General features: G+C 37.4%; 2 protein-coding genes and 1 long non-coding RNA gene across 3 annotated transcripts; 1 reads left to right on the top strand and 2 right to left on the bottom strand.

The window, feature by feature from the left end:
• Window positions 1-26,888: 26,888 nt before the first annotated feature.
• On the top strand, window positions 26,889-28,375 carry LOC113277729. Its single transcript, XR_003325103.1, has 4 exons — window positions 26,889-27,062; window positions 27,475-27,543; window positions 27,677-27,829; window positions 27,984-28,375. It is a non-coding gene; the product is annotated as an uncharacterized LOC113277729 (long non-coding RNA).
• Window positions 28,376-29,782: 1,407 nt separating this feature from the next.
• LOC113277728 (probable histone H2B.3) lies at window positions 29,783-30,414 on the bottom strand. Its single transcript, XM_026526743.1, has one exon. The coding sequence runs from the start codon at window positions 30,370-30,372 to the stop codon at window positions 29,938-29,940; it is 435 nt and encodes a 144-aa protein (XP_026382528.1). The 5' UTR covers window positions 30,373-30,414; the 3' UTR covers window positions 29,783-29,937.
• A 477-nt stretch (window positions 30,415-30,891) lies between these two features.
• On the bottom strand, window positions 30,892-35,361 carry LOC113282479 (serine/threonine protein phosphatase 2A 55 kDa regulatory subunit B beta isoform-like). The gene is made up of 14 exons (XM_026531493.1): window positions 35,081-35,361; window positions 34,771-34,874; window positions 34,579-34,677; window positions 34,309-34,428; window positions 34,025-34,219; window positions 33,839-33,921; window positions 33,468-33,586; window positions 33,099-33,222; window positions 32,822-32,945; window positions 32,613-32,681; window positions 32,074-32,165; window positions 31,905-31,985; window positions 31,426-31,499; window positions 30,892-31,313 (listed from the first exon to the last, which is right to left on the bottom strand). Exons 1-14 carry the CDS (start codon window positions 35,166-35,168, stop codon window positions 31,174-31,176), a joined length of 1,512 nt encoding a protein of 503 aa, XP_026387278.1. The 5' UTR covers window positions 35,169-35,361; the 3' UTR covers window positions 30,892-31,173.
• Window positions 35,362-72,089: the final 36,728 nt, after the last annotated feature.

Below are 72,089 nucleotides of genomic sequence, written 5' to 3'. Positions count from 1 at the left end.
TGCGAATGGGTTTACTTGTGAAAAGGTCCGGAGCTGTTGTTCGCGTACTCTGTTTGCGAACGACACGACAAGGCCAGAGTCCAGAACTATGGGTCGCGTACTCTGTTTGCGAACACAGTCGTGAGGTTCTAAAATCGGTAAGTATGTTTTTTCATACCCATGAACTCAGGTTCGTTTGCGAACTAAAGTCCCTGGAACTTTTATGAAATAAGGTACGTGGACTTGTTTTACAAACCGTGACATTATGTTTATGAATTGATCCTTTATAAGTACTTTGTACAATTACAAACCAAACCGAATATGTTTCAATTTTTCATGTATATTTCTATGAGATAGTGAACAATTTAACAACTCTCTTGAAACACATTTAGATTCATTTGATTATCTATCATGATTGATTGATCATCATATTTGATCTAGAGGTGTTAGATGAATATGGCTAAGTTATAAGTGTTAATATGACTAACTTCGGTTAACTATTATTGAGCCAACGGTTATACACGTTTAGGTACAGTTTACCCATATCTAAATATAAGTATATTTTATTTGTGTGTATCAAGCTAATACCATCCAACGATGGAGATTGATTGCTTAGTTTCTAAGTGGACCTAGCTTGAATATGAAATCAGAAGTTCATCTAACGGTGAATATCAATTGCTTTGTTACTAAACTATCTGAGCTTTGATTGAAAGCAACCCTGATTTGAAAGACTATATAAGGGAGAACTTGAGCATCTGGCAAATCTAATACCGACACTTCCGTGTGTCCTAGTTACAAACTGGAGTCGATTCTCCTTTAACCTAGTTTTTCAAACCATTATTAAGTTAATTAATTGAAGACTTCATTTGGGATTCGTTAATCCAGATCCAACTCTTTTCTTTGTAGTTGCATATTCTGATCTTACTTTTTCTATCGTATTAAGTTTTATCTTCTCTAAGATTTACTCAAGATTCATCTCTGGTAGGTAAGATATAAAAAGTAATCACAACAGTTCTTCGTCTCAGACTCTTGTGATTCCGCAATAACTTTTTTTTGTTAAGCATTTAGGTTATTATGAGGTGACTAATATTTCTAGGTTGCTCTTCGGGATTATAAGACTGGATTATTATTTGAGTTTCTTGTTCACCTTGATTTATCTAAATACGGAAACAAAACCAGAATAAACTTATCTGTGGGAGACAGATTTGTTTGTAAGTCTTCGACTTTGGGCCGTAACAACTCTTAGTTGTGGGTGAGATCAACTAAGGGAATCACGTGCGCAGAGTCATGCTGGGTTTTAAGAGGCGTAAGGAACGCGGCCGTACCTTAATCAGTGTGAGACTTGGTTAGGGCTCAACTACATTCCAGTACGAAGTTAACTTGTAGTAGGTTAGAGTCTGTAGCGACTTAATACAGTGTGGTGTTCAAATCTGGACTAGGTCCCGGGGTTTTTCTGCATTTGTAGTTTCCTCGTTAACAAAATTTCTGGTGTTTGTGTTATTTATTTTCCGCATTATATTTATTTATATAATTGAATATCACATGTTGTGCGTAGTTCAATCACAGTTGATAAATCAGACCTTGTTTCTTGGATAGAACTTGATTGACACTTGGGCATTGGCCTTTGGTACCGTCCAAGTTATTCTCACATCAATCAGGCTCACGAATTTCTATTTGTTCGATTTGTGTGTAACAAGCTAAAGACCATCTAACGGTGGAAAGATATTAGCTTGAATCTTAAATCAGGTTTCATCTAACGGTGAATATTGATTGTTTTGTTCCAAATTTATTAAACCCTGATTTGAAGACTATATAAGGGAGAACTCTAGCAACTGGGAAACCTAATACCACACGTCTTGTGTGATACTAGTTCTGACTAGAGACGATTATCCTAACCTAGGTTTTTCCTAAAACCATTATAGGTTAACGACTTAAAGATTTCATTGGGATTCTGAAGCCAGACCCAACTATTTTCTCTGTAGTTGCATATTGTGATCTTACTTTGTTCTATCATATTGAGTACTATCTTCTCTAAGATTTACTCGATATTTATCTCCGATGTGTAAGATATAAAAAGTAATCACAAAGCTCTTCGTCTCATTCTTTGTGATTCCACAATAACTTGTTTGACTACCATATATTTAAGTTATTGTGAGGTGATTGATATTTATAGGCTGTTCTTCGGAAATATAAGACCGGATTATCAATTGGTTCATATTCACCTTGATTTATCAAAAGACGGAGCAAAAAATTCGTAGGTATTTCTATGGGAGACAAATTTATCTATTCAAATAGACTTTTCTGTGTGAGACAGATTTGTTTATCAAGTCTTCGACTTCGGGTCTTAGCAACTCTTAGTTGTGGGTGAGATCAGCTAAGGGAATAAGTGCGTAGAGTCCTGCTAGGATTCATAGGCGTAAGGAACGCGATTGTACCTTAATCAGTGTGAGATTAGTTAGGTATCAACTACATTCCAGTCTGAAGTTAACTTGTAGTAGGCTAGAGTCTGTAGCGGCTTAATACAGTGTGGTGTTCAAATCTGTACTAGGTCCCGTGGTTTTTCTGCATTTGCGGTTTCCTCGTTAACAAAACTTCTGGTGTCTGTGTTATTTATTTTACCCATTATATTTTCTATATAATTGGAATATCACAGGTTGTGCGTAGTTCAATCAATTGGTAAATCAAACCTTTGGTTGTTGATTGAAATTGATTGACGCTTGGATATTGGTTATTGGTACCATCCAAGTTATTTCTCATATTGATCCGTCTCACAGATTCCTATATATTCGACTGCAGATTGATTTGAGAAATTGAGATATAATTCTTGGATATATTTTCCTTGATTGAGTCTGACTGTCTAGTTGATTCTATTGGAATTATATTGGATTTAGTCCATACAGATTGCCTAAACGAAATATTGGGTGTGGTTGTTAGACCCCCGCTTTTTCAATTGGTATCATAGCCGACAAACACGTTGAAGACCTCATAAGTCCGTGTCTGTAGCAATCTGACTCTATGGATAGTAAAGTCTCCGAGTGTGTTCTAGAAACCATCGATGAGGTTGATTACTTTGATCTAGAAAAAATCATCAAAAATCTTTGTCGAGAAAAACAACGATTGATAAGGAAAATTTATGGTCTTCATTGTGAAATTTATATAAAAAATTCTGATCTTCGAGAACATTCTGAAGAGCTAGTTATTCTCCAGAAGAAGTTGGTTGAACAAATCCGGATCAATCCTGATCTTGTTGCAGATAATGCAAATTATAAGGATTTGAAGTCTGTCAAAATTTCTTCAATGGATATGAAAAACTCCTTTAATTCTTCCATAAAGAATTGTCTAAAGTCAGGATATAAGCGAGGTTTAGGCTTTGTGAAACCTGATGCGACTCAGAACCTCTCAGATGAGTTTAAAGATGTTGACATATGTATGTTTTGTGGTTCTCATAATCATTTTCAACATACATGTACATCTTTCAAGAAAAGTTTAAAGGTTCCTACTGATCTTCACAAGAAAGCTGAACAATTGTTTTCTCCTCTCAAAAGATGTACAAATATAACAAGAAAAACAATCGAGTTAGTAGTGTTAGTATGGGAGCTCTAAAATCAACATCACCCTTTCAATGGTTCCTTAATAGTGGATGTAGCTGACATATGACTGGAGATCTTTCGTGGTTTTTGAATTCAAGCGATTTTGAAGGAGGTCCGGTAACATTCGAAGATGGGAGTTGTTACTACATAAGCAAGAAGGGGACGATCAAACTACCTGGCGTTCTTGAAATCCATGATGTAGTATACATTAAAGGTATGACTTCTAATCTTCTTTATGTTAGTCAAATTTGTGACAAAGGCCATAAAGTTGTCTTCAATGCGAATAAATGTGACATTGTAGACAAAACTGCAAAAGTAATTTTTCAGGGAACTCGTGGTAAAAATAACTGTTATCTATTAGATACTTAGTTTAACAATTGTTGCAATTTGACTAAGGTGGAATCTACTCATCTTTGGCATGAACGTTTTGGTCACATCAATTATCGCCTTCTAACTAAGATCATCAACAAAGAACTTGTTAGAGGTGTTCCCAAAATCAATGCTAAGATTGAGGATGTCTGTGGTGCCTGTCAAAAGGGTAAACAAACGAAAGTTCCACATAAATACTCTCAAGATATTCTCACTAAAGCTCCACTTGATTTAATTCATATGGATCTCTTCGGCCCTATTCAATACCCTACTGTTGCTGGAAAGAAGTATGCTTTAGTTATGGTAGATGATTACACCAGATTCACTGGGGTGGCTTTTTTAGCTCATAAGAATGAAACCCTTGGTAAATTCAAGATTATTGTTAATAGAATCTAGAACGAACAAGGTCGCAAGCTAAAGAAATTAGAAGTGACCATGGAACTGAATTCAAAGACACTAAGGTGTTTGAATTTTGTGACAAACTGGGATTATTCAACAATACTCACCACCCATTACTCCACAACCTAATGGAGTTGCAGAAACGAAGAATAGGAATATTCAGGAAATGACAAGGGTAATGCTCTATAACAAAAACTTACCGTTAAAGTTTTGAGGAGAAGTTGTTTTTACAGCATGCTATTTGATCAACCATGTCTACCTACGGTCAAAAACCCTAAATACTCCTTATGAGTTGTTGTACGGTAAGAAGCCCCACCTACACTATCTCAGAGTGTTTGAAAGTAAGTGCTACATTATGAAAGATCGAGAACATAAGGGGAAATTTGATTCTAAAAGCGATGAAGGTGTATTTCTTGGCTATGCATCCGATAGTCGTGGTTTTCGAATATTGAATCTCAGAACCCAAGTTGCGATGGAATCTGAAAATTTCATCATCGATGATCTGAGCAATTTTCGTCATGATAGCTCTCCTGATGAATTGCCTCCAACTGATACAATTGAGAAAGTTAAGGAAATTCCAGAATCAATAGAAGTTGTTCCAACAGTTGCTGATCCTGACGTTTCTAGTGACGAGGAGAAAAGCCCTAACCGGGTTGTTCCTGTTGAACAAGAACGTGCTCCTCCTCGGCACCTCTGGATTCACAGGAATCATGATACTAACAATATTATTAGAGGAAAGGATTCTACATCTAAGACGAGAGGACAACTTTAAAATATTTGGAATTTTGGTTGTTATCTAACGCAAGTAGAACCGGAAAATATTGATGAAACTCTTAGTGATCCCTTTTGGGCGAATGCAATGTATGAAGAGTTAAATTAATTTAAAAGACAAGATATATGGGAGCTCGTACCTTGTCCCTCCAATATCATATTGTTGGTACCAAATGGATATTCAAGAACAAGTCTGATGAATTTGGCACCAATGTCAGAAACAAATCCAGACACTCAGAGATATTCACATATTGAAGATATCTATTTTGACAAAACCTTTGCTCCTGTGGAACGCCTTGAGTCCATTCGTCTGCTATTAGTTCATGCTTGTTTTCTTAAGGTTAAGCTATTTCAAATGGACATAAAATCCGCGTTCCTAAACGGAAATTTAAAGGAAGAGGTTTATGTTTCTCAACCTAAAGGATTTGAAAATCCCGATTTCCCAGATCATGTCCTTAAGCTCAAAAAGGAATTATATGGGTTAAAACAAGCACCCCGTGTCTGGTTCGAAAAACTAACTACTTCTCTCCTTATGAAAGCTTTTTCGAGAGGTGGAGCTGATAAAATATTGTTTACCAAATGGAGTGGGAAAGATGTAGTCATTGCTCAACTTTATGTAGATGATATCATCTATGGATCAACATCCGAGAAACTTGCTAAATATTTTCAAGTTTCCCTTGGTAAGGAATTTGAAATGAGCAATGTTGGTGAATTAATTTTTTTTTTTAGGATTACAGATTCAACAACACAAGGATGAAATTTATTTATCTCAAGAAATATATGCTAAGGATCTTGTTATAAGGTTCGGTCTCGATAAGTCAACTCCAAAACTGACTCCTATGCCCACCACTGGTAAACTACATCGAGATGAGGAAAGAGTGAATGTGGATCAAAAACTTTATCGATCTATCATTGGAAGCCTTTTATATCTCACAACCACTAGACCTGATATTTCTTTTAGTGTTGGTTGTTGTGCTAGATTTCAGGCTAATCCAAAGGAGTCTCATCTTGCAGCTGCAAAAAGGATCATGCGATACATTCAACACACTATCGGGTATGGTCTATCTTATACTTTTGATACTAACACTGATCTTACTGCCTATTCAGATGTTGATTGGGCAGGATGTGTGGAAGATAGAAAGAGTACATATGGGGGTTTCTACTATGTAGGATTGAATCTTGTATCTTGGCATAGCAAGAAACAAAATTCACAATCCCTCTCAACATGTGAAGCATAATACATTGCTGCAGGATCATGTTGTACTCAACTTATGTGGATAAAACAAATGCTTGATGATTATGGAATTGACACTGGAATAATGAAAATCTTTTTGTGATAACTCTAGTGCGATTCGCATCACTGAGAATTCGGTTGAGCACTCAAGAACTAAGCACATCAACATCAGGTATCATTTTATTAGAGATCTCTTTGAAAATGGTATCATTAATATGGAATTTGTGCCTTGCGAACAAGAGTTGGCTAATATTCTCACCAAACCTCTAGATACTGCTACATTTCAACACTTACGGCAGTCTACTGGTGTTTTTTTTTTTCCAGATGTTTTCTTGCCCCTGGATCTATCAATATCTTTTGGGAAATAAAAGCTTGAAGTTTCAGTGAAGCGTTGTTTCAATTCCTCATTTGTTTCTAGTAGTAGTAGATTGTTTCTGTTTAGTATCAAAATGTCCAAATAAATCCTTCTTTTCTTGTAAGAGAATGGTCGCTATTGTTGTTCTTTCGGGAATGACATTTTATGGGGGAGAGTTCTTAATTGAACTTGTGCTTAATTACCAAATCTTTGTGGGGAGTGCGGCTGTGGAATATTGTAGGAGTTATCTTGTATCTTTATAAACTCCTTGATGAATACACTAAGTTTCGACTATGTGAAATCATCGAAACAAAGTTGATATGTTCTTTTTTAGTCATGAAGTATCTCTTTGAGAATTTCATTATGATCCCGCTAGTTTTCATACCTTTGCCAATTTATATTGACAAAAGGGGGGAGAATTATTTGTAGTTCACACTACATATACATATGGTTTACAGATCATTATGTAAGGGGGAGTGGTTTTCATTGTGAGGTGAAGTATTGTCTTGGGGGGGGGGATACATATCACTGTAGTATTATTGTCAAAGTTGTGATACAATTGAACTTTGATGTTGTGTAATAATACTATGACACTGTATAACAATAACTGCGAACAATTGTTTTCTTATTGTTATGACTACGAATCTTCAACAACTATGATGCTGAGTTGAACACGTTCAGAATCACTGGAGTACTTGGAGTGACGAAGAATTCAAGGAATGTTGAAGAACCAAGGAAATCAAGCATTTGGATGAGAAGCTACAAAGTTTATTTATTTTGTAATCCATGTGTATTGATAGTTTTGTCACTGAAATTGACAAAGGGGGAGATTGTTAGAGCCCTGCTCGGTCGAACTCGCAAGTGTTGCTATCTCAAGCCTGTTTGTCAAGTTTACTTTTCAAAACTATAAGTCTTGATTTCTAGTCTACTTATAGCTATGTCTTGGATTATGATAGAATGTGTAGTTGAGCTTTAGACTTCACGGCGTTCATCGATTGAAGACGAAGAACTACTAAGGGGAGCTTGTGGAACTTCATCAACAAAAGATATGTGGAGACTTGAAATCATTTATCACTCAGAAGTATATTCTACTCTATCTTCTATTGAGACAAAAGTCGTATAGCTATATAGACTTTACATTATACACATTTATTATTTCGAGCTGAGTTTAACTCGTTATATCTTTCTCGAGATATGTGTTGGTAAGCTTTTTGATTTAACCACGTTCATCATTATTCTTGAAGAAAGTCAAAAGATGATCATGTGAAAATCACCTGGTAACATCTTACATGATTTGTGTGAGACAGTCATTTGATGTAGGCTCGGAATGTTTCATATTGATCATTCGATCTCTTGAAAATTGCTTATAAGCTAATAGTTTGTGTGAAACAGTTATTGTCGTATTCTAAGAATGTTTCAATGATTAAAATGAGAGATAAGAGCTAAAACCCATGTCTGGATACATTACGGTTTGTGTACTTAGTGTACCGACTGTTTTGACGGAATTCAGGACCGAAAGTTTGCATACCCGTTCGCAAACTTATTCAACTATTTAAGTAAGGGTAATTAAGTTTGCATACCCGTTCACAAACTGATTTAACTTTTGAAGTCCAGAAACCAAGTTTGCGTACCCGTTCGCAAACGTTTTCAACTGTGTTCAGTACGGTGCTAAAGTTTGCGTACCCGTTTCCAAAATGTCGGCTTGTGACCAATGTCCGGAACTTAAGTTCGCGTACCCGTTTGCAAACTTAAGTGGTTCAAGTTCTTAAATCGGTTATATTTTGATTTCATACTCATGAAGAAATACATTTATAAATTAAGGAATGCAATCTTTTCAAACCATGGCTAAATTGTTCATGAACTGATTCTTTTGAATCAATCCGTTTTGGTTCAATTGTGTCTTGTATACTTCTATTAGAATATAAACAATTGAACAACTCAATAAGTAACACAATTAGATTCATTTGATTATCAATTGATCTAGAAGTTTTAAGATGAACAAGGTTAAGTGAAAAGTGTTCATATGGCTAACTTCAGTTAACTGTTATTGAGCCAACTCAATATACACGCTTAGGTACGGTTACCCATATCTAAATGAAGGTATATTTCATTTTTGTGTAATAATCTAAAGACCATCTAATGGTGGAAATATATTAGCTTGAATCTTAAATCAGGTTTCATCTAACGGTGAATATTGATTTCTTTGTTCCAAAGTTATCAAATCTTGATTTGAAGACTATATAAGGGAGAACTCTAGCAACAGGGAAACCTAATCCCCACACCTCATGTGTGACACTGGTTGCGACTAGAGTCGATTCTCCTTTAACTTAGGTTTTTCCTAAAACCATTATAGGTTAACGACTTAAAGACTTCATTGGGATTCTGAAGCAAGACCAATGTAGTTAATATCGGATATCGGTTTATCTCGGCCAAGACCGATACACTGGTACGACTTTATATCGGGGATATTATCGTTCAAATATCGGTATAATATCGGTTCCAAATTTAGAGACTATAATTTTATAGCTACCATCAATTTTATCAAAAAAACACAAGAGTAACTTCAATAACTGTAAAGTTCACTACCTAAAATGATAAATAAACAAGTTCTAACTAGAAACAGGAGAGTAACTTCAACAACTTAAAAGTTTACTGCCTAAAATGGTAAGGAAACAAGGATATTATATTCTTATTCAAAATCATACGAGCCACTACAGATATCATCATCTTCAGTAACTCCATTATCTCCATCAAGTAATCCATAATATGTGTCTAACATCAATTGATCAGTATCATATCCATCATACTCAGAGTCGGTTGGGTAAGTAGACTTACTTCGAGAGATACATGCACCTCTACTACCAACTGGCCGACTTTCTTCACCAAGAATATCTTGAAAATCATCTAAAGTTACATTATCACCTTCTACCGCAAAGTATTCCAAGTTCTGTGGATCCAACTATTCATCATTTTCATCATGCTCATCAAGAAAAATAGGATCACGAAATATCCCCGATATATCGGCCGATACGGCTAATATCGGACGATATTATCGCCAAGATATCGTATTGCCGATATAATGCTTATCCTACCGCTCCAAGGCCGATATCCGAAATATCCCCGATATATCGGCCGATACGGCCGATATTGACTACACTGAGCAAGACCCAACTATTTTCTTTGTAGTTGCATGTTCTGATCTTACTTTGTTCTATCGTATTGAGTACTATCTTCTCTAAGATTTTCTCGAGATTTATCTCCGATAAGTAAGATATAAAAAGTAAAGCTCTTCGTCTCATTCTTTGTGATTCCACAATAACTTGTTATAATACCATATAGTTAAGTTATTGTGTGGTGATTAATATTTCTAGGATGTTCTTCGGGAATATAAGACCGGATTATCATTTCTTCCTGTTCACCTTGATTTATCAAAATACGGAACAAAAACTTCATAGGTATTTCTGTGGGAGACATATTTATCTATTCAAATAAACTTTTTTGTGTGAGATAGATTTGTTTATCAAGTCTTCGACTTGGGTCGTAGAAACTCTTAGTTGTGGGTGAGATCATCTAAGGGAATCAAGTGCGTAGAGTCCTACTAGGTTTCAGAGGCGTAAGGAACACGACTGTACCTTAATTAGTGTGAGATTGGTTAGGGGTCAATTACATTCTAGTTCGAAGTTAACTTGTAGTAGGTTAGAGTCTGTATCTTAATACAGTGTGGTCTTCAAATCTGGACTAGGTCCCGAGGTTTTTCTGCATTTGCGGTTTCCTCGTTAAAAAAATTCTGGTTTCTGTGTTATTTCTTTTCCGCATTATATTTTGTTATATAATTGAAATATCATAGGTTGCGCGTTGTTCAATCAATTGTTAAATCCAACCTTTGGTTGTTGATTGAATTGATTGACGCTTGGATATTGGTCTTTGGTACCATCCAAGTTATCTCTCTAGTATTTGATAAAGACTCGCAGATTCCTATTTGCTTGAGTAAAGATCAAATCGAGAGATTGAGATATAAACTCTTTGATATACTTTTTATCTAGATTGAGTCTGACTGTCTAGTTGATTCTCTAGAAAGTATATTGGAGTTTGTCCATACAGATTGCTAAATGAAATATTGGGTGTGGTTGTTGTACCCCCACTTTTTCAATTGGTATCAGAGCAGGCAAACACGTTCAAGACCTTACAAGTCTGTGTTTGTAGCGATCTGACTCTATGGACAGTAGTGCTATCTCAATAAATGCACCACCAGATCCAGGGATTTCAGAATTCTCTTCCATGACTGATTTAATAAAATCTGTAGAAGAAATTCTATCTAAACCTCCACCAGGTTTAAAATCCCTTGAAGTGTTTTTAGGGCTTGAAAAGAAGCTTGAGAGCTTATCTCTTGATGTTGAGTTATACCTCCAGAAAGAGCAAGAATCTCTTGACAGGATAAATCAAGTTATGATGAATAATATTCATGTTGAGGTTGATATTGATTTACTAATAAGTGAGAGAAAGGCTCCTCCTCTGCGTAATCCAATTAGTTGTGATAAACTAAACGAATTACAAGAGGAGTTTAAATCTCAGTCATCTGAGCGTATAACCTCAAAGCATGAATTGATTCGTTGCTCAATTCCTGATACTTCCTATCAAGATAGTAGTATCATCTTCTATGAAGAATCTAGGACATATCTTTTTATCAAAAGAGTTTCCCTTCGCAGTACTAAAAACTATCTGCAGAAACTGTTTTTTGTAAGTTGGAAAACAAGAAATCAGAAACACAAATCTTTTTGGGTTCTCTTGAAGTTCTTTGATAGACTTATAAAAACAGTTCCTTGGGTGTTTCTCAACACTAAAAGATTTAAGAGTTGTTGGAAAGAAACTCTTTATTGGTTCCATGGTGAGCAAGACATTGTTCACCTCAACACAACTTGTTTGTGTTGAAAGTGCATCCTCACCAAGAAATGCCCTGCTAGGTATATGGTGAGGAAAGCACAACAACTGGGGCGCACATATTATATTCGGTAAGGCTGTAGAATTCAGTTGGACTTTTATAAAAAGGTATGTCTATAAACTTGAGAAAGTTTTATGTTTTTATTACTTGTTTGAGTACTTATAATGATTCATGTACCTTGATTATCGTTCATTTCTACTTAACTTGATCTGTGTTTAAGGTTCTTAAATGTTTAGGTTTGAAAACATTAATTCGGGATGTTTGGACTTCATGGTACACATACCAAGTATGCATAACGTCATTTAAAACCAACATCCAGGGGTTTAAGTTCGCAAACCCCGTCTGCATACTGCTCCAGGATACGAAAATTCGTTTGCAAACCCGTATGCATACATAACGTCGATATTCGATAAACTTGTTTTGGTCGTAACGTTTTCTTCCGAACTCGGATTGACCTCATTCTTTTTGAACTCTCTTTCTCTTTGAGTTCTCTTCAAAATGGAGATGAGAAACCTTGAATTTGGATGAGTTAAGATTGGTATTTGTCCTGACTTTTATTTTTGAGTATTTTGCTCCGTTTCGTTGCACTTGTTCCACTTCTCTTGAACTTGGGAACTTGGATTCTTGGAGTACTACTCTTCTAAGCTAATTTGTAGCTTTTACAAGAATGTTGTTGGTGAATCACAAAGAAGAAAGTTCAAGAATGGAAAGTAGTACGCAGTGCTATGGAATTCTTGAATGTTCACAATCATCCTATGTGAACTATGGTGCATGGTCGTTATTGACTTTATATGTCCTTCTTTGTTGAGAAAATATTTTTATACGCCTTTGGTATCTATTCTTGGTATAAATACGGGCGAAAAAGATTGATTCTACCCTCTAAGGACAAATCATCTTGTATGTGCATTACGAGTTTGTCTTAATGACTAGGAAACTTCTTATGAGAATTTATTCTTATTTATGAGAAGGGTTACTAGAATTTGGAATAACCATTATTGTGATTACACATAGATATGTCCAACGTTTTCATCTTCTTGTTTTTAGATTTATTGGTTTAAATTCTAAATTTGTTTGGAATATGATTTTTGCAGTATTAATCTTTATGATTTTATATATTGCAATATTGTTATGGGATGTGTGTGTTTACGTCCGTGAACTTGACCGTCTCATATCTTGTCAAAAGTAAAGTCTTTCGAATGTCTATATTCACGTATTGATAAAAGAATGAATAGACTTTTGACAAATACAAAAGTTAAGCCTATATTGTCAATTGTTGATGCAAGATAGGTTAAAATCTTTTGTTCGCAAGGATTATGTCTGTTGAATTTCGTTATGCGAATAGTGATGGAAAATAGAATGAATCCTTGTGTATTCCGCAGTAATTGATCTTCCATGATCCATATTTTATGTATTACTGTGAGGCTCCATGAAGTGTCTTATGTTGAGCGTTGAACGACCAAGTTGATTATTTTCATGATTAGCTATGTTGTTGTTCCGTAAGGTACTTTATGTCGAGCATATTCAACTAAATTATCATCTTGTTTGGTTATTTAGTTGTTGCTCCGTAAGTTTTCTTATGTCGAGCACGACCAATTAAATTGATTACTTTTGTGATTAGTTTGATTGTGTATTTCGATTAGATTAATTATGGGTTCTCTTGTGATTAATCTAATTGTATTTTTTTTTGAGTCTCCATAAGTTCACTTATTGAAAAAGCGGGGGTCTAACAACACCACCCAATATTTCGCTTAGCAATCTGTATGGACAAACTCCAATATACTTTTTATGAGAATCAACTAGACATTTAGACTCAATCAATAAAAAGATATATCAAAGAGTTTATATCTCAATATCTCGATTTGATCTTTACTCAAGCAAATGGAAATCTGCGAGTCTTTATCAAAGAGAGATAACTTGGACGGTACCAAAGACCAATGTCCAAGGATCAATCAATATAAATCAACAACCAAAGGTTGGATTTCCAATTGATGATCTTTAACGCACAACCTGTATTATTTCAATTATATAAAATATAATGCGGAAAAGAAATAACACAGACACCAGAAGTTTTGTTAACGAGGAAACCGCAAATGCAGAAAAACCCCAGGACCTAGTCCAGATTGAATACACACTGTATTAAGCCGCTACAGACACTAGACTACTACAAGCTAACTTCGGACTGGACTATAGTTGAACCCCAATCAGTCTCCCACCGATCCAAGGTACAGTTGTACTCCTACGCCTCTGATCCCAGCAGGATACTGCGCACTTGATTCATTTAGATGATCTCACCCACAACTAGAGTTGCTGCAACCCAAAATCGCAGACTTGATAATAAACAAATCTGTCTCACACATAAAAGTCTATCAAAGGATAAATCTGTCTCCCACAAAAAAACCCTAAGTTTTGTTCCGTCTTAAGATATAAAATCAAGGTGAACAGGAACCAATTGATAATCCGGTCTTATATTCCCGAAGAACAGCCTAGATTAGTCAATCACCTCTCAACAATCCTTCTTGACTACACAAGCGGTTTGTCGAGGAATCACAAACAGTGAGACGAAGATGTTTGTGACTTCTTTATCTTGCCTATCGGAGAACTCTCACGATCTCAAGCCAATCAATAGATTGTACTCGCACGATAGAAGATGCAAGATCAGATCACACAACTACGATAAAAGTAGTATCAGTCTGGCTTCACAATCCCAATGAAGTCTTTAAGTCGTTAACCTGGTTTTAGAGAAGAAAACCAAAGGTTAAAGGAGAATCGACTCTAGCGAGCGCACTAGTATCACACAGACGTGTGGGGATTAGTTTTGCCCATTGTTAGATGTCTCCTTTATATAGCCTTCAAATCAGGGTTTGTGAAAACCATGCTCAAACGTGTACGTGTATATTGGTTCAACATAGTAACCCAAAAGGTTAACCATATGAGCAATTCATATTAACCTAGTTCTTCTTCACCATAACTAGTTCAATTGACTCAAATGAACTAGTTAGAGAGTTGCTCAATTGCTATTAGATTTTATGTAACTACACAAGACACAATTGAAACAAAGATGATTCGATTCGATGAATCGGCTCATGAACTTTATATCCACGGTTTGCATACGGCATTCCTTAGTAATTTAAGTTTCATGTTCAGAGCACATCTTTAGATCATAACCACTTAAGCTCACAAGCAAGTTCGCGGACTTAAGGCAACCGACAGAGTTTTCCAAACTCAGCAGAAAATCTCGGCAAAGAGACTTCCGCCAGTTCGCGGACTAAACACGCAAACGAGTTATTGGAAAATCCCAGCAGAAATTCTCGGCAAGAGAACTTCTGTAAGTTTGCCGACTGAGTTCGCGGACTGGGTTCACGGACTTGGCAAAGCCAATTCCTCCGTTTTCTCTCAATCAACAAAGTTCAAAAACTTCGGATTAAGGAATACATGGTTATGTAATCCAAACTCTCATTCCAATCATTGAGACATTCTCAGAGGACGTTATATAGCCATTATTCACAGACCGTTTCACGTCAGAGCAATTCTCAAAGTACTTGAAACTTTTCATGACTTACGTCACTAGGTGAAGATAAACTTGATCAAAGCGAAACGCTTTACCAACACACGATTTCGAGAAAAAGATAAGTAGTGAATACTCAGCTCGAAATGTCAAATGTGTATGATCCAGTCTATATAGCATATGACTTTTTGTCTCATAAGAAGTAGGAGATAGAATAGATAGACTTTTGAGTGATAGATAAGTTCAAGTCTCCACATGCCTTTTTGTTGATGAAGTTCCACGGTTCCTTGTATTGAGCTTCGTCGTTGTATGATGAATCGCCATGAAGTCCTTGAGCTCAACTACACTTTTCTATCCTAGTCCGAGACTTAGCTATAATAGACTAGAAATCAAGACTCATAGTTTTGATCACTAACATTGACAAACATGCTTTATATAGCAACGCATGCGAGGTCGACCGAGCTATGCTCTAACAATCTCCCCCTTTGTCAATTTTAGTGACAAAACTATTAATACATATGGAATACAATAAAGATAAACTTTAGTGGCTCCTATTCCATAGTCTAATCTTCAACGTTCCTTAAAATCTTCGTCCTTCCAAGTACTCCAATGATCCCAAAGGTTGTAAGTTTAGCACCACCGTTGTTGAAGATCGTCAGCTATAAAAAGAGAGAAATCGAGATTCTCGATCATTATTATACAGTGTCATAGTATCATTATGTAACATCAAAGTCCAATTGCATCACAACTTTAACAACAATAGTATGGTGATATGTATCACTCCCCCTTAGTCAATACTCCATCTCGATCATGGAAACCACTCCCCCTTACACAATGATCCGAAAACCATATGTATTTGTAGTGTGAACTATATTATTTGTCCCCCTTTTTGTCAATAAAATTGGCAAAGGTAAAAGAACGGGATCATAATGAAATTTCCACAAGAGACATTTCATAGACTAAAAGAAAAAAATACATACCAACTTAATTTAGATGCAATCATAAAGCCGAAGCTAAATGCATTCATCAAGGAGTTTTAAGATACAAGATAACCCCTATAAAAATTCCACAGCCGCACACCCCGCAAGATATTACCATTAAGCACAAGTTCAAAAGAACTCTCCCCCATTTGATGTCATTCCCGAAATAACAACAAGAGCGACCTTAATTTCGAAAGAAAAGAAGGATTTTTTAATTGGACACCAAAAACCATGGAAATGATTTTCTATATCCAAAACTCAACCAAATTAATCACAAGTAAACCCATGATTAATTTAATCGGAATACACAACTAAATCAAACCACAAAGTGATCAATTTAATTGATTGTGCTCAACATAAGAAAACTCACGGAGCTACGACTAAGAAGATGACTACCTTAATCGTTCAAATACTCAACATAAGGAAAAACTTACGGAATATACGACTACATCAACCAATAGAACATGATTAGTATAGCCGTTCATATACTCAACACAAGAACTTGTGGAATATATGAAAAACTCAACTAGATTAATTACAAGAGAACCTATAATTAATCTAATTGGAATACAAAACCAAACTAATCACCGAAGCAATCAATTTAATTGTCAAATGATTTTGCTCGACAAAAGAGGACTTTCGGAACAAATAACTAAATAACCAATCAAGATGATTAATTTAGTTCAAGAATGCTCAACATATGGCATCTCATGGAACAACCAACAAGGCCAATATTAATCGACATAGTTGTAAGGTGCTCAACATAAGATACACAATGGAGCCTTCACGGTAAAACATAACAAAATGGATCAATGAAGATCAATACCGTGGATAACATACAAGGATCTATTCTATTTTCCATCACTATTTGCATAACGATATAATAGACTTTATCCTTGTCAAACAAAATATTTCATCCTATTTTCCATCAAATAAATGACTGCATAGGCATAACTTTTGTAATTGTCAAAAATCCATTCGTCCTTTCATCAATACGAATATCAATTTATGAACGACTTTACTTTTGACATAATATGGGACCTTCAAGTTTACGGATGCAAACAATACATATCCCATAAAAATATTGCAATACGTCAAAACAGATTAATACTGCAATAATATCATCCTCCAAATATTTTTAGAATTTAAAAACCAATAAACCTAGAAAATAAACATAAGAAGATGAAAACAAAAATAGCTATGTGTAGTCACAATCTTCGCTATTCAAGCTCTAGTTATTCTTCCAACTAATCCAAAAACAAGACATACTAGGCAACAAAAAGACAAGCTAGAGAGAATTAGACTCCATCGTTTTCCTGACAGCGAATACAGATATGGGCAGTACAGGATCCTCACAAGACATGGAGTCTTCGGGATTGTGAACACCAGCCTTCTATGCTTCATCAGAGAGATGATTCTCTTTATGAAGATCATTGATTTGAGATTTTATGAGACCAAGGTCAGACGCAACCTTTTCCAACTCAGTTTTCACCTTATCAAGACCTTTTAAAGTATCAACAAGCTGTTGTTTTGCTTCCCCAAAGTACTTAAGAAAGTCATGAACGACTTCAGCAGAGATCATATCATCCTTCTCAACATCTTCATGAGAATAAGCAAAGAAGCATGAAGCAGTGGGATGATCTTCATCTACAAGTGTTCTCTTCCTCCTGAAATCAACCTCAACACTTTTGTCAAGAAATTCTTTTCCGAAACCACCATAGCAAGAAGAGGAGGAAGATATTCTTTGAAAATCCAAAAACCACCAGAGGTACACGTACGTGACTTGTAACCCTAAGAGGTTGGATAATTTATCCTTGGGGACAATAATTTAGGGTTTCAAATAAACTGCTGACTCGGGCCAGAACGGAATCCGTTCGAGTACAACAAATACCCAAGAAATAAAGTCCTTCAAACATTTGAAAACAGGTCCTAAAAACAAATTTTAAGACAGTATGCAACATTTTCTTTTGACTTAACCAATACTTGATCTCAGCGGATCTGTAAACACAAGTTTAGCTATGGACGATAAGAAAATAGCTTAACTTAACAGATGCAAGCAGCAAGTATACCTGTTTTTAACACAACTTACTCAACATGATTTTATATGAGTAAGTTCTCGAACCTTGTGATTAATTAGCACAAGTACGATCCTACAGGCTCATTACGAGGTTTATGTATTTGGTTAAGTTTGTTTTTCCTCTTAGTCTTAGAGAGGGATCCTGTTTGACATGAGAAATTATCAAAAAATTTACTGTCGTCAAAGTAAGAGACATAGTTAGAGTTCTTACCAGAAGTGCCTTGACATGAGGAAGAAGATAATCTGTTGACAAGCTCTTTGTATCTTACAATTATCTCTTTAATATCCTCTCTTATATTATCAATTTTCCTTTCTTCTGGAATGATCTTCTCAATAGGAACAATGTTGCATTTAGAGACAAAGCGTTGAACTTCCTTAGGACGATGTTTATTAAGACGTCTATTCTGCCCTTGAACATTGGAGGAACTCACTGTACTGAATTTCCTGGTTGCATACACAAGATAGGTACGAAAACCAATTGGTTCAATCATACGGATATCAGTCACACCTTTGAGAATCAAATCTAGGGTGTGTTGAAGTTGAACTAAGGAGTCTTTATTCAACTTGGAGTTTCTCTTCTGTCTAAACGAACACTTGGTCTCACAGACAAGACATACCTTTTGATCATAGGAATGATTGGAGGATGTAGTCTTAATATTACCGTCAGAAGAGTTGTCTCTTTTACAGAATGTCCCAAGCTCATGATTTGAAGAAACATTAGGAACATTTGTATTTACTTCTGAATGTAAAGCATCAGAAGTTCTTGGTACATTAGATTGCTTTGAACATCCTTGAATGAAGAGTTTACTCAAGCGGCGTTCAATATCCAAGGCATCCTTTTCGAGGCTGGCCTCAAAAGTCAATCATGAAGACTGATCTTCAGCGTTGCCATGGACTTTGCAATCTCTTACAATACCAAGAAGAGCATTGACATGGTGTTTTAACTGATTCATTCTAACAGCTTGAATTCTAACAAGATTTAGAATCAATTTAATCTCTTCAGCTGTATCCCATTCATTAGAAGAGAAGGTCTCTTTCGAAGGGTAATCATGAACACTCATGCCATTGTTTTTCTGTCTCGTCGAACCACAAGGTTTTTCTATATTCGAGATTGAACTTTTCTATTTAATAGATTTAGACGAGAGAGAATTTTTATTACTGACGCGTTTATCAGAGATAGTACTCTTGTCCATAGTACTCTTAGTGTGTTTGCCTGCTCTGATACCAATTGAAAAGCGGGGGTCTAGCAACACCACCCAATATTTCGCTTAGCAATCTGTATGAACAAACACCAATATACTTTTTATGAGAATCAACTAGACAGTTAGACCCAATCAATAAAAATATATATCAAAGAGTTTATATCTCAATCTCTCAATTTGATCTTTACTCAAGCAAATGGAAATCTGCGAGCCTTTATCAAAGAGAGATAACTTGGACGGTACTAAGGACCAATGTCAAGGATCAATCAATATCAATAAACAACCAAAGGTTGGATTTCCAATTGATGATCTTTAATGCACAACCTGTATTATTTCAATTATATAAAATATAATGCGGAAAAGAAATAACACAGACACCAGAAGTTTTGTTAACGAGGAAACCGCAAATGCAGAAAAACGCCGGGACCTAGTCCAGATTGAATACACACTGTATTAAGCCGCTACAGACACTAGCCTACTACAAGCTAACTTCGGACTGGACTATAGTTGAACCCCAATCAGTCTCCCACCGATCCAAGGTACAGTTGTACTCCTACGCCTCTGATCCCAGCAGGATACTGTGCACTTGATTCCTTTAGCTGATCTCACCCACAACTAAGAGTTGTTGCAACCCAAAATCACAGACTTGATAATAAACAAATCTGTCTCACACAGAAAAGTATATCAAAGGATAAATCTGTCTCCCACAGAAAAACCCTAGGTTTTGTTTCGTCTTAAGATATAAAATCAAGGTGAACAGGAACCAATTGATAATCCGGTCTTATATTCCCGAAGAACAGCCTAGATTAATCAATCACCTCTCAACAATCCTTCTTGACTACACAAGCGGTTTGTCGAGGAATCACAAACAGTGAGACGAAGATGTTTGTGACTTCTTTATCTTGCCTATCGTAGAACTCTCACGATCTCAAGCCAATCAATAGATTGTACTCGTACGATAGAAGATGCAAGATCAGATCACACAACTACGATAAAAGTAGTATCGGCGTGGCTTCACAATCCCAATGAAGTCTTTAAGTCGTTAACCTGGTTTTAGAGAAGAAAACCAAAGGTTAAAGGAGAATCGACTCTAGCGAGCGCACTAGTATCACACAAACGTGTGGGGATTAGTTTTGTCAAATGCTAGATGTCTCCTTTATATAGCCTTCATATCAGAGTTTTTCCTTAGTTACAAAGCAATCCATATTCACCGTTAGATGAAAACCTGATTTAGATTCAAGATAATATTTCTCAACCATTAGATCGAAAACTTAGCTTGTCACACACAATTGGGTAGACGTTTACTGGGTTTGTGAAAACCGTGCCCAAACGTGTACGTGTATATTGGTTCAACATAGTAACTTAAAAGGTTAACCATATGAGCAATTCATATTAACCTAGTTCTTCTTCACCATAACTAGTTCAATTGACTCAAATGAACTAGTCAGAGAGTTGTTCAATTGCTATGAGATTTTATGTAACTACACAAGACACAATTGAAACAAAGATGATTTGATTCGATGAATCGACTCATGAACTTTATATCCACGGTTTGCATAAAGCATTCCTTAGTAATTTAAGTTTCATGTTCAGATCACATCTTTAGATCATAACCACTTAAGCTCACAAACAAGTTCGCGGACTTAAGGCAACCGACAGAGTTTTCCAAACTCAGCAGAAAATCTCGGCAAAGAGACTTCCGCCAGTTCGCGGACTAGGTTCGCCAACGAGTTTTTGGAAAATCCCAGCAGAAATTCTCGACAAGAGAACTTCTGTCAGTTTGCGGACTGGGTTCGCGGACTTGGCAAAGCCAATTCCTCCGGTTTCTCTCAATCAACGAAGTTCGAAAACTTCGTATTAAGGAATACATGGTTATGTAATCTAAACTCTCATTCCAATCATTGAGACATTCTCAGAGGACGTTATATAGCCGTTATTCACAGACCGTTTCACATTAGCGCAATTCTCAAAGTAATTGAAACTTTTCATGCCTTTCGTCACTAGGTGAAGATAAACTTGATCAAAGCGAAACGCTTTACCAACACACGATTTCGAGAAAAAGATAAGTAGTGAATACTCAGCTCGAAATGTCAAATGTGTATGATCCAGTCTATATAGCATATGACTTTTTGTCTCATAAGAAGTAGGAGATAGAATAGATAGACTTTTGAGTGATAGATAAGTTCAAGTCTCCACATGCCTTTTTGTTGATGAAGTTCCACGGTTCCTTGTATTGAGCTTCGTCGTTGTATGATGAATCGCCATGAAGTCCTTGAGCTCAACTACACTTTTCTATCCTAGTCCGAGACTTAGCTATAATAGACTAGAAATCAAGACTCATATTTTTGATCACTAACATTGACAAACATGCTTGATATAGCAACTCATGCGAGGTCGACCGAGCTATGCTCTAACACTTATGTTGAGCATTTTTCGATTAAATTAATCATGGGTTCTCTTGTGGTTAGTTTAATTGAATATTTTGGATTCAAATTCATACTTGTATGTGATTTGTTATGTCCAAAGAAATATTTTTTTTTCTTCGAAATTAAGGTCGCTCTTGTTGTTCTCTCGGGAATGACATTTTATGGGGGAGAGTTCTTTTTGAACTTGCGCTTAATTGCCAAATCTTTGTGGGGAGTGCAGCTGTGGATTATTATAGGGGTTATCTTGTATCTTTAAACTCCTTGATGAATGCATTTAGCTTCGGCTTTATGATTGCATCTAAATAAGATGATATGTGTTCTTTCTTTTGGTCATGAAATGTCTCTTTCGGAAATTTCATTAGGATCCCTTTCGTGTGCCTTTGCCAATTTTATTGACAAAAAAGGGGGAGAATTAATATGTAGTTCACACTACAAATACATATGGTTTTCGGATCATTATGTAAGGGGGGGTGGTTTCCATGTGAGATGGAGTATTGACTAAGGGAGAGTGATACATATCACCATAGTATTGTTGTTGAAGTTGTGATACAATTGAACTTTGACGTTGTGTAATGATATTATGACACTGTATAACAATGATTGAGAACTATTGTTTTCTTGTTGTTATAGCTACGGATTTTCAACAACGATGATACTTAACTTACAACCTTTGGGATCATTGGAGTACTTGGAAGTGACGAGGATTTCGAGTAATGTTGAAGATTAGGCGTGTGGAATAGGAGCTACAAAAGTTAATTTATTTATTTTTTGTATTCCATATGTATTAATAGTTTTGCCACTAAAATTGACAAAGGGGGAGATTGTTAGAGCATTTCTCGGTCAAACTCGCATGCATTGCTATCTCAAGCATGTTTGTCAATGTTAGTGATCAAAACTATAAGTCTTGATTTCTAGCAACTGGGAAACCTAATCCCCACACATTATGTGTGATACTAGTTGTGCTAAGCTAGAGTCGATTCTCCTTTAACCTTTGGTTTCTTCTTCTAAACCAGGTTGACGACTTAAAGACTTCATTGGGATTGTGAAGCCAAACCGATACTACTTTTCTTGTAGTTGTGTGATCTGATCTTGCTGTTTCTATCGTTACGAGTACGATTGTAATAAATGGCTCGAGATTTTATATCTCCGATTGGCAAGATAGAAAAGTAATCACAAACAAACTTCGTCTCATCTTTTGTGATTCTGCAATATCTTTTTTCGCTGCGTTGATTAAGATTATTGTGAGGTGATTGATAATACTAAGCTGTTCTTCGGGAATATAAGTCTGGTATTATTGATTGGTTCCTGTTCACCTTGATTTATAAAAGACGAACAAAACTCGTAGGTATATTCGTGGGAGACGAATTTATCTATTATCATAGACTTTTCTGTGTGATACAGATTTGTTTATTAAAGTCTTCGACTTTGGGTCGTAGAAACTCTTAATTGTGGGTGAGATCAGCTAAGGGAATCAAGTGCGCAGTATCCTACCGGGATCAGAGGCGTAGGAGCATAAATGTACCTTGGATCAGTGTGAGATTGATTGGGGTTCAACTACAGTCCAGACCGAAGTTAGTTTGGAGTAGGCTAGTGTCTGTAGCGGCTTAATACAGTGTATGTTCAATCCGGACTAGGTCCCGGGGTTTTTCTGCATTTGCGGTTTCCTCGTTAACAAAATTCTTGTGTCTATATTATTTCTTTTCCGCATTATATTTTTTTATATAATTGAAATATCACAGGTTGTGCGTTGTTCAATCAATTAGAATATCCAACCTTTTGGTTGTTGATTTAAATTGATTGACACTTGGATATCGGTCTTTGGTACCATCCAAGTTATCTCTCTAGTATTTGATAAAGACTTGCAGATTTATATTTTCTTGAGTAAAGATCAAATCGAGAGATTGAGATATAAACTCTTTGATATATACTTTTTATCTAGATTGAGTCTGACTGTCTAGTTGATTCTTTAGAAAGTATATTGGAGTTTGTCCATACAGATTGCTAAACGAAATATTGGGTGTGGTTGTTGTACCCCCACTTTTTCGGATATATTTTCCTTGATTGAGTCTGAGTGTTTAGTTGATTCTCTTGGAATTATATTGGAGTTAGTCCATACAGATTGCCTAAACGAAATATTGGGTGTGGTTGTTAGACCCCCGCTTTTTCACAAGAAAAAACTTATTGTCACTGGTTTTAATTGAGATTCTTCCACTGCGTCTGAAAATGTTGTGATTAAGTGAAATTTAGGATTATAATTAGAAGTACAACTGAGAAGAAGAAAAAGAAAAAGAAAAAGAAGGCGGAGAAGAAGAATGAGAAAGAGGAGATAATGCTATTGATATACCCTGTTAGGAAGAGAGTGGTTTTGTGGTGGCGTACTAATGTTACTGCTATGAAGATAGAGAGGTGAAGAAGTTAATGTCTGAGAGGCTGAGTCAAGCAAAGATTATATGGTTCGATTTGAGGGTGTAAATTAGATTCTAAGAGTTATATCTCAGATGAGTGTGGTATTGATTTTTTTTTTTCTTTTTTCTTTTCTCCGAAAGCATTTTAGAAACATATATATATATAATATTATTTTTTCATCCTATTGTTTGGTAAAGTTTTTGTAAAGCGCTTTTCATGCAAAGTATGTCCAAAATCCCCTAACTTTTAAAAGATGGGGCAGATGAGCTTTTAAAAATTTTAAAAGAAAAACAATTATAGTCTCATCTTATTTTAACATATGATTTTTCTTTTCTACCATTATTTTATTTTATAAATGATAAAAATGAGCCTTTAATACACACACACATACATATATATAGGTATCACCCCGGCCTACAGCCAGGGCTCAACCTTTTTTGTTTTCGTTTTGTTGTTTGATCGGCTTGTCCGTATTCTACCAAAATCTTTTTTAGTCATTCGCAAAAATAATTAGATTATAACGGTCAAACATCGAGCTTATAAGTTAGTTCGGACTTGCGTCCCTAGTATTTGTGGTTGTGTCAAATTAGACGGGGCTTACAACCCCGGCCGTGGTCCCTTGAGGATACCATAGTATTTTGTTGATCGGGTCAAATTAGCCGGGAATGTGGTCCCTTGAGAATACTATAGTATTTTGTTGGTCAGGTCAAATTAGCCAGGGCTTACAGCCCCGACCGTGACCCTTAAACATTCCCTAATGTTCTGTTGGTCGGGGTTGTGGCACTTAAATCTCGCACATAAATCTTTACCATGTTTTTTATTTTATTTGTTTTTTAAAAATAGCTTTTAGATTAGTTGAGGCTAACTTAAATTTTCTTGAGAAAGTTATGGTACAAATCATTATGCTTATTGGATGATTGAACGTTCGATGGACCAGAGTATATCTGGTGTATAAGAATAATCTTCATGGAGGGTCATCCACCAAACATAAGCCAAACAGACCCTTAGCCATATGTTTTTCGTGAAGATGTATTAGTAAGGAGATATTTGGTTGCATTAAACATAAAACCTCTTACCCAATTCACTCCTCTTCCTCTATTAGGTTTTCTTTCTTCTCCTTTCCTCTTTAGACCAATTTTTTTTTAAATCATCAGCTCTGTTTTCTTTTATTTCACCGTATCCATCCTTTAAATCATCCATAATAATAACTTAGTATTAATAACTCAGTATTATTATGATATAAAGAGACGAAGTTAAGAATTAGAAGTCGTTAATGGAGGGGAAGAACTATAGATAGAAGACCATCTGTTGGTGAAACTTAGTGTTAGCCTATATTAACGGAAACTTAGTCAAATTAGGAAATCCGACGCTGCAGTCAAATTAAGAAATCCAAGGATCCGACGCCGTTAAATAATCTTTAGAATCATATTTTTATTAGGAAGCCAAGGGATCGGACGGACGTCTATATAGGACATATAACCGATCAATCTCCATCGTGGGATGACGAAATCCAACGCTGCAGTCAAATTAAGAAATCCAAGGATCCGACGCCGTTAAATAATCTTTAGAATCATATTTTTATTAGGAAGCCAAGGGTTCGGACGGACGTCTATATAGGACATATAACCGATCAATCTCCATCGTGGGATGACGAAATCGATGGTCGGATTTGTAAGGCTACACACACACCACTTCTTTTTATAATATAGATATATATATATACCACCATATATTTTATCTTTTATATCCAAACTATTTTTTATATACCATTTCAATGAATTTTTTAATTTGCAGATTTCACTGTGGGACAGTGGTAAAGTCGTTGGGTGATTTTACCAGCAATCGGAGTTCGAAACTCGTCAACATCAGGGTTGGGGGTTCTTTTTCTTCCTAGCTACCTAGGCTTGTAGGTAGTAGACCTCTTTGAGGTTCAAATTTTAATATAACCTCTGGGATTTAACCCCATTTTAAAAAATAAATAAACAAGAACAAATATTTAGTTTTTTTTTTGTTTGGAAATTATTTATATAATAAAAACAATAATCAATAAAAAAGAACGGACACCTAGCTCAGCTGGTCATCCCCGTTTCCCAAAGTTTCATGCGCTCCAGGAGGTCCCAGGTTCGATCCCTCAATGGCGTAATATTGCAAGAATTAACATGGAAGGTAGAGTTAGCTTGCCCCCTTGTGACACAATCTCAGCCCCCCCCCCCCCCCCCCCCCCCACCCAATCAGCTTCGGCTCCCTTGGTTAGGTTACCCATGAGACTCGCTGGTAGGCTAGCACAACAACTTGTTCAATTAATGTAGTAGTACGTTGTTGGAGCTTAGCTTGTTAGGCTTCCAACTAGTTAATGTAATACTCTTTATCTAATCTAACTCTTTTAAAAACGTAAGTCATATGGGTTCCCACGACGCATGGTGACCCTCGCCCTCCCCTTCAAAGTGCTTAGAAATTCTCTCTTTTGCGCCATGTCATTCCTAATTTTTTTCTTCTCCCTCGCCATGTCATTTGCCATCTCATTCCTACGCCAAAAACTTAAAACTTTCGTAATAATAAAAGAAAAAAAAACTAAAAACGGAAATAAAAAAAAAAGAAAAAAAAAACATAAAAACCTAACCTATTCTGCACTCGCGTCTCTCCGCCTCCCGAATCTTCCTACTCTTATTCTCTCTTATGAAACCCTAAACGGCCAAGAGAATTCTTCTTCTTTATGTTTCCAGCGGCAAGAAAACTTGACAAGGTTTTTTGATAACAATCATGATAATATAGTTATACTATATTACGTCCCAAAAAGTTTTCTGTAACAATCGTGATAATCTCTTTACAGGTAAGACCATTTCGTTTATTATATCAATTTGTTTTGGGTTTATTCTTGACAACAAAATCAATCACTTGAAGTTTACATTATTCGGGTAAATAAGAAACATTGTTTTGGAAAATTTGGACGTCTTTTCATTGTTATACGGGTGTTCTCATGAAACATTGTTTTGAGAGCAAAACTCTCAAAACTCTCTTTGCAACCAGATCTTAAACAAAAACTCCAACTACTTTGGAGTTGGCTACAAAGACGAAGCCCTTCAAAACAGAGTACCAGTAAATTTCTTCAAGAAAGTGCAGCTGCAGAACTGCGTTTTTTGCTGTAATAACGGTTTCGTGGATGTATCGTCATCTTTTTTGTAAGAATTTACAAACTGCAAGTCGGATATTATATTTTTCTGTTTTTTTTGGTTGTTTTGTAGGAGTTACGAGATTGCCTTTCAAGCACTCTACAGATAGAATAGAGCTTCAAATTGCAACTAACCGTTTAGGTATGTTGTGTAACTCTTCTGTATTTTTTTGCATAAAAAGAATTTTCACCCGTTTATTAACAAATCCACACACATCAATATTGTTTTTTGATGTTACAATTTGGACCGATACCGTAACCACTATTGCCTGCAGTTCAGGAACGCCTTGACATGCATTGCAGAAACTACAAGCATTCGTAGACGAATGGTGTTATACGGGATGACCTGCTTGCATCCAGGAGCTCCCTGGGATAGCAAGTCTGCCTTTGCTATCCAAAGTGTCACAAGTTTGCGTGATGAAACCAAGGTGAATAAGTCATACTGAATTTCAAGTGCATATGGATTATTACGGATGAAATACCATTTTTACCTTTTGAAATCTTTGACAGGAGTCACTGTCAGTTTTCTTGATTGTGGTTTTTTAAATTTTTTTACTGAAAGTTGTTGCTTTGACTTATGAGATGAGTTCTCTATCCTTAATTCAAATGCATCCGGGTCAAATCGGGACGGGGCGAGGTGAGGCCGAAGCCAAGCTTTACCAAATTATATCGCCTATCGGGATTGGGCGAGGCGAAGCCGAGCTTTCCCAAGTCATATCAGGACTGGGCGAGGCGAAGTCGATCTTTACCAAGTCATATCGGGACGGGGCGAGACGAAGCCGAGCTTTACCAAATTATATCGCCTGTCGGGATTGGGCGAGGCGAATCCGAGCTTTACCAAGTCATATCGGGACGGGGCGAGGCGAAGCCGAGCTTTACCAAATCAAAAATATGGTTCAAAGAAAGAGTCAGTGATGCATTGTATTTGTAGTTGGTTGATAACTATCCCGTTCTATTTGTATTTGTAGATTGAATTGGTGGACCAAGTTTGCGAAGCCGCCCGGGCGTAGCACGGGCACAAAAGCTAGTAATAAATGAAAACAATAACAATACATTTTAATAATAATAATAATATTAATGAGTAGTAGATTAATATTATATAAATAAATATTTAATGGTTACCATTTTAATTGTTTTTGATCCCAATAAACTATTTTTAGAGGTGGTTGAAATTGATATTTTACTAAACACAATTTGAATATAAATTTCTGGCCACGAGTAGATTTTGGATCACATCCCACGATGAAAATAGATGTGCGAGAGCTAGACACAAGTTATTTTACCAAATAAATGACAAATTCCAACATTACAATGGAGGAGTTGTTACACATAGCAAAGATTGGTTGAAGGTAGGACTCAGGAATTATGTGCGCCGCTGTACTAGAGATGTACTAGAGAGAGTCTAGTAGTTGATAAAATTAGAGATGGTTAAAATTTTAATTGTTTTTGAACCCAATAAACTATTTTCAGAGGTAGTTGAACTTGATATTTTACTAAACACAATTTGAATATAAATTTCTGGCCACGAGTAGATTTTGGATCACATTCCACGATGGAAATAGATGTGCGAGAGCTAGACACACGTTATTTTACCAAGTAAATGATAATTTCCAACATTACAATGGAGAAGTTGTTACACATAGCAAAGATTGGTTGAAAGTAGGACTTAGGAATTATGTGCGCCACTGTACTAGAGATGTACTAGAGAGAGTCTAGTAGTTGATAAAATTAGAGATGGTTAAAATTTTAATTGTTTTTGAACCCAATAAACTATTTTCAAAGGTTGTTGAACTTGATATTTTACCAAACACAATTTGAATATAAATTTCTGGCCACCAGTAGATTCTGGATCACATCCCACGATGAAAATAGATGTGCGAGAACTAGACACAGGTTATTTTACCAAGTAAATGACAAATTCCAACATTACAATGGAGGAGTTGTTACACATAGCAAAGATTGGTTGAAGGTAGGACTTAGGAATTATGTGCGTCGTTGTACTAGAGAGAGTCTAGTAGTTGATAAAATTAGAGATGTTTGTTTTCCCAATCCGTCAATAAGAACACCCAGCGGCTTACCAAGGCTTCTGTCATTAGGGTTGCTTACTGAAAAATAAGTAATTCAACCATACTAGATAATTGACATATACTACTATAATATAACGAGTTTAGATCATCTAATCAGAACCAAAATCTTCATCATAGCCAAAACTGTTCGGTTTAAGAGGTTTCTGATTCGATGATTAAAGAAAAATGACATTAATTTTAATTATAGTTTTCAATAAGAACCACACAGGACAGGATATAACTGAGCCAGCAATTCCATGATTCCTAAATATATAGTCGAACAAGGAAATGGAAATGAACAAAGAATATCTTCAATTAAGAAAAAATAATAATTTATTTATTCAATAATCAAGAAAGGCAAGTAAATAATCATAAGCATAACCAAGAAAGCCATGAAATGTATCAAACTCTCAAAAATCATAACCACAGTAAGTAAATAATCCCCAAATTCATGAATCCCTAAATAAAAGTTAAGAACTAGTAAACTTAGTAACAGCTTTAGTACCCTCAGAAACAGCATGTTTAGCCAATTCACCAGGCAAAGTAAGACGAACAGCAGTCTGAATCTCCCTGGAAGTAATAGTAGGCTTCTTATTATACCTAGCTAATCTTGATGCTTCTTGTGCAAGTTTCTCAAAAATATCATTGATAAAACTATTCATAATACCCATCGCTTTGCTTGATATTCCTATATCAGGATGCACTTGTTTCAATACTTTGAAGATATATATCTTATAAGTCTCAATAGATTTCTTTGCTTTCTTCTTCTTCTTATCTGATGATGATTCATCTTTTCCTACTAGTTTTGGTGGTGCTTTTTCTGCTGGTTTTTTCTCTGCTGGTGATGATGATACTGGTTTCTTCTCAGCCACTGGTTTCTTTCCTGCTTTTGTGGGTGGTGCCATTGTTGTTGTTTTTTTTGGATCTGGAGATCGGCGTTGAGGTAGAGAAGAAGATTGAGGTTTTGATGAAATTTGAGGTTTTGTATTTATAGGTGATTGTTTGGAAAGAGAGTGATCGTGATTGGCTACAATTTGATAGGCACGGATTAAGGTTATTGTTCATCGAAACCGTCGGATTTTTGGATAAGTGCTGATTTAAGCCGTAAGATTTTGTTAATTAAGTGGAAAATATTAATTCGTGACTATTTTGTCAGGTCTAGATTTGGGAAGTGGGAATGATCCAAGTAATCTCGTACGTGCTACATAACGAATAAGCTATCATCCAGGCGTTAATTCCATTTCTTCTTGTTGACTTGTTAAAATTTGAGATAGCGTCGATAGTGAAAGATGGCACAACCTGGCAACAGCTAACAAATGGTTACTGAATTCATTCCGATATCTAATATAGCTGTATTATCTGTAAATGCACATACGTTTATACAAGGGGTTCGATTCATGAAGAATCCTGACCAGAAATTGCAATGCATGGTAATGAGCTTGACATTAGAGAAATAATTTGACCCCCAAAAGTCATTATCACAACAACATACTCTAGATGTGAGTTCCCACTGGATCACGCACCTAACTATGTAGATTCCGCACCCAGAGGCATATAATGTTAAGGTTCCCTGGGGTTCAGGTTTAGATCGTCGTGGTACAAATAGCTAACTTCGCTCAAAATAAATAAATTGATTGAAAACGACATCAAGGTGCTTTTCTTCAAGCACAGTGGTAACTAGTACTAGCAGAATTTATAAAGAAAAATTAGGGGTTGTAATACAAGTACAGGCTATTTGCAACTGCGCAAGCTATCAAGTTAGTTGTGGGATGCCAAGCGAGATGTAGAAGCTTAGAGTTTAAATCGCATGGAATTCCACCATTTTCCGTTGAGTTGTCGTGTCCTCCTACACAAAGTTAGCAATGGCAAACACGAAAGAATTTCAATGCCAGTATGAGTCGAAGGCAGCATGAAAAACAAGAACAGGCATAAGTGAAAATATTTAGAGGGTTCTTAACCTAGCCGGAATTGTCCGCGAGCCAGGTTGCTTATGGATGTCCGTCTAGGTCGTGATGTCTGGATATGCTGCTTCCTGTTATGGATTTGAAATATAATGTTAATAGGAATATCACTAACGATCAAGATAAGCACACGATAATTACTGATATAATTTCTTTAGAACTAGATAGCACCATATAACTCAACTTTTCCAATCGATATTTGACGCTTGTAACTTTACCAAAGTAAGGTTCAACTATGACAAACTACCAATCATATAAATAGTTCAATTGTTTTGGGCTTTCAGGCAACTAGGTCTCTGGAGAGAGAAAATTTTGTACCAATTTAAGTTTTCATAGATTTCCAGCATGCAAAATGTACAACAGAACTATTTTACTGACGCAATATTTTTCCACTAAATCTACCTTAAATTACTTCATAGCTATTCCTACTAGATAAATCTCTAATTTCAAAGGATGAAAAGGAGGAGTAACCATACTTGGAGTTTGGATTTTTGCTAGCTTCCAACGTGATTCCTTCGCCACTTCCATCTCCATGAGCGAAAATTCGAAATTGATTGCTAAGTCAAATGTACAGAACAGTGGGAGAGTCAGACACAGCTGTAAGCTAACATCGGCAAGAAAGCTGCAGTCTATTTAAGAAGAAACCTGTAAGATCCGGTTGCGAATTGACTCCCATCTCCACTTAGGCAGCACTCAAATTTGTCAAAAATTGAATCATTGTTGTATAAATCGCACAACTGCAGAAACCACAGAGTAAATTGTTGGCAATTATGAGAACCCGGCAAATAATAAACATACCAAATTCATGGAGGCAAGTGATAATGGACAAAAGTAATAGAACATTGAGGTACAAGGCTAAAGCTCCCAGGCAGAATATGGCCCATCGACCTGCCAGAATCAAATCAGCGACCTAGAGGACCGGTCCTCCACTCTTCCAACCGAGCTAAGGCTGACTTTAGGTGATAGCTCATACCTCATCGTGTGCAAGAAAGTGACAGATAACAAGCTAATTAAAACGAAGGCTGAAGGATCTCATAAGTCATAACCAGTTGAATTATACTCCATAAAGACCGCTAATGAAGAATTCACACATGCCACCTCCATGATCTTTGTTTTATCAACTGCCCAGTTAACATCATCAAATATGATCCTTTTATAAATGTGAAACTAGCAGGGAGCATTACCTTAGGGCGCAGGTACTCGTGAGTTTTAAAAACCACAACCGGAGATGCTTCCATACGCAAGTCCCAGAGCTACAATTCAGGTGGAAGCGGTTTTCTTAGCATGTTGCATAATGAAATAGAAAGGTTCATTCTACATGCCCATAATAAGAGAAAACTATTTTGCTGACCATAAAGTACATAAATTCATGCTCAGCATAACAATATAAGACCTTTAGATTCATGTAATCCCGACTTAAGATGTGTCTTCCATCACTCGCAAACTTTATATCAGAAATGGAAGCGACTATTTCGGTGAAAAACGTTTTCGATCCATGAGCTTCACTGTCGTGTAATCTGCATAGAAAAACAACCAATTCAAAAGCCAGAAGCACTGTGTTCTGCACTAAATGTCCACTAATCATAAGGCCAAAGAAACAAACAGATAATGTTCCCTCTATGACTGACACTCACAGAACCACGAAAGGAAATGCAAATCTAGTATCTTACATTCTCGCGTTTTGATCACATAACGCTGATCGCCTCATGTCAACGAGTCGAATAAAACCTCTCGAGCTGCTATATGCTAAGATGTTACAGTGAACTGGATGAAACTCGGCTGATGTTATCACCTCTGAACGCAAGTTAACATAATATCAGGATATAGTTATAACATAGGATGAAACAAAGGGTAGTTTGATGATGCCACCAAGACTTTGTCTACAGAATTAGATTTACTTCCCATATTAATATCGTTTAACTTCTGATCACAATGAACAAATGGGTACACAAATAGTGGCATTTAAATTTTTTACCATGACTGCTGAAACCTAAAAAAGATAGGAAGAACACTAGATTCCGATGTTGCAGTGAAGATACCTGTGAGGTCTTCCATGTTGGATGGCTTCATGTCAATGATGTTGAAACACTGATCAGTTATCTCCAGATTCCACAAATTTATTCTCAAGTCGTCGGCAGAAAAGAAGGTTTCCCCATCACTGCAGAAGAGACATGTTGCGTGGTTAACATAAAATCACCATTGATGGAATTGCAGGGAATTAATTACAATTTCGGAAAATCTTTGAATTTAATAAAATCAAATGGCAATATATTCTGGTTGCTACAGTATGAACCTCAAATGGAAATCGTGTCTGATATTTTAATTTGTCTACAATGAATCCTGCAGACGATAACTTGAAAATTGATCTGAAAAGAATATGTGGAATAGTAGATGGAAACAGGAGACTTACCTATTAGTTGAGATAGAGTTTAAATTGTAATCATGAGCGTGATTATACACCCTCCGACATCTTGCGGGCGAAGTCTCTCCAAACTTGTTACACAAAATTCGTCATAATTAGAAATTCACTGTAGCCAAAGCTGCCAAATTGTAAGTAATGCATATGGGCATTTTCTCCAAAATCCACAAAACATACCTTGTGGACACTTTCCTGAGAATTCGGGGATGTTTTGGTACCGACTTTATCAGTCCATTCCAAACGATAGCCATTAGAAACAGATGCTTCATCCTGTTCCACTGCGAAGTTCTTCTCCGCAAGTAGTGCATTTTCCATACATAACGAGGGATTTTGATCCATCTCTTTTACTTTCTTTACTTTTCGTTCTTTCACCTGTTCCGATCCACAACAACAACTTCAAAACCACGCTTCAGAATGCTCATCTCAAAATGAAACCACTCTAGAGTTCAACAGATTATTACCATCCACATCTTAATTGTTTTGTCATTTGAGGAAAGAAGAAACAATGAACCGTTTGACGTGGTACACCATCTTACTTTATTTATCTTCTCTTCAATTTCCAAACTCTTCAAATAATCGAACTACAACCATACATGACATAAATTTCTTAATTAAACAGAAAAGCCAAACAGAGTGAAACACACAACTAATTGGGACTGTGAGGTCAGTAGTTTAGAGAGTGAAAACACTTCTTCAACATTCCACAAACAAAAGATATTACATATACATACCTCCGGCTCGTGACTTTGAAACTCGGTCTTATACCGATAATCAGGCTGCTGCTTTAAAAAACCATGATCCAAGCATTCCAACTCCTTCCGATTACGAGACTAATCATAATTCAAACAAATTCTACTTCAAAAAACAATTTTACTTCAATAAATGAAAAAGAAAAGGGTGGGATTAAGTATTTAAGAGCTTACGTCTAACCTATCAGTCCTTTCGAAGATGACAACACGACCACCTTTATCACCGGTTGCAAGATAATCTCCTTTCTTCTCAAAATCAATTGTTGATATAATATCCACTGAAAAATTCATTCAAAACCCGCAATCCATTTCTCAGTTAGTATCTAAATTGTAACAAAAGTTAACCAGACAACTTCAGAATAACAAAACCATCGAATTAGTAAGCCACTAAGGAAATGAAACAGAGCAGTTACAACTTATTAACAATTCTAACTTAAACAAGACTGTAATTTGCAAGAAAGGTACAAAATTAAGAGATTCTGACCATCTTGAACTTCTTCTCCAGGAGTTCTTTCACCAAAAACTTGAGAAAACTTCCATTCTGAAACTGTATTTACAGAACTTGAATTCATTTTATTTTTTAATATATCCTCTTCTAAGTATCGGTTAGTCGAATCAGATTGTATACTAAAAAAATATTTGTTGGAATTCAGATTTTCTGAAATTTGGTGATCATTGTCTCTCTCAAAGAACTCACTCAAATAGTTGTCTCTCTTTTTTCTCCGTAGGTGATGAACACAAAAAAGAAGAAAGCAAAGCAAAGCGTAAATTAGTGACTCTGTTTTTTCCACCAAGGCGATTTCTACTAATTACGCTGTTGGTGATACTGCGCACCATCATTTGATAACGACACTATCTTGTCTTTTTGTTGCTGCTGACCCAAGCAAAGTTAATATATCCACGTGTGAGCATGTCACCGCATTTAGGTCGTCGAAATTTATGTCATCAACCAAATCCCACCAACTGACGTTTAACCTTTACCATGTAATTTTTAGGCTTATTCCTATTCACATGTCAAACACCACAATTTATCATTTTTATGCCCATTATGGTTATGATAAAGTGGTAAGCATATGTGCCAAAATGTTAAGTATACCACAAGGACCGGTTCGTAAGGGGAAGCAGGGAAAGCTCCATTTATGGGCAACAAGCCAAGGAGACAACAAAGTAGGTTTTCTCTGTAGTATTTAGCTGCTAGCTGAGAAAAGAATTGGGATGAATATAAAGATTGAGGAAATAACTTTCCAATCGATTGAATTTTCCAATCGATTCAAAATCGACTTCACTTGGTGTTATTAGGATTTCTGAATGTTTTTGAACTAGTTTTTTGATTTCTCTCTGTCTCTCAAGGTAAGCTTTAGGGTTTTAGTTTAATCTAATTAATGCTTTGTTAATGTTGTTTTTTATGTCATTTATATTCGAATGTGATATCAATTCATTCTGTTTTTCTGGGATTTTGTTTGATGCAACTCTACTCCATATTTTTTCCAGAAATTTTTGCCACAAATATTGATTCCGTTAACAACATGTTCACCTAGAGCATCCTTTCTCGCTATTCGATAACTTTCCAACTACATTGATAAGATTTAGCATTCAAACCTTACTTGAATTGTTCCTGCGCCAGAAACACACAACATATAGCAGGTACTTAAAGATTAAAAAACGTTACCAATTTCTAACTACTCTTATACGCTCTGGCATTTTGAGTTCTTTCTATGTGAAAATATCTGGACAACGTACATGTGTTTGCCTTCTTGAATACAGTATTCGTACATAATAATAAATCATCGTTAATTAGTATGTTGGCATTTCAGGATGGAACAACCTTTTGCAGCTACGTTGTTGCTCACATTTCTTTTAGGGGGTGGGCGGTGGGGGCAACATTGTTTGGATTCGTTTGGGGCAAAAAATACTCAGGACCGGCCCTGATACCACTTAGATGCACATGATGCAGTTTTCAGCGAGCGATAAGGACTCTATCATCCGGTGGTTATCCCATCGCTCGTTGGTCAGATGGACGCCAAAATTTGATCTCGCAGCTTCCGGACTGTCGGATTTTAAGATGTGACATCATCAAACTGAAGAGTTAACTACAGTAACTAATGCTACCGAATTTTTTGAACAACGCATATATTTTCCGCTTTTTCTAATACCCAGATGTTCATACTAACTTGTTTTTGGCACCAACAAGGTTGCTAGAAAGACCATTATCGTGAGTAGGATTAATAGGTGAATCATCGAGTGACCATTCCATTCACCCAATAACTGCTAGTTTTCTCGGCCTCTGCATCATAATTATTCTATTTCTACTTTCGCATCTTAATTCTTCCATTTCTACTTTAACGAACGATCAATGCAATGTGGAAAGCACCACTAAAATTGTTATCATCATCTGTATTGCCACATTGTCTAACTGATTGTGACTGGTAATGTTCTTTTTAATACGATTAAACCGACAAGAACAATTATTTGTTTCTTCAACCATCAAAAATGATCACAAATTAAGGAATAGATAAAGGAGTACATACAATAGACAAGAACAATTATTTGTTATCATCATCTGTATTGCCACTCTAAACTAACTATGATTTCATGCAACTTGATGGAAAGGAAACAACCTCCACGCACCGTAGAACTTGTTCGTAATACACTCACAACCGTTGGTACTTTTATTTTGATCCCCCATATTATACTCCCAAAGTCTTTGTATATTAATACATGATTAGGGTTGTTTAATTAGTTCTTTTGGAAAATATTAATACATGATTAGGGTTGTTTAATTAGTTCTTTTGGAAATTGTAATTTATATATGTAGATACTAATAATGAGTCTTTAAAATAAACCCATTAATTTCTATAATAACAAAATTTTAATCTTTTATAGTAATTTAAATTAGATAATGAATAGTTTTGAATCTGATAAATTGATGGTTATATGCGTTTGTATTGCATTAGAGATTTTTTTAAACTTGGAAGTTGTTCTTGTAATGACCCATCCCTCCACCGATACTGTCCCCACTTAGCCACTGCAGTTATCCGGCAGTGTGGGGTTTTCAATGAGCATCGTTGCGGTAATCCAGCAAAAACTTCCCGGATGGTCACCCATCCCTAGATTACTCCCGCCCGAGCACGCTTAACTACAGAATTTTCTGCCAACTCTGGAGCCAATTGTGTTGAAAAGGCCTCGGTGTTAGGAAAGGACAAATCATTACTTATATTCCATTCGGCCAACCACTGCCGAATATCGGGGTATTAAAATACCACCACCTTAAATTAGAGCCGTATTCGGCTCCAGAATATATGTGCAAGCCCAGATCTCCGACGTTCCCTTCCCCTCATGAGAGACACCTGGACCAACCTCGTCCAGCGTACCTTCTCACCCGCGGCAGGTGACCCATCGTCGGCTCTGATACCATTTGTAATGACCCATACCTCCACTGATATTGTCCCCACTTAGCCACTGCAGTTATCCTACAGTGTGGGGTTTTCAACGGGCATCGTTGCGGTAATCCAACAGAAACTTCCTGGATGGTCACCCATCCCCGGATTACTCCCGCCCGAGCACGCTTAATTACAAAATTTTCTGCCAATTCTGGAGCCAATTGTGCTGAAAAGGCCTCGGTGTTAGGAAAGGACAAATCATTACTTATATTCTATTCGGCCAACCACTGCCGAATATCGGGGTATTACAATACCACCACCTTAAATTGGAGCCGCCCTCGGCTCCAGAATATATTCGCAATCCCAGATCTCCGACGTTCCCTGCCCCTCATGAGAGGCACCTGTACCAACCTCGTCCAGCGTACCTTCTCACCCTCGGCAGGTGACCCATCGTCGGCTCTGATACGAACTTGTAACACCCCGAGTTCCGGACCAGGGTCAAACCCATATGGGGATCCGAACTCGAAGCGTTACGGGTCGGAAAGAGACTTATGCATACATATTTTTGTTAATTACTTTTGCACAAAACATAGTTGAAACTTTATATAACATAACTAAAGCATATAAATACGCTTATTATCTTAACAATGATTTCAACCAAACATATTATTTCAAATTACATTTCAAGCAATACAATTAAGCAGTTCAATCACTAAGGTACTCATTCATATCTTTCGCTGCACCACTCTGATAAATCCGCAAGGATGTCAATTGGGGTGAGATGACAACTCAATAGAATGCACCCGTTCTCTAAAGATGCGGAAACATAATCATTATGTCAAGAAAAAAGCATATGACAAGAAACATAGTACAACTTCAACGAATTGAGGGTATGTTCAACAATCACATCACCAATAATGTTTCTAATAAATTATCTTATCCATATTCCAACACATGATTCACAAGTTAATATAGTCACCAACAAACCATAAGTTCACAACACTATTAATATTATTATCAACAATTCATCCATTTAAGGTTTCTACACATCATTCACATATTAACCAACAAACCATGAATTATAATACTAAAATAATTGTCAACAAGTCATTCATCAATGATTCAACACATCTATTCGTGTATTAATATCGTCACAAAGAAACCATGAGTCCACTAATCATCCATTTGGAATTTAACACATCAATTCACAATTCATCAATAGTGTTTCCAACAACCCATCCTTTTAAGTTTCAAAACATAAGTTACATATCAATATTGTCACTCACATATTTATAAGTCACCTCAAACCATGAGTTCACGGTACGAAAACCTTGGTTCGTACACCCACCTATCGTTTATCGACACGGACAGCCTCCATCGATGGTCATGAACAAAAGTTCCTATGAAGATCATACCCATATGCTCTCGGGGATCATTACTCGTTTCATTCACAGTACGAAAACCTTGGTTCGTACACCACCTATCGTTTACCAGCACGGACATCCGCCATCGATGGTCGGGAAACACAAGTTCCCATGGGGATCATTACCCATTTAACTCTCGGGGATCATTACCCGCCGTTAGCATGAACGAATTTCCATATAACATAAAAACATGAACTCATTTCCTTTTATAAAACACTTTTACACACAACACAAGCAACCATGGCATAAGAACATAATTATCTTTCAAGCATTTCTACAAACAAGATAAATGCATCCATTTTGCATCATACATATTTGGGTGATTTATTCATCTGATCTTCCAGAAACTTTTAGAGCACATGCATATCTCCATAAACAACCACATATCCAAATTTCACAGAAAACCAACGGTTCAAACAAAAGTTATCGAATTTATAAGGACATCCTAAAAACTGTGTAGATTACATGTCATTACCAAACAATTCATGATAAATTCATAGAAATGTCAAATTGACTCAATCCAAAGAACACTGATATATAAATCACAAATATACAACTTTTGTTAAAGACTCAAATCGTTTTAGTATCATTAAGACTTCATAAGAATATCAAAAACGCAGCAAAGCGGAACTGTCCAGAATTTCAGAAACTATCATCCAAATTCAAACACACATTCAATGGATAATTTGTGGTGTATTGTTCTCAAAATTTAACCATGGGTACTTAATCATGGTATATAACAATTTCAAAAGCCTGATCATAAACAAGAAGTACATATTTATTTAAATAAATTATTGAATCATAACAATACAAAATTACATAAAATAAACACCAAAGAAAAACACCTGAAGAGAAAGGGTTTCGCATTCTACCTCAATTCCATTATCTCCACTGATTTTCCTAATTAAAATTTCTCCTCAATAACCCTAGCACCAATTCATCTTCTTCCTCTCCATAGCTTTCTTCTCTAAACAAAAACCTATATCTCCATCTCTTTTTCTTTCTCCTAGCCTTTTGGTTTCTAACTTCTAAAATTCTTTACTTTTCTAAAACATTATATATAAATACTAAGATTAATAATAATACCTAATACGCATTTTTATTATTACTTATTTTAATTTTAAATGTCTTTTGATTTTCCTCATATTTAGGTGATTATAATTGCACCCTAACTTTTTAGTTCAATCAACCCCATCTGGACCACATGGTTAGCTAATTTGGGTACAACCCGACCCGAAACGGTAAATAAAAAAATATAGGGTATCACATTCTACTACCCTTAAAGGAAATTTCGTCCCGAAAATTAAAAACATAACTATAACCTCAAAATTTTACATAAAATAAATAAAATAATAAATAACAAAACAATCCAGCAGACAACTAGTTATTCGCATGAATTCCACAAAAGCAAGTATACAACTTAAAACAAGGAACGAGTAATAGACCAATCAAACCAAACAAGCATGCTTAGTATCACATCAACATACCAAATACTTTATTTTACGGTCCCATTCAAGATCTAAAGCCTAGAGATCTGATACCAACTGTTAGAGCATAGCTCGGTCGACCTCGCATGCGTTGCTATATCAAGCATGTTTGTCAATGTTAGTGATCAAAACTATGAGTCTTGATTTCTAGTCTACATATCTAAGTCTCGGACTAGGATAGGAAAGTGTACTTGAGATCAAGGACTTCATGGCGATTCATCATACAACGACGAAGATCTACTCAAGGAACCGTGGAACTTCATCAACAAAAAGGTATGTGGAGACTTGAACTTATCTATCACTCAAAAGTCTATCTATTCTATCTCCTACTTCTTATGAGACAAAAAGTCGTATGCTATATAGAATGGATCATACACATTTGACATTTCGAGCTGAGTATTCACTACTTATCTTTTTATCGAAATCGTGTGTTGGTAAAGCGTTTCGCTTTGATCAAGTTTATCTTCACCTAGTGACGAAAGTCATGAAAAGTTTCAATTACTTTGAGAATTGCTCTGACGTGAAACGGTCTGTGAATAACGGCTATATAACGTCCTTTGAGAATGTCTTAATGATTGGAATGAGAGTTTAGATTACATAACCATGTATTCCTTAATCCGAAGTTTTCGAACTTTGTTGATTGAGAGAAACCGGAGGAATTGGATTTTCTTACCGAGAATTTCTGCTGGGATTTTCCAAAAATTCGTTTGCGTGTTTAGTCCGCGAACCTAGTCCGCGAACTGGTGGAAGTCTCTTTGCCGAGATTTTCTGCTGAGTTTGGAAAACTCTGTCGGTTGCCTTAAGTCCGCGAACTTGTTTGTGAGCTTAAGTGGTTATGATCTAAAGATATGCTCTGAACATGAAACTTAAATTACTAAGGAAAGCTTTATGCAAACCGTGGCTATAAAGTTCATGAGCCGATTCATCGAATCGAATCATCTTTGTTTCAATTGTGTCTTGTGTAGTTACATAAGATCTCATAGCAATTGAACAACTCTCTAACTAGTTCATTTGAGTCAATTGAACTAGTTATGGTGAAGAAGAACTAGGTTAATATGAAATGTTCATATGGTTAACCTTTTGGGTTACTATGTTGAACCAACATACACGTGCACGTTTGGGCACGATTTTCACAAACCCAGTAAACGTCTACCCAAGTGTGTGTGACAAGCTAAGTTTTCGATCTAACGGTTGAGAAATATTAGCTTGAATCTAAATAAGGTTTTCATCTAACGGTGAATATGGATTGATTTGTAACTAAGACAAAACCCTGATTTGAAGGATATATAAAGGAGACATCTAGCATTGTGCAAAACTAATCCCCACATGTCTGTGTGATACTAGTGCGCTCGCTAGATTCGATTCTCCTTTAACCTTTGGTTTTCTTCTCTAAAACCAGGTTAACGACTTAAAGACTTCATTGGGATTGTGAAGCCAGGCCAATACTACTTTTATCGTAGTTGTGTGATCTGATCTTGCATCTTCTATCGTACGAGTATAATCTTTGATTGGCCTGAGATCGTGAGAGTTCTCCGATAGGCATGATAAAGAAGTCACAAACATCTTCGTATCACTGTTTGTGATTCCTTGACAAACCGCTTGTGTAGTCAAGAAGGATTGTTGAGAGGTGATTGATTAATCTAGGTTGTTCTTCGGGAATATAAGACCGGATTATAAATTGGTTCCTGTTCACCTTGATTTTATATCTTAAGACGGAACAAAACCTAGGATTTTCTGTGGGAGACAGATTTATCCTTTGATAGACTTTTCTGTGTGAGACAGATTTGTTTATTATTAAGTCTGCGATTTTGGGTTGCAGAAACTCTTAGTTGTGGGTGAGATCAGCTAAGGGAATCAAGTGCGCAGTATCCTGCTCGGATCAGAGGCGTAGGAGTACAATTGTACCTTTAATTAGTGGGAGACTGATTGGGGTTCAACTATAGTCCAGTCAGAAGTTAGCTTGTAGTAGGCTAGTGTCTGTAGCGGCTTAATACAGTATGTATTCAATCTGGACTATGTCCCGGTGTTTTTCTGCATTTGCGGTTTCCTCGTTAACAAAACTTCTGGAGTCTGTGTTATTTCTTTTCCGCATTATATTTTATATAATTGAAATAATACAGGTTGTGCGTTAAAGATCATCAATTGGAAATCCAACCTTTGGTTGTTTATTGATATTGATTGATCCTTGGACATTGGTCTTTGGTACCTTCCAAGTTATCTCTCTTTGATAAAGACTCGCAGATTTCCATTTGCTTGAGTAAATATCAAATCGAGAGATTGGGATATAAACTCTTTGATATATCTTTTTACTGATTGAGTCTAACTGTCTAGTTGATTCTCATAAAAAGTATATTGGAGTTTGTCCATACATATTGCTAAGAGAAATATTGGGTGGTGTTGTTAGACCCCCCGATTTTTCAATTGGTATCAGAGCAGGCAAACAAGTTTAAGATCTAACAAGTCTGTGTTTGTAGCGATATGACTCTATGGACAGAGGTGATATCTCTATTAACGTACCACCAGTCTTCGATGACTCCAATTACTTATGGTGGAAATTTTTTATGCGATCTTTTCTTCAATCGCGTGATTTTCAATCATGGGTATATGTGGTTAATGGCTATGATGCTCCCGTTGTGGCAGTTGGTGATGTAAACGTTCCCAAACCTATTGGTGAATACACCGATGTTGAGATAACTGTTGCAAAGCAAAATTCCGACAGTTTGAATGCTATCCTACATGCCATTACCCCAAATCTTCAGCATCATGTGACAAACTGCACTAGATCTAAAGATGTTTGGGATATCTTAGAAACTGTATTTGAAGGAAACTACAGTGAAAAGGATGCTAGGCTTGAAAACCTTAATTACGATTGGGAGAACCTTCATATGGCAGATGAAGAAACATTTGATGGGTTTAATCACAAAGTGTCTGAAATTGTTAATGCATCTTTTGCATTGGGTAAGACTATTCCTGAAAAGGACATTGTGATGAAAATTCTCAGATCGCTGCCATCTAGATACGAGTCTAAGAAGCATGCCATCGCTGAGGGGAATAACCTCGATAAACTTTCCAGAAACACATTGGTTGGAAAGCTTAAGATCTATGACCATGAGCATACATCCAAAGTCGGTAAGGATGTTGCCTTTAAAGCACAAAAGAATACTAAATTACTTGTCAAAGGTAAAAGTGTTCATGTCTCTGAGGATGATCAGTCTGAGGATCATTTTTCGGATGAAGATCTTGACAAATCAGTCTCCTTGATCACAAGACAGTTTAGGGATCTTCTGTTGAAGAGAAGTAAACGGTTTTCAAGAGACAAACCTAAGTCATCAGACAAACCTCACGGTCGCGTACCTCCTAAAAACAGGGATGCTGACGAGGCTGATGACGAGGACATGCCTTAGTGCTTTAAGTGTAAGGGTTTTGGCCATTTTGCTAACGAAAGCCAAAATCGTAGAAAATACACTGGGAACAAAGGTCTAGCTGTAACACTTGATAAAATGTCTGAAACCTATGATTCTGATGAAGATAGGAAATCAAGTATAGGGCTTCTTTGTGAAAACATCGATTTTGATACTTGTAGCAATACATATATCAACCTCAATGGGTTCGGAGAAGGGGGAAACCCAATCAAGCTGGAAGATTCACTGATCCGATAACTGGAAACCCTATCAGTGATGTTTCAGGATCAACAGTATGTATAGTTGCTTGCACATCTCAGATGCCTGAATACTATCCAAGATTGACGTGCTCGTTTTGTTCGATGAAGGGACACGAACTATCAAGGTGTTACAAATACAAGCACCAAATAAGGCACGCCAGCAAACTTCAACGAAGAGCAGATCGATTAGCAGCTGAAACTTGCTCAGAAGACCGCGAGGTATGTAGGATCTTATCTTCGTCTAAGAAGTTGGTTTCCAAGGATAGAATAAGACCATCTGAAAAGAAAATATGGTCAAATCGTTTTGATAGACAGAGATCAGAGGATTCCTCCCATGAGGAAAAAGATGGACAAATCGTTGTTCATCGCAACACAACTTGATTGTGTTGTTGGGAAAATCTTGTCTTATGTGCTTGTTCGAAAAGAGACAAGATTGAGTGTTGATCCAGGCTTCAGAAAAGTTTTTCCTTCTTTTCTTAGATTTGTTATTTTTTGTCTATCAAATAAAAGAAAGGGTTATTATCGACAATTCTACTCTTTATAGGGTTTTAGAATTGGGCGTATACGAACCTGTCAATAGGTTTCGAACCCTACATTCCTTTTTCCTTTTGACATCCTTAATAAGACTGCTTGTGAGTTAAGTGATTCCATCACACAAATCCATTTCTTCATAACCGTTCTCAAAGCACTATGTCGTCAGATGGAAAGAATGTCAACATGATTGTTAAGTCTTCAATCAAGGAAAAAGAGAAATCTCATGTTTCTATGTCCCTGAAAAGAAGAAGAAGGAATACAAGAAAACCCAGGGTTGTTCCTTCTAACTCTCAGAAATTTCCCGATGTTCTTGATGAGTTAAAGGAAATAAGAAGGGAGATTTATGAAATAAAGACGTTCGTGTCTAAATCTTTGGAAATTCAGAGGACCCTAATTCGACCTCTTCAGCCAAGACAGTTCGTGGGTATTGACACTTATCTCCGTGAACCTTATGTCCCGATGGTTGTCGATAACAAGGAGTTCGGGAATGATAAAGAATTTCTCAAAGGAATTTTTGCCTAGTATGTCTTCTTATTGGATTAGTTGGAAGAATAACTAGTGCTTTGAATAGCGAAGAATGTGACTACACATAGCTAGTTTTGTTTTCATCTTCCTATGTTATTTTTTTTAGGTTATTGGTTTTTAAATTCTAAAAATATTTGGAGGATGATATTATTGCAGTATTAATCTGTTTTGAAGTATTGCAATATTTTTATGGGATATGTATTGTTTGGACCGTGAACTTGAAGGTCCCATATTGTGTCAAAAGTAAAGACGTTCATAAATTGATATTCGTATTGATGAAAGGACGAATGGACTTTTGACAATTACAAAAGTTATGCCTATGCAGTCATTTATTTGATGGAAAATATGATGAAATCTTTTGTTTGATAAGGATAAAGTCTATTATGTCGTTATGCAAATAGTGATGGAAAATAGAATAGATCCTTGTATGTTATCCACGGTATTGATCTTCATTGATCCATTTTGTTATGTTTTACCGTGAAGGATCCATTGTGTATCTTATGTTGAGCACCTTACAACTATGTCGATTAATATTGGCCTTGTTGGTTGTTCCATGAGATGCTATATGTTGAGAATTCTTGAACTAAATTAATCATCTTGATTGGTTATTTAGCTGTTTGCTCCGAAAGTCTTCTTTCGTCGAGCAAAATCATTTGACAATTAAATTGATTGCTTCGGTGATTAGTTTGGTTGTGTATTCCAATTAGATTAATTATAGGTTCTCTTGTAATTAATCTAGTTGAGTTTGTCATATATTCCACAAGCTCTTGTGTTGAGTATATGAACGACTATACTAATCATGTTTTGTTGGTTGATGTAGTCGTATATTCCGTAATGTTTTCCTTATGTTGAGTATTTGAACGATTAAGGTAGTCATCTCCGTGTGGTTATCTTAGTCGTAGCTCCGTGAGTTTTCTTATGTTGAGCACAATCAATTAAATTGATCACTTTTGTGGTTTGATTTAGTTGCGTATTCCGATTAAATTAATCACGGGTTTACTTGTGATTAATTTGGTTGAGTTTTGATATAGAAATCATTTCCATGGTTTTTGGTGTCCTATTAAAAAATCCTTCTTTTATTTCGAAATTAAGGTCACTCTTGTTGTTATTTCGGGAATGACATCAAATGGGGGAGAGTTCTTTTGAACTTGTGCTTAATGGTAATATCTTGCGGGGTGTGCGGATGTGGAATTTTATAGGGGTTATCTTGTATCTTAAAACTCCTTGATGAATGTATTTAGCTTCGGCTTTATGATTGCATCTAAATTAAGTTGGTATGTATTTTTCTTTTAGTCTATGAAATGTCTCTTGTGGAAATTTCATTATGATCCCGTTCTTTTACCTTTGCCAATTTTATTGACAAAAAGGGGGTGAAATAATGTAGTTCACACTACAAATACATATGGTTTTCGGATCATTGTGTAAGGGGGAGTGGTTTCCATGATCGAGATGGAGTATTGACTAAGGGGGAGTGATACATATCACCATAGTATTGTTGTTAAAGTCCTGATGCAATTGGACTTTGATGTTACATAATGATACTATGATACTGTATAATAATGATCGAGAATCTCTATTTCTCTCATTGTTATAGCTACGGATCTTCAACAACGGTGGTGCTAAAATTACAACCTTTGGGATCATTGGAGTACTTGGAAGGACGAAGATTTCAAGGAACGTTGAAGATTAGACTATGGAATAGGAGCCACTAAAGTTTATCTTTTTGTATTCCATATGTATTAATAGTTTTGTCACTAAAATTGACAAAGGGGGAGATTGTTAGAGCATAGCTCGGTCGACCTCGCATGCGTTGCTATATCAAGCATGTTTGTCAATGTTAGTGATCAAAACTATGAGTCTTGATTTATAGTCTACATAGCTAAGTCTCGGACTAGGATAGAAAAGTATAGTTGAGCTCAAGGACTTCATGGCGATTCATCATACAATGACGAAGATCTACTCAAAGAACCGTGGAACTTCATCAACAAAAAGGTATGTGGAGACTTGAAATTATCTATCACTCAAAATTCGATCTATTCTATCTCCTACTTCTTATGAGACAAAAAGTCGTATGCTATATAGACTGGATCATACACATTTGACATTTCGAGCTGAGTATTCACTACTTATCTTTTTCTCGAAATCGTGTGTTGGTAAAGCGTTTCGCTTTGATCAAGTTTATCTTCACCTAGTGACGGAAGTCATGAAAAGTTTCAATTACTTTGAGAATTATCTCTGACGTGAAACAGTCTGTGAATAACGGCTATATAACGTCCTCTGAGAATGTCTCAATGATTGGAATGAGAGTTTAGATTACTGTAGATGGGGAAAAACGATTTGCTGGTTTTTAAGGAATTGAGGAGGCGACCGTACGGAGGAGACTCCTCGAACCGAGCGAAATGTTAAAACTCATACAGATGCACCGCTGCAAAGGGGGTGCTTTAGATTCGAGAGATCAATCTGTAGTAATCCGACCTAAATCAAGACAAAGACCGTTCCAGAGTAAATTCGGTCACGAGAGAGGATGGGTTGATCTGTAGGAGGGAAGCTGAGAAATGTGTGGAATCAATGGTAATCAAAGATTGTGGGTGTGTGAATTCCGAATACGATAAGCTCTGAGTGATTGGAATTGCTCAATTGAGAGTAGTTCCTCAACGTGTGGATAATTGGTCGACTTTCCACCCACTACCTCGTGAATTCTTTCAACTGATTGCACGACTTGATCACATTCCATCGTGTGTTTGAACACACGTGCCGTAGACCGCCAGACCAAAACCCTAAGTGATATCCCCCCAAGTGACACGATTGACGTCTCATGGTTTGTTAGTCAATTGATGACTCAATGGTTTGATGGGACGATGAGTCCATGTAGTCGTTGAGTTGAACATGATGTTCTAAAACTCATGAATTGAACATGTCATGAGACAGAGGTATAGTTCTTACGATGAAGTGAGCAAGTATTGCTCATTCGATGGATCGTTGAATATTGATTGTTGAACCAATATTGAGCAAATATTCCTCATCTGTGCAAGTGCTGCTCATGTGATGAATTGTTGAATATTTGATCGTCTGAGCATGTGTTGCTCATCTGATGGATTATTGGCAGCGTACCAAAATATTAATTAGAATACTGGTCGTTGAACCGATCATAATTAATGAAATTAATGACCATGAGGCCGTCATAAAATTATTAAGGTTGGAATCTGGAATGATGATCCTTGGATTCAGAAACCCTAATTTGATCAATTGATGATCAATTCATGGTTCGTCAGAAGTTTAACCATGGAACGAAGGAGGGAGCGACTACGTGGGACTGTGGATCAACCATGTAGTGTCTATATGCTCACGTGAGCAAATACGAAGAACTCCTGAAGAGTTGACGATTTTTTGGTGGAAGAATGATTAAATGCTGGCTTAATCATTTATTCAAAAATGCTCGTCTGAGCCTTAGGTGAGAAAACCTAATTAATTATGACGAGGCAAGGGACCGACCATGGAGTCATGAAACCTGACATGGGTTGTCACGTGACCTCCTGACGATCACTTCATGAAAATCCAAAGTGTTTGGAAGAGTTTTGGACCTAATACAAGCAATTGTGCAAATTAGGTCAAAACTGTGAAAATTGATGGGACCGGCCTCCGTGAGCCAAAGATCCAATCTTGGTCGGTCAATATAACGTGCTCGTGTCCCCAAGGCATCCGCGTCTCAGTCCTGAGAATTTTGATATTTTCTGGCGTGCAATTGAGCATCCATTCGAGAAAATATGCCAAAATTAGGGTTTCGACGAAACTGAGGAAAACACCATGAGATGATGAAAAATAATTATAAAATAAGTGTAGAGGAGGCGTGGGACCGTCGTGGTCAAGAAATGGTCGCCGGTCGTGACAACGGTCCCGTGGTGACTTTTCCTTAATTTTATAATATTTTGATGATTTTATGAAAAATTCATGAATTTTGAGAAATTTGATGAATTTTAGGAGTTTCCATGAATTGAAGGAGTTTTCATGAGTTCAAGGAAGCAAAAGATATTAAAATAATAAAAAAAGGGTGTGTGGGGTCGTGGAAGGCATGTCCGGCCGGCTAGGGCCCGGTCCCACAAGTTCCCTTAATTTTATAATATTTTGATGATTTTATGAAAAATTCATGAATTTTGAGAAATTTGATGAATTTAGGGAGTTTCCATGAACTGAAGGAGTTTTCATGAGTTCAGGGAAGCAAAAAATATTAAAATAATAAAAACAAGGGCGTGCGGGACCGTGGAGGCATGACCGGCCGGCTTGGGCCCGGTCCCACGAGTTTTCATAATTTTTTAATATTTTTTAGGTATTTTTGATGATTTGAGGGAATTTTTCCTAATTTGAGAGAAATACCATGAAATCAAGGAATTTGATAAATTCAGGGAAAACTAGTAATAAAACAAAAGGGTGTGTGGGACCGGCTAGGGCATGGCCGGCCGGCCAAGGCCCGGTCCCACAAGTTTTCATAATTTATTTTATTATTATTTGATGATTTGTGCAAAAATACCATGAAATCAAGGAGTTTTTTCATGAAATTAGAGAAATAATAATAATAATAATAATAATAAAATAATAAGGAACCGTGGGTGTGGGGCCAGTTGGCCAATGGTCACGCCCCACACTCCTTTTCTTAATTTTATATTATTTTTTATGGATTTATGGAAGTACCATGAAACCGAGGAGTTTCCTCGAGACGAAGGAGATTTGATAAAATGAGAGAATTTTCATTGAATCATGAAAAATAATAAAAATGTATTAAAAATATAAAACTGGCGCGGGATTGACTACGACACAGTCGGTTGGTCGTGTGTCCGTGCTCCCAGCACTCTGGTCAATATTTTTAATTATTTATTATTTTCTTCTCTATTTTGCATAGGTTCATCGTTTCGTTGTATTTTTGAAATACTCGTTCGTGCGGTGACTGTTAGTGTATCGTCGTTGGATACACCTTCACCATTTGAATCGGGGCTTACTTAGAGGTAGCTCAGACGCCCGGTTGTTGATTATTTATTACTAATTGTGGAATTCAATGAAGAATAATTCACAAAACTGAGTAATAAGATGTTTATTATTAATTCATAGGATCAGCTGAGGATTCGACTACGAATTCAGAATAATAAAGTGAGCATTACCATTCCGTGGGATCGTAGATTCGACCATAGAATCAGAGTAATTAATGTTTATCTATTACCATTTATGAGACCAATTGTGGGTTCGATCATGAAGTCGGAGTAATGAGATAATATAGTTATTGCTATTCTATGAGATCAAGCTGTGGATTTGATCATAGAATCAGAACAATTGTTATTGTCATTCCATGGGACCAGTAGTGGATTCGACCATGGAATAGGAGCTATTCTAATTAATAATAATTAACTTTGTGGCTCTATACTAGCAGAGCAAGCTGTCTAGGAGCATTAATTATCCTGATACGAGCTTGCCGGTAAGTCATATCCTTTATATAGTCAGGGTAAACTTGTTGTTTGTTCCTGAAGACGTTATCGCTCTATACTCAAGCTGTCTAGGAGCCGTCCATCTCGTGATGCTATATAGAAATAGTCACTGAAAGTATTCAGTATTCATGAGATATGTCGTTGTCCAGTCGTGAGACTACATATCTACATGTGCTCTGAGAGAAAGTACTCTCCGTTGAGAATTCCGATGAGAGACCCGTGTCTCGATACTCACGTCTGATTGCTGAATCAGAGCTTCGTATAATTATGAGTTTACGAATTTAGCCTTTATCAAAAATCCACCATCTACATTAAGTCCCCTGCTTACTGAGGAAGGCTGTGTTCCTCAGTCAGCGTTAAATGGTGATTTTCCGGCCATAAATAATAATACCAACAATTGAACTTAGTCGTAAGTTGAGACGTTACCGGATTTAGAGAGCATGAGCAAACCACGACTTAATGAAGGCTTTAATGTCATTATTGGAGCATCGTTTGATGAACATAAATTGGTGTTGAACCGCTGGTTTGGATGACGAGTCCGTGGTCGGTTAGGATTCGCGGGTCGGGCCCAATAAGGAAATCCTTAGAAAATTAGGTTTTGGAAATAAAATTGATATAAAAGGGATTAATCCTCTTTTTTTTTCCCTCACGCACGACCAGCTCTCCACCATCTCATCACCTTCACGCCAGCAGCAGGAGAAGACCGCCGGGAGCCGGGCGTCGCCGCCGACTAAATTCCGGCCGACCAGGTACGTGTATTTTTTTGTTTGTTTGCTGATGTTTATGATCCTCATGAGTTGTTCATTCTTTGATCATGATGAAGTTATATACATGTGTGTATATTAGTGTGAGTTTTATGAAAAAACCCTCGTTTTTGAAAACGTATGTTCGTTCGATCGTTAGTTTTGAAAACTAATTATAATTCCTGATTTAGGAGAGATTTTTTTTTTAATATGAACCTAGGTCCAGTGATAAAACTTAGTGTATGAGATTTCATGTATACCAAGGTTTCATCATAAAAGAAGTGAATTTTCATGAAATTGGAAAAATCCTTCGTTTTAAAGACAAATAATGATGACACGAAGGAAAATATGTATGATTAACTTGTGTCCAGTGATAAAATTTTGCTTATGAGCTTTCATGTAAATACAAAACTTTATCATATGTATGAGATGTGAGCTTTCACAATATTTTTTGAAATAAACCTTCGTTTTAAAGACAAATAACGACGATACGAAGGAAAAATATTTTTTTTTATATATGTATATGCAGCCGTGACATATATTGTGCAAAATATGATGATATATTTTATTTGCATGAATTCGTTTTCATTAGATAAAATTCTTTGAGAATTTATATATGAAAGTTGCATTAATTGTTGTTTTTTGAAAAATCAGAAACGTGGGTTTTGAGAAACCTTCGAAGATAGACAGTATATTTATGATGAAATATTTTATTGTTGTAAACTTCATAGGTCAGTTGTGTGAATGTTCACATTATGGAAATTGTGTTCGTGATTTCATGAAAAATCAGTTTCGGAAATTAAATAAAGTTTCGTTCGTTTTTTGCAGTTTTCGAAGAGACGAACAATTTTGGGGTGTTAACTCTAGCATTACTATTACTATTGTTAGTGGAAGTATAAAAGGTAAGAGTTAAGAGTTACCATTTTTGCTCGTATTTTCTTGATTTATATCTGGACGGCATACTGAAGTAGAATGTAGTGTGAACCTTTTCAGCTACTTAGCAAAGATGTCCAATTCCCAAGCTGACGACGCCTCGAGGGAAGAGATGTGCGTTGATGATGACATCTCCAGATATGAGACATGCATGGATGAAACTTCCGTTAGGGGAGACGAAGACGAAATCCCTGGGATTAAGAATGTCCCGAACATAGATGATGCATTCTTTGAAGAAGATATCCCAGGAGCTGAGCAACATTTGAAATCCGCAGTGTATCGTCTTTTGATAAATCCCAGAACTGTTATTCAGAAGAAATTGGTGACTCCTAAGACAGTGATTCGATTTTGTCTTGAACGAGGGGTCTTCGCCTCATCAATCATAGAGTTTAAGCTTTCTCGACGACCTTTGGAGAAATTTGCCGGCTGGGCGAGGCATATGTTGGGTTTTCCTCATGTGAGGACTATGCTCGACCAGGCGCAGGTGACGAGAGCTATTCAAGCTTCTGGAGAGTTATTCATTTATCATGACGCAAGTGGTATTGTGGCTCTGTTTGCTCGCTGGTGCATTCCCACTCACACTTTCATATGTAGATGGGGAGAATTCACCATTACCTTGGAAGACGTGGCGGCTCTGATGCATCTCCCGATCACGGGCAATATTCCTGGGGATCTTTCAGATGAGGAGACCGTCGTTTCTCATGTCTTGACAGCTGCAATGGAGAAAGCGAATAAGGCTGGTAGTAAAGGATTCTATGCTTCCTGGTTGACACACTGGTGGCCCAAAGATGAGGTTTCTGATAAACCCATCGACAGTATGTTACCCATTGCTGCTTTCTTATGTTTATGGTTGTCTCGAGACGTTTTTGAAGACAGCGGAAACTTGTTGAAGCCTTTTGTGATTCCCTTTGCTATTAAGATGGATCAAGGTGAGCAACTCCCGATAGGTAGTTTATTCTTAGTCTCATTGTATTACAACCTGGACTCCTTGATTATAGACTCCAGTGTGTCGAACGGCTCTATGAAGATTGAGTGTTATGCCAACACGATGTTTCTTCAAGCTTTGATGTGGGAGCATTTTAAGAATTATGCACCTACTCCACGTAATATTCTGCAAGGACCGAATATTGATGCGTGCCATACTTTCCCTGAGAAAGATAATGCTAGGATCATGCGTTGGTCCACCAAGCAGCCTCGTTCTAAAATACGTTTTATTGATGTGTTAGATGAAGAATCTGAGTTCAATTTTCGCCCGTGGGTGTCAGTCCCTGATTATGTTTCTCAGCCAATGACTTTCAATACTGGAGAAGGCACGAGTTTGACGTCTGGTGCGCATTTGAGTGATGGCGAAAGATCTTTCATGTTGAGTTGCACTCCTGGTCATTTTCTATCAGTCACGTTTGGAGAGCTTTCAGTGGAGGAGTATAATATTGATAGAGCATCTCGAAAACTGGGTATGGATCAGTGTGTTCCAACCATACGGAAAAGGAAGCCATCAGTTGAGCAACTCAGGACTCATTTGGATCATACTCACGTGGAAGGGAGTAGCTACTGGTTTCCTGGTTCTGATAGATTCGTCTATGTAACCCCAGGTTATGTAGAATTCTGGGACCAGCAACTTGGGCGTTTACGTGGCTTTGTAAGATTTCCCAGACCTCCATTCAAGGATCTTTCTTCGGCTGAGATGATTTCCAGTCGACCAAGATTGAAGTATCTTTCTGGTGATAAACGAAAGTCGTCTCCAGGATGCTCTCAGGTATGTTTCTTCATATAATCTTCACGAAATTATAAGAACTGTATTCTGATTACATTATTGGATTCCACCACAGGACGGTCGTAATATACGACCTCGAATCGGTGTATATTTCTCAGAGACTGAGGCGGTTATTCATGGTGGGGAAGGCTGGCATAAAGGTTATAAGCTGTTACCCAATACCGTAAAGTCCCCAGTTGGTGCTTTGGTGAGTTCCCAATATTTTTCACCGTGACTTTCATTGCTATTAACATTGGAATCATGAAGCCAATGTCGTTAATTTTGTTGCAGAATTTTACTCCATCGAGTCTTGAAGGTCTTCAATTTTCTGCTACTGAACAAGCAATTGCTGATTTGAGTGACGAAGAAACTGTAAGTATTTCTTCACATGTTCAAATGTGGTGCTTCATAGATGAAAATATTGATTGTAGAGGACGTTACAGGAGGATGTCGCCATGGAGATGGAGAATTCTGGAATTCAATCATCCTTTGGGAATGGGAATGGAAGTAATTCCCAAGATTCGGAGCCGGATGGAAGTGATGTTCCTCTTGTCGTTGATGTGGACAACTCCAACCCCTTGGACACTTTGGAGACTCCTCAAGTAAGTATATATCCTGTATATTCTTCATAGAAGTATAAAAGTGCTGACTTGTGAATGAATGAATGAGAACCCATGTGAATATATGAAAACTTAGTCGAATTTCGTCGTCAGAAAATTCAGAACCCAGCTTTTTAATAGAAACGTAAAAGAAGATTTTTAAGTTTTGAGCACGTTCAGAGCCTGAAAAAGCCGAAATAGTAAACTTCCGAGAGACTTCCAGAACTTTTTCAGATTACGCATCACTTAATATTTTGGCCACATCTACTTGCTCATTCATCGGGTTGCCATGAAATTTTGACATGTCATAGAGGACATCCATACGAAGAGAATGGAATATGATCCATCCTCGGATTCCTTGTATATTGCTCCCAGTTCGTCTCCTAGTACATGGCAGAGTTCAGTTTCTTCAGACGGACTCATCGTAAAATGTGTTTTCATGACTTTCATGTTATTTTCTCGTGCCTTGAATGTAGTATGATGAACCTTGATGATGTTTCCTTTATGGTATACTGTGTTTCATAATCTACTTTGGATTCGTGACTCTAACCTCATGTAATCTTCGTATTAGGTGCTAAATACCGAAGTTGAGGATACTGGAGCCAACGATGATAACTCTAACCATTCCGGAGTTATTGATGAAGAGACAACCATCCCTGTATTTCAAGGCCATGAGAAGGTCGCTACTGCTGTTATGGAAAGCCAGATGGTTGTTGCCTCAGTGATATAAGAAACCGAGACAGCAGCGGAGAATACCGAAGGAACTGTTGCTTTAGTCGTGGGAGCCACTCCAGTGACCGAGAACCGTATAATAGTGTATGAACATCCAACTGCAGGGGTCGCTTTCGATCCTCCCTTTAAAACTTCACTCCCGTATCATGAACTGGTCGGTGGATTCAGCGTTCCCATTGGATATGAACGCTTGTATGAGACGATATGGAAGAAGTTCGGTCATATGATCGTTGACAGGAACCCTGGGCGTGCTTATGCTTTAATCAAGCAAGTAGGCATTATCTTGCGTGTCGTGAGTGATATGCATACGAGACCCAGGAATACCGTGACTCCAGATATACTCTTTGATTGGGAGTTTAACTTGGAGAATTCAGAAAGACTTGGCCTCAACGTGAAAAGGCTTCGTAAGCAAATAAACGTTATCAAGGATTCATGTGAGAAGAACATACCCTTTCCAAACGATGCTGTGAAGGAGAAGGAGGACAAGATTGCCAAGTTGACCGAGGAGTTGAACAAGGAGAGGGCGGCTTTGCAAATCTTGAAGGATGCTGATGAGCGAAAGCCTTTTCTTGCTGATCTCTTGAACTTCTGAGAGATGTGAGGTTTATACTTGGGTTTTTTGATATTTAGATGGTTTTGGATTGACTGATGGTTGAGGATTTTCTTGTAGATTTGATAGAGATTTTCTTTTACGAAACATGAACCAAATTTTGACAAATTGCTGAATTCAAATACTGATTGCAAGTATTGAAAATGTTTTGGAGGAATTGAAATACAAATTAAAGAAAATCCTAAATATTAAATCCCAACACCATGAGTGCTTCAAACTCCCAATACCTTAAATGTCCAATAATTTCAGATAAACGCCTTGAGCCAATTTTCGTGAATTACTGGTAGGGTTCTTCCATCTGTGTTGGTCAATTTATAGTATCCTCCAGCCACGGATTCAGCGACCATGAATGGTCCTTCCCAATTGGAGTTCCTTGTAGAATGAAGACCGCGCTGAACTACTTTGAGAACCAGGTCCCCTTCATGAAACTTGTTAGGCTTGGTCGATCGTGCCTTGAATATCTTTCGCTGATTCGGAATTCCCTGTTTGATGGAATTCCTCGATTTTGGCATGTATGGACACTCGCGCAGAAGAGAGTATCCAGCATAGCGTTGATCATGCTTAGCCAAGTCTTCAGCAATAAACCTCTCGACGGAGTGACCGACTTGAAGAAGTTATGAACCCAACCATTGAGTGTAATATTGCTGAGGTGAAGTTACCCACTCGTAGCTTTTGATGACTGTTAAATTATTCATGGAGAGAAGTCCCTGGACCATAGTAGCGTATTTGAACATTGGTAATATTGGAGCAAGAGGAGGAATAAGACTTGCCTGAGCTCGAAACCTCCTGACAAAGGTGTGCGGATTATCTCCAAGTTCCTGCGTAAGTCCCATCAGAGTTTTTACTTCTTCCAGATGCTCAAACGGTGATGCGTCCTCTGCTTCGTCTTCCGACTCGGAATCCTTGTCGATGAAAGGATGTGTTGAAGGCATCGTTGTCCTTTCAGCATGAATACAAGTTCTCCCAAGGACCATGTCGTATCCAGGGTCTTCCCAGATTATGAAAAACTTGGCCTAATTGCAGATCGATCTTTCCGTAACTTTGAGAGTGATGAAGCCATATGCGTTTCTGGAGATTCCTTCGTGGTCCCTGATTGCTATGGGAGCGTGGGTGGCTTCTCGTCGAGTAATACCAGCAGCTCTGAGAGTTTTCAAAGGGATGATGTTGGCGGCGGACTAACATCTATGAACGCCCTCTCGAACTCATTTCCTTTAATGTGCACTGTGGTGAGCAGTCCCCAGTCATACATTTATGTGTCGGTGGCTGAAGGTCCGGTGGTGGTCTCTTGGATCAGCGGACGTCTTCCGGACACGATGTGGTTCAGTGCAGCAAACATATCTTTCCTTTGAGCTTTCGAAAGATACAACAGCTTGCAGACATGTTTGATCAGAGATTGGACCGTTTCCTTGACAGGAGGTTCGGAGATGGTAAAAGTTCTGACTGGGAGGGTTTTTTTGTGCACCCCCTCAATCCCCAGGTTGAGCTCTCCGGATTCGACATTTTCTTTGAATATGCGCTTCAAAATTTTGCAATCACTCGTGGGATGGATGACGTATCTATGGAAGCGACAATACCGAGGATTTTCCATGGCCTCTTCAGTTGGTTCCTTCTTGACATAAGGCAATTTGATTGCGCCGTCTTGAATCCAGGCATCGAGTAGTTCATTAACTTCTTCCATTGAACAGGGAAAATCAGGTGCTTCTGGATCTTCCGTATGCTGAGGAGGGATTTTCGAATTCTCCTTCTTGTGTGTCTTTGAAGGGGTGGAGGAAGTCTGCTTGTTGTGGTTCTGCTTTTCGCTTACTCCCTTCCGCGACAGCATTTGTTGAAGGTTGCAGGTTATACTGCTTGTTGATCAGACGCCTGCTTCCTCGAGTGTCTTTTGAATCTTCAGTCTTTGTAGACTTTGCTCTTTCCAAAAGAGCGGGTGCAGTGGTTGCCGACCTCTTCGCAGCTTCGTGAAGCTCTGAGAAAGTCTGGAATCGAAGGTTTTCTAGCAAGGCCCTGTAGACCGGGAGCATGCCATTGATGCACAAGTCCACCAGTTGTTGCTCCGTGACGTTTGGGTCATGACAATCCAGGGCTTGGACTCTGAACCTTTTCACATAATCATTGGGATTTTCACTGACCCTCTGAAACATTCTTCCAAGGTCGGAGAGGGTGACTTGTTCTGACACGAAGAAGTATTTCCTGTAAAATGCGTTAACCATTTCTCCCCAATTGTTGATGGTCCCTGGTGTGATGCTGTTATACCAGGTGTATGCCCTGCCTTTCAGAGATTTTGAGAATTCCTTGAGACGGACGACATGATTATGTTCATGTTCTCCCAAGGCTTCGAGAAAACGAGAGACATGTTCCCGAGCATTGCCAGTTCCATCATACAAGGTGAAAGTTGGAGAAACGTAACCTTTGGGGAGTGGAATCCTCTGCGTAGCGGCAGGATAAGGAGGTTGATGACGATGGTCATGCGATGTCTTGCCTTTTCCATGGTTCTAAGAGGTGCTCCAGATCCTCGCGAGTGATGAAATTCGGTGATCCCTTCGCTGATGAGTTGTCTGCAGTTTTGTGAACTTCGTCGTCTTCTACTGTATGGATTGGAATTACTTCAGGACCGTAGTCCTAGGATTTCTCCTTCTCTTTTCTCTTCTCTGACATCTTGTCAGTATGAGTTTTGAGATAATTGCACAGCTCCTTCTGTGTAGCAGCCATGTCAGTCTGATTCTTTGCAAGAGTCTCCTGCACTTTGATAAGATCGGCAATGGTAGGTGGTGGATATCCTCTGACTTCTTCAGGGTGTCGTCCGGACAGTGGGTGTCCTTCGACGTGAGGAGGAGTAACGTCACCACCATCAATGTTGGAGGTCAGAATTGTCTCTGGGATATTCTGATTATTGTTGTTGCTAGTGCTAGCACGGTTTGTATTAGGATTTGTAACTGAACCTGACCTGAGATCAACCATCTTGTGAAATTGTGAGATTGCAACCGAGAGATTAATCTCCCACTGTGGTCGCCAATCTGTAGATGGGGAAAAACGATTTGCTGGTTTTTAAGGAATTGAGGAGACGACCGTACGGAGGAGACTCCTCGAACCGAGCGAAATGTTAAACCTCACATAGATGCACCGCTGCAAGGGGGTTGCTTTAGATTCGAGAGATCAATCTGTAGTACTCCGGCCTAAATCAAGGTAATGACCGTTCCAGAGTAAATTCGGTCACAAGAGAGGATGGGTTGATCTGTAGGAGGGAAGCTGATAAATGTGTGGAATCAATGGTAATCAAAGATTGTGGGTGTGTGAATTCCGAATACGATAAGCTCTGAGTGATTGAAATTGATCACTTGAGAGTAGTTGCTCAATTGATGAGTTGATGATCTCGTGTTGTCGATGAGACGTGAGATTGATGATACTAATGATGATTCAATCATGATTCAGAGACTTATTTATATTGATGGAATTGTAGACACCATGATTCCATGAAGTGTGACAGTTGATGGAATCAAGGATTGGAGAAGTTGAGATCGTTTTTGAAACCAGTTTCTCAACGTATGGAGAATTGGTCGATTTTCCACCCACTACCTCATGAATTCCTTCAACTGATTGCACGACTTGCTCAACCCATCGTGTGTTTGAACACACGTGCCGTAGACCGCCAGACCAAAACCCTAAGTGATATCCCCCCACGTGACACGATTGACGTCTCGTGGTTTGTTAGTCAATTGATGACTTCGTGGTTTGATGGGACGATGAGTCCATGTAGTCGTTGAGTTGAACATGATGTTCTGAAACTCATGAATTGAACATGTCATGAGACAGAGGTATAGTTCTTACGATGAAGTGAGCAAGTATTGCTCATTCGATGGATCGTTGAATATTGATTGTTGAACCAATATTGAGCAAATATTCCTCATCTGTGCAAGTGCTACTCATGTGATGAATTGTTGAATATTTGATCGTCTGAGCATGTGTTGCTCATCTGATGGATTATTGGCAGCGTACCAAAATATTAATTAGAATACTGGTCGTTGAACCGAGCATAATTAATGAAATTAATGACCATGAGGCCGTCATAAAATTATTAAGGTTGGAATCTGGAATGATGATCCTTGGATTCAGAAACCCTAATTTGATCAATTGATGATCAATTCATGGTTCGTCAGAAGTTTAACCATGGAACGAAGGAGGGAGCGACTACATGGGACTGTGGATCAACCATGTAGTGTCTATATGCTCACGTGAGAAAATACGAATAACTCCTGAAGAGTTGACGATTTTTTGGTGGAAGAATGATTAAATGCTGGCTTAATCATTTATTCAAAAATGCTCGTCTGAGCCTTAGGTGAGAAAACCTAATTAATTATGACGAGGCAAGGGACCGACCATGGAGTCATGAAACCCGACATGGGTTGTCACGTGACCGCCTGACGATCACTTCATGAAAATCCAAAGTGTTTGGAAGAGTTTTGGACCTAATACAAGCAATTGTGCAAATTAGGTCAAAACTGTGAAAATTGATGGGACCTGCCTCCGTGAGCCAAAGATCCAATCTTGGTCGGTCAATATAACGTGCTCGTGTCCCCAAGGCGTCCGCGTCTCAGTCCTGAGAATTTTGATATTTTCTGGCGTGCAATTGAGCATCCATTCGAGAAAATATGCCAAAATTAGGGTTTCGACGAAACTGAGGAAAACACCATGAGATGATGAAAAATAATTATAAAATAAGTGTAGAGGAGGCGTGGGACCGTCGTGGTCAAGAAATGGTCGCCGGTTGTGACCACGGTCCCGTGGTGACTTTTCCTTAATTTTATAATATTTTGATGATTTTATGAAAAATTCATGAATTTTGAGAAATTTGATGAATTTTAGGAGTTTCCATGAATTGAAGGAGTTTTCATGAGTTCAAGGAAGCAAAATATATTAAAATAATAAAACAAGGGCGTGTGGGGCCATGGAAGGCATGACCGGCCGGCTAGGGCCCGGTCCTACAAGTTTCCCTTATTTTATAATATTTTGATGATTTTATGAAAAATTCATGAATTTTGAGAAATTTGATGAATTTAGGGAGTTTCCATGAACTGAAGGAGTTTTCATGAGTTCAGGGAAGCAAAAAATATTAAAATAATAAAAACAAGGGCATGCGGGACCGTGGAGGCATGACCGGTCGGCTTGGGCCTAGTCCCACGAGTTTTCATAATTTTTTAATATTTTTTAGGTATTTTTGATGATTTGAGGGAATTTTTCCTAATTTGAGAGAAATACCATGAAATCAAGGAATTTGATGAATTCAAGGAAAACTAATAATAAAACAAAGGGGCGTGTGGGACCGGCTAGGGCATGGCCGGCCGGCCAAGGCCCGGTCCCACAAGTTTTCATGATTTATTTTATTTTATTATTATTTGATGATTTGTGCAAAAATACCATGAAATCAAGGAGTTTTTTCATGAAATTAGAGAAATTATAATAATAATAATAATAATAAAATAATAAGGAACCGTGGGTGTGGGGCCGGTTGGGACCAAGGCATGGCCGGTTGGCCAATGGTCACGCCCCACACTCCTTTTCTTAATTTTATATTATTTTTATGGATTTATGGAAGTACCATGAAACCGAGGAGTTTCCTCGAGACGAGGGAGATTTGATAAAATGAGAGAATTTTCATCGAATCATGAAAAATAATAAAAATGTATTAAAAATATAAAACCGGCGTGGGATTGACTACGACACTGTCGGTTTGTCGTGTGTCCGTGCTCCCAACACCCTGGTCAATATTTTTAATTATTTATTATTTTCTTCTCTATTTTGCATAGGTTCATCATTTCGTTGTATTTTTGAAATAATCGTTCGTGCGGTGACTGTTAGTGTATCGTCGTTGGATACACCTTCACCATTTGAATCGGGGCTTACTTAGAGGTAGCTCAGACGCCCGGTTGTTGATTATTTATTACTAATTGTGGAATTCAATGAAGAATAATTCACAAAACTGAGTAATAAGATGTTTATTATTAATTCATAGGATCAGCTGAGGATTCGACTACGAATTCAGAATAATAAAGTGAGCATTACCATTCCGTGGGATCGTAGATTCGACCATAGAATCAGAGTAATTAATGTTTATCTATTACCATTTATGAGACCAATTGTGGGTTCGATCATGAAGTCGGAGTAATGAGATAATATAGTTATTGCTATTCTATGAGATCAAGCTGTGGATTCGATCATAGAATCAGAACAATTGTTATTGTCATTCCATGGGACCAGTCGTGGATTCGACCATGGAATAGGAGCTATTCTAATTAGGAATAATTAACTTTGTGGCTCTATACTAGCAGAGCAAGCTGTCTAGGAGCATTAATTATCCTGATACGAGCTTGCCGGTAAGTCATATCCTTTATATAGTCAGGGTAAACTTGTTGTTTGTTCCTGAAGACGTTATCGCTCTATACTAGCAGAGCAAGCTGTCTAGGAGCCGTCCATCTCGTGATGCTATATAGAAATAGTCAATGAAAGTATTCAGTATTCATGAGATATGTCGTTGTCCAGTCGTGAGACTACATATCTACATGTACTCTGAGAGAAAGTACTCTCCCTTGAGAATTCCGATGAGAGACCCGTGTCTCGATACTCACGTTTGATTGCTGAATCAGAGCTTCATATAATTATGAGTTTACGAATTTAGCCTTTATCAAAAATCCACCATCTACATTAAGTCCCCTGCTTACTGAGGAAGGCTGTGTTCCTCAGTCAGCGTTAAATGGTGATTTTCCGGCCATAAATAATAATACCAACAATTGAACTTAGTCGTAAGTTGAGACGTTACCGGATTTAGAGAGCATGAGAAAACCACGACTTAATGAAGGCTTTAATGTCATGATTGGAGCATCGTTTGATGAACATAAATTGGTGTTGAACCGCTGGTTTGGATGACGAGTCCGTGGTCGGTTAGGATTCGCGGGTCGGGCCCAATAAGGAAATCCTTAGAAAATTAGGTTTTGGAAATAAAATTGATATAAAAGGGATTAATCCTCTTTTTTTTTTCCCTCACGCACGACCAGCTCTCCACCATCTCAGCACCTTCACGCCAGCAGCAGGAGAAGACCGCCGGGAGTCGGGCGTCGCCGCCGACTAAATTCCGGCCGACCAGGTACGTGTATTTTTTTTTTGTTTGCTGATGTTTATGATCCTCATGATTTGTTCATGCTTTGATCATGATGAAGTTATATACATGTGTGTATATTAGTGTGAGTTTTATGAAAAACCCTCGTTTTAACTAATTATAATTCCTGATTTATGAGAGATTTTTTTTTTAATATGAACCTAGGTCCAGTGATAAAACTTAGTGTATGATCTTTCATGTATACCAAGGTTTCATCATAAAAGAAGTGAATTTTCATGAAATTGGAAAAATCCTTCGTTTTAAAGACAAATAATGATGACACGAAGGAAAATATGTATGATTAACTTGTGTCCAGTGATAAAATTTTGCTTATGAGCTTTCATGTAAATACAAAACTTTATCATATGTATGAGATGTGAGCTTTCACAATATTTTTCGAAATAAACCTTCGATTTAAAGACAAATAACGACGATACGAAGGAAAAATATTTTTTTTTTATATGTATATGCAGTCGTGACATATATTGTGGAAAATATGATGATATATTTTATTTGATGAATTTGTTTTCATTAGATAAAATTCTTTGAGAATTTATATATGAAAGTTGCATTAATTGTTGTTTTTTGTAAACTTGTTGTTTGTTCCTGAAGACGTTATCGCTCTATACTAGCAGAGAAAGCTGTCTAGGAGCCGTCCATCTCGTGATGCTATATAGAAATAATCACTGAAAATATTCATTATTCATGAGATATGCCGTTTTCCATTCATGAGACTACATATCTGCATGTACTCTGAGAGAAAGTACTCTCCGTTGAGAATTCGATGAGAGACCCGTGTCTCGATACTCACGTCCGATTGCTGAATCAGAGCTTCGTATAATTATGAGTTTACGAATTTAGCCTTTGTCGAAAATTCACCATCTACAATTACATAACCATGTATTCCTTAATCCGAAGTTTTCGAACTTTGTTGATTGAGAGAAACCGGAGGAATTGGCTTTGCCAAGTCCGCGAACCCAGTCCGCGAATTGACAGAAGTTCTCTTTCCGAGAATTTATGCTGGGATTTTCCAAAAACTCGTTTGCGTGTTTAGTCCGCGAACCTAGTCCGCGAACTGGCGGAAGTCTCTTTGCCGAGATTTTCTGCTGAGTTTGGAAAACTCTGCCGGTTGCCTTAAGTCCGCGAACTTGTTTGCGAGCTTAAGTGGTTATGATCTAAAGATGTGCCCTGAACATGAAACTTAAATTACTAAGAAATGCTTTATGCAAACCGTGGTTATAAAGTTCATGAGCCGATTCATCGAATCGAATCATCTTTGTTTAATTTGTGTCTTGTGTAGTTACATAAGATCTCATAGCAATTGAACAACTCTCTTACTAGTTCATTTGAGTCAATTGAACTAGTTATGGTGAAGAAGAACTAGGTTAATATGAAATGCTCATATGGTTAACCTTTTGGGTTACTATGTTGAACCAACATACACGTACACATTTGGGCACGGTTTTCACAAACCCAGTAAACGTCTACCCAAGTGTGTGTGACAAGCTAAGTTTTCGATCTAACGGTTGAGAAATATTAGCTTTAATCTAAATCAGGTTTTCATCTAACGGTGAATATGGATTGCTTTGCAACTAAGGCAAAACCCTGATTTGAAGGCTATATAAAGGAGACATCTAGCATCGTGCAAAACTAATCCCCACACGTCTGTGTGATACTAGTGCACTCGCTAGAGTCGATTCTCCCTTAACCTTTAGTTTTCTTCTCTAAAACCAGGTTAACGACTTAAAGACTTCATTGGGATTGTGAAGCCAGACCGATACTACTTTTATTGTAGTTGTGTGATCTGATCTTGCATCTTCTATCGTACGAGTACTGTTAGAGCATATCTCGGTCGACCTCGCATGCATTGCTATGTCAAGCATGTTTGTCAACGTTAGTGATCAAAAGTATGAGTCTTGATTTCTAGTCTATTATATCTAAGTCTCGGACTAGGATAGAAAAGTGTAGTTGAGCTCAAGGACTTCATGGCGATTCATCATACAACGACGAAGATCTACTCAAGGAACCGTGGAACTTCATCAAAAAAAAGGTATGTAGAGACTTGAACTTATCTATCACTCAAAAGTCTATCTATTCTATCTCATACTTCTTATGAGACAAAAAGTCGTATGTTATATAGACTGGATCATACACATTTGACATTTCGAGCTGAGTATTCACTACTTATCTTTTTCTCGAAATAGTGTGTTGGTAAAGCGTTTCGCTTTGATCAAGTTTATCTTCACCTAGTGACGAAAGTCATGAAAATTTTCAATTACTTTGAGAATTGCTCTGACGTGCAACGGTCTGTGAATAACGGCTATATAACGTCCTCTGAGGATGTCTCAATGATTGTAATGAGAGTTTAGATTACATAACCATGTATTCCTTAATCCGAAGTTTTCGAACTTTGTTGATTGAGAGAAACCGGAGGAATTGGCTTTGCCAAGTCCGCGAACTGACGGAAGTTCTCTTGCCGAGAATTTCTGCTGGGATTTTCCAAAAACTCGTTTGCGTGTTAGTCTGCGAACTCAGTCCGCGAACTGGCGGAAGTCTCTTTGCCAAGATTTTCTGCTGAGTTTGGAAAACTCTGCCGGTTTTCTTAAGTCCGCGAACTTGTTTGTGAGCTTAAGTGGTTATGATCTAAAGATGTGCTCTGAACATGAAACTTAAATTACTAAGGAATGCTTTATGCAAACCGTGGGTATAAAGTTCATGAGCCGATTCATCGAATCGAATCATCTTTCTTTCAATTGTGTCTTGTGTAGTTACATAAGATCTCGTAGCAATTGAACAACTCTCTAACTAGTTCATTTGAGTCAATTGAACTAGTTATGGTGAAGAAGAACTAGGTTAATATGAATTGCTCATATGGTTAACCTTTTGGGTTACTATGTTGAACCAACATATACGTACACGTTTGGGCATGGTTTTCACAAACCCAGTAAACGTCTACCCAAGTGTATGTGACAAGCTAAGTTTTCGATCTAACGGTTGAGAAATATTAGCTTGAATCTAAATATGGTTTTCATCTAACGGTGAATATCGATTGCTTTGTTACTAAGGAAAAACCCTGATTTGAAGGATATATAAAGATGACATCTAGCATTGTTCAAAACTAATCCCCACACGTCTGTGTGATACTAGTGAGCTCTCTAGAGTCGATTCTCCTTTAACCTTTGGTTTTCTTCTCTAAAACCAGGTTAACGACTTAAAGACTTCATTGGGATTGTGAAGCCAGACCGATACTACTTTTATCGTAGTTGTGTGATCTGATCTTGCATCTTCTATCGTACGAGTACAATCTATTGATTGGCTTGAGATCGTGAGAGTTCTCCGATAGGCAAGATAAAGAAGTCACAAACATCTTCGTCTCACTGTTTATGATTCCTCGACAAACCGCTTGTGTAGTCAAGAAGGATTGTTGAGAGGTGATTGATTAATCTAGGCTGTTCTTCGGGAATATAATACCGGATTATCAATTGGTTCCTGTTCACCTTGATTTTATATCTTAATACGGAACAAAAACCTAGGGTTTTTCTGTGGGAGACAGATTTATCCTTTGATAGACTTTTCTGTGTGAGACAGATTTGTTTATTATCAAGTCTGCCATTTTGGGTTGCAACAAACCTTAGTTGTGGGTGAGATCAGCTAAGGGAATCAAGTGCGCAGTATCCTGCTGGGATCAGAGGCGTAGGAGTACAACTGTACCTTGGATCGGTGAGAGACTGATTGGGGTTCAACTATAGTCCAGTCTGAAGTTAGCTTGTAGTATGCTAGTGTATGTAGCAGCTTAATACGGTGTGTATTCAATCTGGACTAGGTCCCGGGGTTTTTCTGCATTTGCGGTTTCCTCGTTAACAAAATTCTAGTGTATGTGTTATTTTTATTTCTGCATTATATTTGTTATATAATTAAAATAATACAGGTTGTGCGTTTGTGATCATCAATTGGAAATCCAACCTTTGGTTGTTGATTGATATTGATTGATCCTTGGACATTGGTCTTTGGCGATGTCCAAGTAATCCTTGTGTTTGATTAGGACTCGTTGATTTTTATTAGCTTGAGTAATATCAAAAACAAGAGAGAGATATTAAATCCTTGAGATACTTTTATCTAGATTGAGTCTGACTGTCTAGTTGATTCTCTAGCAAAGTATTTCGGAGTTAGTCCATACAGATTGCTAAGAGAAATATTGGGTGGTGTTGTTAGACCCCCGCTTTTTCAATTGGTATCAGAGTAGGAAAACACGTTAAAGACCTTATAAGTCTGTGTTTGTAGCGATTTGATTATGGACGAGTCTATCTCTAATAACGTAGCAGTTCAGAAATTACCAGATGATTTTAAAAGCTTGGATGTGTCATATACCTTTAGCTTACACTGTGGATGCCCTGATCAAGTGTGCGTCTGCCTTTAGAATAATTGAGTCGTGTCTTCCAACGATTCGTTGTTGTTACCAGATGGGTCCATTACACGTGTCTTTCCGTAATACGTTATCATTAGGGTTTGGCGGCCAATGATTATCGTATTTAATCTATAATGAAACCTAAGGGTGTTTTTTAGCTGAGATTTAATAGAAGTTGCTGTTGCGGCAGTTGTTACTAGTTCCGTCCAATTTCCGATCGTTTTTCATCATAGATTCTATTCTCTTTTGTTACAATCACCCTCGCCCACACTAAGTACAGTACAACTGGCATCAGAGCCGTTCCGTCCTAGCATAATGGTGGCTCAAACTTGCAAGGATCTTCAAGAAACCAACAATAAACAACAGACCGAAATCGATAAATTACATTCAAAGGTAAACAACTTATCCATACAACTCAGTACTATGTCTACTAAAGATGACCTTCATTCAATGAAGACGGAAATTGATACTAGTATGTTGAATCTTAAAACTGACATTGAAAAAAGTTTAGCCAAAAGTATTCAATCTCAGTTGGAAAAAAAAAATTTATACTCAAGATCCAAACCGAACTCCAGATGCTTCAGGTTCTAATAATGGTGGATTTCACTCTAATTTTCATGTTGGGTGTCGCGATTCAAATCACTTTCACCGAATGCCTAAGTTGGACTTTCCTAGATTTGATGGGGACAATCCAAAAAGCTATATTCAGAAGTGTGAATATTATTTTCAGATGCACAATATCGTTGAGCTTCACCGGACAAAAATGGCAGCAATTCACAGGCTGTTATTCCTTGGCCATATTTCTGTCAGAGTGTGTGTGCTAGATTTGAAAACCCTGCACATGAGAACATTGTTGGCATATTCAATAAATTAGCTCAAATTACTATTGTTGATGCTTATTTTGAGGAATTTGAATATTACAAGGCTTTACTATTGGGAGTGCACCAGGATTTTCATGAATCCTACTTCATTGCTAGTTTCATTGGTGGCCTGAAAGAAGAATTAAGAAGTTCATTTCTTATGTTTGACCCAAAAACTTTACTTCATGCCTTTTCACTTGCTAGAATGCAAGAACAAACCCTTGTTATGCAACACAAAGCAAACAAACCTACCACTAAATTTTTCTCCCACTCTTATTCAAACACAAAATCCATCCCTTCTACTTCTGCCCCACAAAAACCTACCTATATCCCACCTACTCCTTCAATTCCTCAACCAACACAAATACCAAACTTACCTTTCAAAAGACTAACTTCTGAGCAGGTACATGCAAGGAAAGCTCAAGGGTTTGTTTCAATTGTGATGAAGTTTACAAGAGGGGCCATATTTGTAAGAAGCAATAATTATGCGTACTTATAGGGGAGGAAGCTGAAGAAATTTATGACAATGGGGCTGCACCTTCACATGATACTGAGGAGGAACCTACTCTGGAAAGTGATATGGAAATTTCCCTACATGCCTTGACTGGTAATATTTCAGGGGATACTATAAGAATTCCTGGTTTTATCAAGAATAAGGCAATCTCCATTTTAATTGATACTAGTAGCACTCATAGTTTCATAGATTCTGCTTGAGCTGCCAGTTTACAGTGTTCCATTGCTCAAACAGGTAATTTACTAGTCATAGTTGTTAATGGTGATAAAACTATCAGTTCTGGTGTTTGTTCTCAGCTGGATTGGACTATGCAGGGTCACAAGTTCTTTGGTGATTTGAGACTACTTCCCTTAGGGGTGTGTGACATTGTGTTAGGTACAGATTGGTTAAAAAACCTAGGGGATGTCCTTTTCAACTTATCCAAACTCTGTATTACCTTCAAACACAAAGGTAAGAAGATAACTCTAACTGGTATTCAACAAAAATCTTCACTTAGTCAGATGAGTGGTTCTGCTGTCAAGAAATTTTTTCAAAAACATTCTCATAGAATAGTTGGTCAACTGTTTTCCATTTCTTCCTCTCCTGCCACTCTTCCCACCCCACCACCAATCACCACCTTACTCAATAACTTCACTGATGTCTTCTCTGACAAAGCCACCCTTCCTCCTCAAAGGACATTGGATCACCGAATTCCACTGCAGCCTAACTCTGCACCATTCAACCTCAGGACTTATAGATGTCCTTATCTTCAAAAATCAGTTGTTGAGAATTTAGTAAAAGAAATGTTACACTCTGGCATCATCCAACCAAGCCACAACCCATTTGCTTCTCCCATTTTACTTGTCAAGAAAAAAGACAACACCTGGAAATTTTGTGTGGATTACAGGAAGTTGAACAACATCACTATTAAGGAAAAATTTCCCATTCCCATTATTGAAGAGCTGCTGGATGAATTACATGGCTCTAAGTTCTTCACCAAAATTGACTTGAAGTCTGGTTATCACCAAATCAGGGTATCTCCTTCTGACATCCACAAAACAGCTTTTAGAACACACCATGGGCATTTTGAATTCAAGGTAATGCCATTTGGTCTTACTAATGCACCAGCTACCTTTCAAGCTCTCATGAACAATATATTTCAAGATCACCTTAGGAAATTCATTCTTGTCTTTTTTGATGACATTCTGGTTTATAGTCCTTCCTTAGAAGATCATTTGTTGTACTTACAAACCACATTGGAACTTCTCAGACTTCATCAGCTGACAGCTAATTTCTCAAAATGTTCCTTTGGCCAATCTAGTATAGAATATTTGGGTTATATTATTACTGCCAATGGGGTTATGGCTGACCCTGAGAAGATCTCTGCAATGGTGGACTAGCCAATTCCAACTAACTTTAAGGAATTAAGAGGATTTTTAGGCCTCACTGGTTATTATAGAAAATTTGTTCAGAATTATGGCCTTATTAGTAGACCACTTACTGATCTATTGAAGAAGGATGCTTTCAGTTGGTCTCCTGCAAAAACATCATCTTTTCTTCAACTCAAGAAATCAATGACTTCAACACCAGTTTTAGCTCTTCCTGATTTCACTAAACAGTTCATTTTGGAAACTGATGCTTGTGACTTGGGCATTGGAGCTGTTCTCATGCAAGAAGGTAGAGCTATAGCATTTTTCAGCAAACCTCTGGGTCCTAGAGCTTCTGCCTTGTCAACTTATGAGAAAGATCTATTAGCTATTGTACAAGCAGCAACTAAGTGGAAACACTATCTACAAGGCCAACACTTCATTATTAACACTTACCACCAGAGCATTCATTATTTTCTGGGAAAAAGATCTCTACTACCTTACAACAGAAGTGGCTTATGAAACTCTTGGTCTTTGATTATGAAGTGAAATATAAAAAAGGTTCAGAGAACTTAGTAGTTGATGCTCTCTCAAGAATATCTCATGCACCTGCTTCTTGCAGCTCTATTTCCTTGTCCCAGCCAGTTTGGGCTCAAGAAGTCATTTCTAGTTACAGTACTGACCCTAAAGCTCAAGAAGTAATCACTCAGCTAAGTATTACTCCTCACATTACAACTCCTTTTTCTTATACTAATGGAGTATTGAGGTACAAGGGTAGACTCTATATTGGTTCTTCTGCTACAACAAGGTCCAACATTCTTAGATATCTACATCGCTCAGCTGTTGGGGGCCATTCTGGAATGCAAACTTAGGGATAAATCTTATTTTTATTGGCCTGGCATGAAGAAGGATGTTCTCTTATTTGTCTCCACTTGTGATGTTTGTCAGAGGAATAAAGGGGAAAATACTTTTCCAGCTGGGTTGCTACAACCACTCCCTATTCCAGATCATGCTTGGAAACACATCTCAATGGACTTCATTGAAGGCCTACCAATGAGTGAAAGGAAGTCAGTTATTTTGGTGTTTGTGGACAAACTCACAAAGTATAGCCATTTCATTGGTCTCCACCACCCATTCACTGCTGTCTCTGTTGCAAGGGAATTCATTGCACACATCTTCAAGCTTCATGGTCTACCATCTTCAATTGTATCTGACAGGGACATCATTTTCACTAGAAACTTTTGGAAAGACCTATTCAAAGCTCTGGGCACTCAACTTCATCTCAGTACTGCTTACCATCCTCAGGCAGATGGCCAAACTGAGAGAGTAAACTCTTGCCTTGAAAGTTATTTGAGATGTATGTGTGGTC

This window comes from Papaver somniferum, chromosome 5, assembly GCF_003573695.1.
Source record: "Papaver somniferum cultivar HN1 chromosome 5, ASM357369v1, whole genome shotgun sequence".
NCBI classification, from domain to species: Eukaryota; Viridiplantae; Streptophyta; class Magnoliopsida; order Ranunculales; family Papaveraceae; genus Papaver; species Papaver somniferum.
This window is presented reverse-complemented; position numbering and strand designations above follow the sequence as displayed.

Bases quoted from the DNA above. Each gene is read 5' to 3' on its own strand.
- LOC113277728 (XM_026526743.1), bottom strand. From the start codon at position 30,372: ATGGCACCACCCACAAAAGCAGGAAAGAAACCAGTGGCTGAGAAGAAA.
- LOC113282479 (XM_026531493.1), bottom strand. From the start codon at position 35,168: ATGAATTCAAGTTCTGTAAATACAGTTTCAGAATGGAAGTTTTCTCAA. The intron at 32,946-33,098 runs GTAAGATACTAG...TTTTCTATGCAG, and splicing joins TGTGATCAAAACGCGAGAAT to ATTACACGACAGTGAAGCTC. The intron at 32,682-32,821 runs GTCTTATATTGT...CCTGAATTGTAG, and splicing joins GGGATTACATGAATCTAAAG to CTCTGGGACTTGCGTATGGA.